This window comes from Hyperoodon ampullatus, assembly GCF_949752795.1.
Source record: "Hyperoodon ampullatus genome assembly, chromosome: 7".
Taxonomy (NCBI): Eukaryota; Metazoa; Chordata; class Mammalia; order Artiodactyla; family Ziphiidae; genus Hyperoodon; species Hyperoodon ampullatus.
Window position 1 is genome coordinate 10,800,537 of NC_136920.1, and position 55,348 is coordinate 10,855,884.

General features: G+C 54.5%; 8 protein-coding genes across 21 annotated transcripts; 2 read left to right on the forward strand and 6 right to left on the reverse strand.

The window, feature by feature from the left end:
- Positions 1-278: 278 nt before the first annotated feature.
- PPP1R14B (protein phosphatase 1 regulatory inhibitor subunit 14B) lies at positions 279-2,606 on the forward strand. Its single transcript, XM_079707348.1, has 4 exons — positions 279-721; positions 1,748-1,831; positions 2,146-2,178; positions 2,271-2,606. Exons 1-4 carry the CDS (start codon positions 464-466, stop codon positions 2,337-2,339), a joined length of 444 nt encoding a protein of 147 aa, XP_079563474.1. The 5' UTR covers positions 279-463; the 3' UTR covers positions 2,340-2,606.
- A 405-nt stretch (positions 2,607-3,011) lies between these two features.
- FKBP2 (FKBP prolyl isomerase 2) lies at positions 3,012-5,722 on the reverse strand. Of its 4 annotated transcripts, none has more exons than XM_079707340.1 (6): positions 5,643-5,722; positions 4,228-4,396; positions 3,791-3,903; positions 3,625-3,671; positions 3,241-3,276; positions 3,012-3,151 (listed from the first exon to the last, which is right to left on the reverse strand). In XM_079707340.1, exons 1-6 carry the CDS (start codon positions 5,702-5,704, stop codon positions 3,090-3,092), a joined length of 489 nt encoding a protein of 162 aa, XP_079563466.1. In that variant the 5' UTR covers positions 5,705-5,722; the 3' UTR covers positions 3,012-3,089. The 4 variants fall into 4 exon arrangements, with proteins under 4 accessions (XP_079563466.1, XP_079563468.1, XP_079563469.1 ...); XM_079707342.1 differs by lacking the exon at positions 5,643-5,722 and adding an exon at positions 5,240-5,341; XM_079707343.1 differs by lacking the exon at positions 5,643-5,722 and adding an exon at positions 5,053-5,065.
- On the reverse strand, positions 4,567-5,494 carry LOC307055258 (uncharacterized protein; the record flags this gene model as incomplete). Its single annotated transcript, XM_079707327.1, has 1 exon — positions 4,567-5,494. The coding sequence occupies one exon, from the start codon at positions 5,492-5,494 to the stop codon at positions 4,697-4,699; it is 798 nt and encodes a 265-aa protein (XP_079563453.1). The 3' UTR covers positions 4,567-4,696.
- A 1,879-nt stretch (positions 5,723-7,601) lies between the features above and the next one.
- On the reverse strand, positions 7,602-10,785 carry VEGFB (vascular endothelial growth factor B; the record flags this gene model as incomplete). Of its 4 annotated transcripts, XM_079707329.1 has the most annotated exons (8): positions 7,602-8,031; positions 8,107-8,187; positions 8,640-8,774; positions 9,117-9,152; positions 9,346-9,419; positions 9,586-9,782; positions 10,129-10,171; positions 10,726-10,785. In XM_079707329.1, 8 exons carry the CDS (start codon positions 10,783-10,785, stop codon positions 8,010-8,012), a joined length of 648 nt encoding a protein of 215 aa, XP_079563455.1. In that variant the 3' UTR covers positions 7,602-8,009. The 4 variants fall into 4 exon arrangements, with proteins under 4 accessions (XP_079563455.1, XP_079563458.1, XP_079563456.1 ...); XM_079707332.1 differs by lacking the exon at positions 8,107-8,187; XM_079707330.1 differs by lacking the exon at positions 8,107-8,187 and having other exon boundaries at positions 8,640-8,875.
- A 540-nt stretch (positions 10,786-11,325) lies between these two features.
- On the reverse strand, positions 11,326-17,703 carry NUDT22 (nudix hydrolase 22; the record flags this gene model as incomplete). Of its 6 annotated transcripts, XM_079707317.1 has the most annotated exons (8): positions 11,326-11,534; positions 11,618-11,704; positions 12,401-12,565; positions 12,650-12,834; positions 13,312-13,405; positions 14,072-14,164; positions 15,463-15,556; positions 15,695-15,790. In XM_079707317.1, the coding sequence occupies 7 exons, from the start codon at positions 15,495-15,497 to the stop codon at positions 11,426-11,428; spliced, it is 768 nt and encodes a 255-aa protein (XP_079563443.1). In that variant the 3' UTR covers positions 11,326-11,425. The 6 variants fall into 6 exon arrangements, with proteins under 6 accessions (XP_079563443.1, XP_079563441.1, XP_079563440.1 ...); XM_079707315.1 differs by having other exon boundaries at positions 12,401-12,834; XM_079707314.1 differs by lacking the exons at positions 11,326-11,534; positions 11,618-11,704; positions 12,401-12,565; positions 12,650-12,834 and adding exons at positions 16,757-16,855; positions 17,209-17,688 and having other exon boundaries at positions 13,334-13,405; positions 15,695-15,792.
- An 864-nt stretch (positions 17,704-18,567) lies between these two features.
- On the forward strand, positions 18,568-20,980 carry TRPT1 (tRNA phosphotransferase 1; the record flags this gene model as incomplete). Of its 3 annotated transcripts, none has more annotated exons than XM_079707334.1 (7): positions 18,568-18,645; positions 18,883-18,964; positions 19,809-19,996; positions 20,085-20,259; positions 20,466-20,522; positions 20,598-20,708; positions 20,838-20,980. In XM_079707334.1, 7 exons carry the CDS (start codon positions 18,571-18,573, stop codon positions 20,927-20,929), a joined length of 780 nt encoding a protein of 259 aa, XP_079563460.1. In that variant the 3' UTR covers positions 20,930-20,980. The 3 variants fall into 3 exon arrangements, with proteins under 3 accessions (XP_079563460.1, XP_079563461.1, XP_079563459.1); XM_079707335.1 differs by having other exon boundaries at positions 19,827-19,996; XM_079707333.1 differs by lacking the exon at positions 20,598-20,708 and having other exon boundaries at positions 18,571-18,645; positions 19,827-19,996.
- A 325-nt stretch (positions 20,981-21,305) lies between these two features.
- Positions 21,306-39,258, reverse strand: FERMT3 (FERM domain containing kindlin 3; the record flags this gene model as incomplete). Its single annotated transcript, XM_079707300.1, has 14 exons — positions 21,306-21,485; positions 21,597-21,738; positions 22,299-22,423; positions 22,779-23,012; positions 23,148-23,254; positions 23,447-23,571; positions 23,677-23,726; positions 23,807-23,941; positions 24,103-24,210; positions 35,203-35,305; positions 35,491-35,659; positions 35,757-35,876; positions 36,092-36,325; positions 39,099-39,258. 14 exons carry the CDS (start codon positions 39,256-39,258, stop codon positions 21,306-21,308), a joined length of 1,992 nt encoding a protein of 663 aa, XP_079563426.1.
- A 2,544-nt stretch (positions 39,259-41,802) lies between these two features.
- Positions 41,803-55,035, reverse strand: STIP1 (stress induced phosphoprotein 1; the record flags this gene model as incomplete). Its single annotated transcript, XM_079707301.1, is given in 16 exon segments — positions 41,803-42,272; positions 42,728-42,900; positions 43,079-43,182; positions 43,475-43,511; positions 46,114-46,238; positions 46,376-46,472; positions 47,441-47,561; positions 47,824-47,926; positions 48,019-48,145; positions 49,360-49,528; positions 50,218-50,359; positions 50,759-50,900; positions 51,406-51,615; positions 54,886-54,897; positions 54,901-54,939; positions 54,943-55,035. Coding segments are annotated over 16 exon segments (1,767 nt in total). The 3' UTR covers positions 41,803-42,199.
- Positions 55,036-55,348: the final 313 nt, after the last annotated feature.

The following is a 55,348-nucleotide window of genomic DNA, read 5'->3' on the forward strand; positions in this document are numbered from 1 at the left end:
ACGCTTAGAACGCCTGGGCTTGGGGCAGGAAGCTTAAAAAGGATAGCGGACAGCTAGGTCCAAACCTCTAAGGACTAGACCCTCTCCTAGCCCCTGCCCGAGGGCGGGGTAGGGGTGAGGGGCCTGCTGCAGGACTGTCCCTTTAAGGGGGTGTGGTCGGGGGGCGGGGGAAGCGATCAAGACAGAGAAAGCGGCTTCGGCTGCGGCGGCTCGGGCGGCGGCCGCGGGGGACAAAGGGCGGGCGGATCGGCGGGGAGGGGGCGGGGCGCGGCCAGGCCAGGCCCGGGGGCTCCGCATGCTGCAGCTGCCCCCGGGCGCCCCCGCCGCCGCCCTCGCAGCGGAGCCGTGCGGAGCCGAGCTCACGAGCTAGCCCGAGCCAACGGCCCGGAGCCAGCCGGCGGGCGTCCCGGAGGCGGCGGCGCAGGGAGGGGCCCGACGCGCGCACGTGGCCCCGGCGGCCGCCATGGCGGACAGCGGCCCCGCAGGGGGCGCGGCGTTGGCGGCTCCGGCCCCTGGACCGGGGAGTGGCGGCCCAGGGCCCCGCGTCTACTTTCAGAGCCCCCCTGGGGCTGCAGGCGAGGGCCCGGGCGGCGCGGACGACGAGGGCCCAGTGAGGCGCCAAGGGAAGGTCACGGTCAAGTACGACCGCAAGGAACTACGGAAGCGCCTCAACCTGGAGGAGTGGATCCTGGAGCAGCTCACTCGCCTCTACGACTGCCAGGTGTGTCCCCCACCCTGCGCCGACACCCTAAAATCGGTCCCGATTCGGGCCGCCTGGGAACCCCACCTTGAGCCCGCCTGTCACCCGGAGTCAATGGGCGCTCCGCTTCCGCGCGCTCCCCAGCTCTCCGTACTCCCCGCCCCCAATGTATGCTCTTTCTTGTCTGACCTAAGTCACTCCTTTCTTATCTGCTGCCTTGGACAGGAGACTCGGGGCTTGTCTGGGCTGGCGGGGAAAGGAGATCTACCTATTGCCTGCTAGCCTAGACTAGTTAAAAGGAGCTAGCTAGCCTGGGTGGTGGTGGTACGGGTCTTGCCTATTCTAATGGGCTAACCTGGAGCTCCATCTTGTCATGGGGGGCAAGCTAGCCCACACTCTGGGTTCTAGTTCTCCACCCTATGACTCCTTCCTTGATCAAATGGTGACTCAGTCCCCGGGGGGCAGGGTGGAGGAGTGGGCCTGCCCTGTGCTGCCTACCCTAGCGCAGCCCTGGGATGCAGCTGACTCCAGACCGGAGAGATGCTTCCTGGGGGGGAGGGGTGGCAGGCACCCCCTCCCTCAGCAAAGCATGGGCTCTTTGTTTCCCCTTTACCAGGCCTGGGTCCTTCCCACTGACCCCTCACCCTTCACTTCCTCCTCACTCCTGGGAAGCTGTGACAGGTGTTTGGGGGAGGGGAAGGGGCTATGATGAGTTGGGACAGCTGGCCCCACCTGTGCTCTGGTTGAGATGGGGGGCCCGGAAGTTGGGGAGACACATCTGCAGGGTTCCTAGCCCAGGATCCCCAGCCCTAGCTGTCTGGCACCCAGGGTGCCCAACTGGCAGGGACAGGAAGCTCCCCCCCCATTGGGCAGTTTGCCTTGGCACAGGCCTGATCTGTTTTCTCCTCGGAGCAGCTGCCGCTGTCTGCTGGGCAAGAGGGCTGGCTCATCTGCAGTAGGGCAGGGGCCTCAGCCAGAGAGCCCCTCTCACACCTTCTCTCCCAACTCAGGCCCTTGTCTCTCCCTCCTCCCCCACCCCTACCCCAGGAAGAGGAGATCCCGGAGCTGGAGATTGACGTGGATGAACTCCTGGACATGGAGAGCGATGATACCCGAGCTGCCAGGGTCAAGGTGAGAGGGGTTGGGGGGCAGCAGGGCCAGGTCAGGGGAGCAGGGAATAGAGGGGTGCCTGGAGGCACTGCCCCGTGGGTAGGCAAGCCTCTGGAGCCAGGCCTTCTTTGGTCTGAGTCAGCCAGCTCTGTGACCTTCCTGGGCTCAGCTTCTGGCTCCGTCAAATAGGGCCAGTGGTACTTGCCTAGCTGTTCAGTAGCTGTGGCATCTCCTGTGCCTCAGGGTGGCCCCAGTGCCTTGGAAGAGGGTGTAGGTGAACTTTAGGCTCGTGTTCTCGAGACTCATACTTATACTTTCCCCCCATGCCCCACTAGGAGCTGCTGGTTGACTGTTACAAACCCACTGAGGTAAGGAGGTGGTTTCCCCAGAGGGTGGGGTGAGGAGCCTGGGGTCCTGTCATCTTGGGTTCTGGCCTCCTTAATGTCCTCCCTCCCTCCAGGCCTTCATCTCTGGCCTGCTGGACAAGATCCGGGGCATGCAGAAGCTGAGCACACCCCAGAAGAAGTAAGGGTTCTCGACCCAGGTGAACGGTGGCTCCCACAGGACAATCGCTGCCCCGCAACCTCGTAGCAACAGCAATACCGGGGTGCCCTGCGGCCAGGCCTGGTGCCATGCGCAGTGCTCCCCGTACCCCTGGCCCAGGGGCCTCTTCCCTGCCCCCTCAGTTTTCCATTTTGGGGGTTTTTTATTATTATTAAACTGACGGGACTTTTTGTGTTTTTATATTGACTGCGGCGCGGGCCCTTTAATAAAGCTAGGATATGCCTTTGGTGCAGTTAACAGGCTCGCCTGGTTTCTTTTAGGGGGGGTACACTGCTCTACAACTGCTGCCAGCTGAGCTTCTCCCCAGGTGACCGCAGGCCTTCCTGAGGGCCACGCAGCCATGGCGATACCCCAGTGCTGGCTCCCAGACCAGGATCTGGAAGCGGCTGGGGAGTTGGGGAGGAGCCGTGTTGCTGCTGGCAGGCAGGAATACTCCTTTTTCCCTCTGGACAAGGGCCACCAAGTCACCCACGGCTTGGCCATCGTGACCTCCGTGCCACTGAGCCTACTAGACCCCAAGGCTCTGCAGCCAGGAAAGGAGAGGGAGGGATGGGGGGAGGATGAGGGAGAGGGAAGGCTGAAGCTGTGGTTTCTAAGTCTCCAGGGCCCACAAACAAACAAACACAGGCTCACTTCATGGGCTTTAAAGTTTTTTTCTTTCTTTAAACAGTCTGGTCCCTGATGGGGGCCTCTCCACCAGCCCTCCCCAGTTTGGCTACAGTTCTGAACGTCGCTCGATTTTGAGCAGCTCCACCTCGAACACCAAGGTTGCACCGCCTGCAGGGGAGAAGTGGGATCAGAATGAGAACCAGGGCCACAGGGAGATGGAATGGGTGCAGGAGATGGGAGGCAGGATGGTTTATTACCTGGAATCTTTGGGGGAGCTCCCCGCTCTCCGTACCCTGCAAAGATGCACAAAGAAAGTGAGCCGTGGCCAGACAGAGTGAGGTGTTCTGCAGACAACCAGGCTGAGACCAAGCCTCTGCCCATCCCAGCACAAGGCCAGAAATGGAGAAGGTGTAATGGATTTGGGAGGGGGCTGCTAAAGGTCTTGTAGAGGGCAAAGAGTGGGCACCAGAGCCAAGCGTCCCAAGGGTCTTGCCCTGTCCTCACTGCTGGACACAACTAGACTTGGAAGTGGCACGTATTGAATGGATTGAGTGGAGATCAGTGCAGAGGCTGAACCAGCTTTCACCCTCACGTAGATATAACCCTGAACTCCCTACCCCCATTCAGGAAGGGCCTCTTACCTAGCTCTGATGGGATCACCAGCTTCCGCTTTTCCCCCTCACACATCCTGTAGGACAACACATGTTCAGCATGTGGCAGCGCCCAGGCTCCCTGCCCCCACCCCGTACCTGGAGCTTGCCTCCCACAGTTCACCTCCTGGACCACAGTCATGGCCCCTCGACTCACCCTAGCAGCCCCTGGTCCCAGCCCTTGATGACCTGGCCCGTGCCCAGGGAGAAGACAAAGGGCTGGTTCTGGGGCAGGCTGCTGTCAAACTCTGTTCCATCTTCCAGCTTACCCTGTGAGACCATGGGAAGGCCAGTGAGGAGGAGGGTCTGCTCTGACACCCCCACCCCCAGGTGCTCTTCCCTTCAAGGTGGCAGCCCACAGCACTGGCGGCCATAGTCCTAGAAAGGGACAGAACCTTGGGCAGCTCACAGTACATTGCACTGCTTGCTGGTGCCAACTGGGAGTAGACAGTGAAGAGCAAGATAGGATCATGCAAAGTAGATGAGGAGACTTGCCGAAGGTCACCCACCGTCTGGCAGACAAACCTGGCTCCCAAGTCCTTTCTGGTCCCCGGAAGGCCCACCCACCCCCAAAAGCTCCACTCCCTCACCCACCGTGTAGTGCATGTGCAGGACGTCCCCTTTGCGTGATTTGATGGGACAGTGGTCTACCCGTTTCTTGACTCCGATCTGCAGCTTCCGTTTGCCCTCGGCCCCGGCGGCCGTGACCAGGGCGCTCAGGCAGATGGACAATACTGTCAGGACCCAGCTCAGCCTCATGTTTCTGCGGGAACAGACCCCGACCAACCAACCGGGGGAGAGGAACGGGAGGGCATGGAATACGGGCAAGTACCAGGAGGATTCCACCCCACCGTACCTTGCCTGCCCCTGGGGATCCCCTTGTCCCGTGTCACCGCCCCCTCCCCCAGGCTCCGCGGCCACACTTACCAGTCCAGTGAGAAGGGGGCTTGCCCGAGGACCCCAGCAGCGGGGGGAGGGGGTCAGGGGAGGCCACAGCAGCCAGGGTCCAGCCCCTTTGCTCACCCCCTGCCCTTCCGTCCCTCCCAGTCCCCAGCTCTGCTCTTCAATTCCCCCCCGTCCCTTTCCGCAAAGTCCAAACCCTATCTGGCTGCGCAGCAGTTGCCCCAACCGGGCGACCCCATTCACGCCACACCCAATTGCCTCCCGCCCAGCACACCCACACCTCTGCGGCTGCCGCAGGGGGTCGGCCCCGAGGCACCCACACATCTCCACTGGGTGGCTCCGGGGAGCCCCTGTCCTCCGGGGGTACCCCCCAGGCTGGTCCTGTGCCTCCGCCCGAGGCGCCGCCCCAACTCTGAGCCCTCGGGGGCCTGCGGGGCACCCAGACTGGCCCCGTATCGGGTGGCCGCCGAGCCCGCTCCACCCACACCACCTCTCCCGGGGGAGTTCTCGGCCTACCGCGTCCCCAGGCACGGCCACCACGGAGACCGCCCCCGCGTGGACGCCCCGGGCCATTACCTGGGCCTACCCCTTCGCTGGGCTCCTTAGCCCCACCCTTTAGAGGGCGTGGTTCCTCCCCCGGCCCTGTAGTCCCGCCCCCGACAGGACTAGTCCCCTTTTCCTGAACTGTAGCCGCGCCACTCACCGGCTGAGGCCGCGCCCCCAGTGCCTGGGTTCCTTCCCCCTCGGTCTCCAAACCCGAGGCTCCTCCTTCCGCCTGTTCCAGCTCCTCCTCCAAGGGCCAGCCTCCGTCCCTCACCAGTCCTAGCCCCGCCCCCAGCCCTGGAGCTCCGCCTTCCACTGGCACAAGATCAGAGGTCCCACCCGTCTCCGTTCCACGTCCCGCCCCGACTCCCGGAGCCCCGCCCCGTGAGGCGTGAGAACCCTCCCCCTGCGGCATCCCCAGACAGCTCTGACCCCAACCCTCAATTTCCTCGTAACCTATCCCTTGTTGACACTCAGAGCCCCGGCCCGCTCCTGCCCCGCCTGATCCAGCCTGCCCCCTTGCACCCCGGCTCCCCACAGCCCGGGCTGTGGCCCCCGCTCACCTCCTCGCCGCGCCCCCGGAGTCAACCCCAGTCGTGCTGCCGTCTCTGCGCAGGCGCGTCATCGTCGCCACCAGACCCGGCCACGCCGCCCGCCCTCATTGGACCGTGCGAAACCCGCGGCCACAAGCCCGCCTGGGCGGCCTTCTCTAGCTCCGCCCCCCGCGCCGCCATGTGACTTATGCGTCAGGTCCGGTGGCTCTGTAGTCCGTAAGGTTAGGTGAAAGTGACTTCTGAAAGAGCCGAAGGCACTTCCGGTCGAGGTGAAATTAAGGTCAGGTGGGCGCGGGTTAGCGGCGGGGGTCTTGAGACGCCATTTTATGTCGCCCCCAGCCTCTCCCACGGCTCTCCTGTTTGCCCCTGAGCCTCTTCAGGATCCACAATCCTCAGTTGCTGTGGAAAGAGCCTGGCTTCAGAGTGAGCCCTGGGTTTGAATCCAGGGTCTGCCATCATTGACTGGCTGTGTGACCTTGAGCAAGTTCCTTGGCCTGGTAACTCGGGCTTGATAACACCCACCCCGCAGGGCCCCTGGAGGATTGCTGCAAGTGATGTGCACTGCCAGGCCCTGGTCCACGGCGAATGCTCTCTCCCTTTTTTCTCTCCCAGCGCATAGGCCTGCCTCTACCTGCTGCACAATGACCCCTGAATCATGACTGTAATGGTCTGGCTGGGCCCGTTCCCCAACCGGACTTATTTCCAGGCACCACAGCACCCAGGCGTGAACAACTGTCCATTGAAGTAATGAACCTGCAATTGGGAGGCAGCTAAACCTAAGTTGAGTGTTAGGGAGAGAGCCGACCTGAGGTCAGATGCCCAGGTCAGTCAGACTTTTCGAGCTTATTTCCTCAACTGAAAAAGGAAGATAATTACACCACTTAGAATTGAGGACTAGGCGAGAAGGCACATACGAAGCAGTGTGCACGCTGGGCAGGCTTAAATGGCTTTGGGAGGTGGTAGCTACTGTCCCTAACCCTCATCTGTCTCACTCTAATTGAGCTCTGGCATTTTGGGTGACGGAATAGCTGAGAAAATGATTTGAAAGTAGCCATCACTGTCAGGAATTGTCTCTTCTGGTTTAACCCCACTCTTGGTTTGGGCCCAACAAGATCACTACCTCACCCTCTAATCTAACACTTCAGAGAAGGCCTCCATTAGGGTAGCGGCTTTGGCTTAACCTCTGCCATGAATGTTCTGTCTCGATGGGGCAAAGCACTGGTGCCCAAGGTTGCCCTTCAGTTCACCCCCTCGTCACTCAGACCCAGGGGTACTGAAGGCTACAGGCCGAAAGCTGGCCACTGAGCTTGGGCTGGGTCAGATAAAGGTCAGGAGAGTCCCAAGCAGCGCCTGGGGAAGGGAGCCCAAGGTGCAAGGGAGGCGAGAGTGGAGAAGACTGTGTAGCTGGGGTGAGCGGGGCCCACCGACCACAGACCTTTGGTGCTGCCTCCCTTTCAGGGATGTGGGAGTGAGGTGGGGGCAGAGCAGGTGCGTGACCTTCGAGTTAAGCTACCGGGAGCAAAAAGCTACAAACAAAGAGTATAACCCGGCAGGGAAGATGGGTGTTCTTTCCTATTACGTGACTCTCTTTCTTGGAGCCCAAGGGCCCAGACCACAGTAATCATCTGTTCCCTCCGTGTGCACATGTGGGAACTGAGGCTCAGAAAGAGAGAGGCAGCGACAACCAAGGTCATTCAGCAGATCTGGGTCCCACCTCAAGCTCACTAGCCCTCTGCTTCCAGAAAGGAACCCTTGTAATGAGCAGAGGGGCAGGGACTCCCCAGGGCCTGTTAGCACAACATGAACGTCAAGGATGCACGATTCTGGCTCTGTGACCTGTTGTGGGGCCTTGGGCCTCATCTCCTCCAAGCTCCATGTCTAGGAGGCAGTGTGACGCAGACATTCATGTCCAAACCAGCCAGCCTGGACAGTGACAAACAGTGACACAGGCAGGGACAGTTCCTTCTATCTCTTTTATCGGGACTGGGGTTCACAGTTCTTGTACTGAAGCCCAACTCTCATTTTTTTGTAGAGGACCAGGGTCTTCTTAGTGAGGGGACGGAGGAGCCAGTTGTAAGATGCTCACTTGCACAAGGTGGTTAAAAACTCAGCCGGGACCCCATTCTCTCCCAAGATGGTACATGACCCTTTGTGCTGCCTCCAGGTCTCTTCATCCAACTCTGTCCACGTTGTTGGACGGCAGCCTCAGAGAGACAAGGGGCAGTTGGAAAGCCCTCTGAGAGGCCCAAGTCCTGGAGGAGCTTCCGCCCAGGTTGAGGTCTTGGGGACTGGACTGTTCTCACCAGGATGCCCTCTTGTTCCCCTCTGGGCAGGCCTGTGAGGCAAGTGGCCCCACCGAGTCTGAAAAGCAATGTATCACCTTCGCAGCTTCCGGCACCTGAGAAGGGAAGAAGGGGTCCATTCATGCTGGCACAGCTCAGCCCCTGCTCCTCTAGACTCACCCCCTTCTTACCTTCTGTGAACCTCATTCTCCCCTAACACTCCTGGGAAGCCCCAGCTGGCCTGGTCCACAGGACGCCACCCCATGGCCCCGCTGTGGAAAGGAGGGGTGGTGAGAAGCAACTTGGACAAGGGTGGACCAGCGTTCCACTACATCCCCTGGCCTCTTGGAGCACATAAGGTGGAACAAACTCTACCACAGGGGTTTCTGGGAAGGCTCAGAGCTTTGCAAACTGGAAGGCTGTCTTTCTCTTTTCTACACCTGGCGATGTCACCTCTTCCGGGACATCTCTAACCTCTCAAAGACGATGTCAGGTGCTCCTCACCACAGTTCTTGACTTGACTTCCTCTGTTGGCATCATGTGCCCTCGTGTCTGACTCCCACATCAGAATGTGAGCCTTGTTTATGCTGACCCCAGTGCCAGCAGGCGCTTGGTCAATAGTTCAGCACACTCAAAGCTTCCCCTTCCCTGGCTCTTCTCCCACCAGCAGGCTCACCGGGACCTGCTCCAGGATGGCGCCTTGACGCCACACCCAACTCCTCACCTGCAGGTGTCTGGGTTGAGCTCTAAGCCCCGCCCTTGACAACGGAGGAAGCTGCGGCGTCGGCAGCGGCAGTGGCAGGTCCGGGGGTCAGGGCGCTGGCGGCGCTGGGGGCAGCGTGGGCAGAGGGGCCTGGGGCTGGAGTGGGATGGGTGATGTCAGCTGGGGAGGGTGCTCCGGGGGCAGGGTCCCAGCCCGGAACAGAGCGGGGCTGGGGACGGTGGTGGGGAGTGGAAGCCCTAGGAGGAGAAGCAACATGTCTCGGGTGAGAAGTAAGAGTCTTCCCGGGAGCTGGGGTTGGGGAAGAGCATATAGTCTTGGGGAGCAGAGGAAAAGGGGAGAGGGGGACACGAGTGGGAGGAGAAGGCGGGGGACCACAACTTCCTGACACACTCTTATACCCCCTGCCCCACACACACATTACATTCTGGGTGCTGGGCCTGGGCTCCAACCCCACCTCGGCAAGAGCCCAAGACTCACCTGTCCAGCTTCACAGCACTCTCTCGTTTTTTTGGTCTGAAAAGTAAGAGAGACAGACAGAGACAAGGAAAAAGAGGATCAGGAAGCCAAGCATCCTACTCTCTTGCCCTAGATCCCAGGCCTACCTGGCTATACTCTTGGAAACCTGGTCCCCGCTGTGGTGTACCACCACACCCAACACCCCCCAAGCCTTGTCTCTGCGAACTCAGGAGTGGGGCCTGGCTGGCACCTGCATTCACACTGGCTGTGTTCTTCCAGAGACATCTCCCCCAGCTGACTGCTTGGGTACCGGATCATGAGGATCTGTGCTCAGGAGAACAGGGAGAGAGACAGTCAGAGAGAGAGGAAGCGGACGCTCCATGGGCTGGAGAAATGAGAATACCTTGCCCACCAGCCAGGGCTCTGGTTGCCACCCTCTCGGTCCCCAGAACGCTAGCATCCAGCCAGGCACACTCCACCTGCCCCATACCTGCATTCGGACTTGGTGCTGCCCAGTGGGCACACACTCCAGGCCGTCGTCAGGGCAGCAGCCGCCACAGCGCTGCACCGTCACGCAGCTGGGCACCAGTTGCTTGGCTACAGTGCCCATGAGCTCCATGGTCAGGGGCACCACCACCTCCCGCGGCTGGCAGGTGGCACGAGCATACACGTCTATCCATGACACCACTGGGGGCAGATGCGTAAGGGTTAAGTCCCCACTGGGTTTCCTGCAGCTGCTCCCTGGTTCCCCTACCCCTGCGCCCAGAAGCTGTTCTCCTTAGTTCCCATGTCACAGCCACCCTCCACTAGCCCCCACTTCTGCCCTCCCAATCTGTCTTCCCTGCCCTGTTCATCCAGAACCCCGGAACCCCCCTGCCTCAATCTCCTCTTCTGTGAAATGGGCAGAATAAGAGTTTGCATCTTACAGAGGGGTGTGATTACACAAGATGAGGAATACACAGAGTCTGGAATCAGGACTGGAAGAGAAGATTCTTAGTGCTGGCTAGTAGAAAGTTCCTGTTGTTACTATTACCTTTCTTCTGATGGCCAGGGGCATCAGGCTGGGAGACCGGGCCCTGCAGGAGAGAAGAAACCTGGACCCAAGGTGCACTCCAGGAAGGGCTAGCCCTGTCGCTGGCCCCAGGGCTCTGCCCTTGCAGTCAGGAGGCATATTTCCAGACTACTCCGTTCCTGGGGCCACTCTAGCTTTACCTGTCCTCTCCAGGCCACCTGGGACCTGGGACCTGGGACCTGCCCTGGCTACAACCCCCCAGGCACACTCTGCCGGCAGCGTCGAACCTCCAAGCCTGGGGACCGGGCTTGTTCTCGAGGCCGCAGATCAAGAGGGGGCACAGTGAGCGCCGAACCGCGTCCTGCAGGCACCGAGGCGGCCCCGCCCCCGGCTGCGCCCTGGGGACGGGGTGGGGCGGGGGAGTGGCCCCGGAGTTGGGCCGGCGGGCGGGCGGGGAGGGACACCTCCCGAGGGATGCCCAGGCCGGGCTCCCGAGACGCCCCCGTCCGAGGCCCGACCCCGCGGATCCCCGAGAACCCGGTCGCTCCGCGCCTCCCCACTTCCGCCAACCTTGAGAGAGGGCACGGCGGGCGGGCGGGTTGTCGCGGACGCACGTACCTGGGCGGGGGCCAGCTGCAGGAGCGCGGCGAGCAGCAGGCGGCGGAGCAGGGGGCTCATGGTGCCCGCGGGGGCCGCGTGCCGGGGGCGCCCGCATCGCCCTAGCCCGGCGGCGCGGGGGGCGGCGGCAGCCAGAGCCCCATGGCGCGGGCCCGGGAGCGGCGGGCGGGGGCCGGGCGCGGTGGGCGGCTCCTCCGCGGCCCCCTCCCGAGCCCTGGGCGCAGGCAGCGCAGCGCAGCGCAGCGGCGGCGGCGGCGGCGGCGGCCGGAGGAGCCGGGCGGGCGGGCGGGCGGTGGTGGCGGCGGCGGGCGGCGGGGACGGCGGGGACGGCGGGGGGCCGGGCCCGGGCTGGCGGGCGGGCGGCTCATGTGACCCAGACACGCGCTCCCCACCGGGCCGCGGGGCGGGGGCGGGGTGGGGGAGGGGGGCGAGGCCGCCGGCGGGGCCCGCCCCCTCTACACACACCCCACCTCCTGCCGCAGCAGGGGAAAGGGGACGCACCGCCCAGGGGGCCGGGCTCCCGGGTTGCCGCCGCCAGAACCCGGAGGGCGGGGCCCGGGCCGGGGGCTCTGGGCCTGTAGGAGTGAGCCAGACAAGAGCTCTGAGAATCACTTTATTGCACGCGTTTTGGGGAGTGGGGTGTCCCAGAAGGTAGCACACCGCAGGCCCCATCCAAAGTGAGCTCTCCAAGGTGAGCCGCTCAGGGGCTGGGGCCGGGGGGCACGATCCCGGGGCCTTGAGGAGGCCCGGGTGGTGGCTGCAGCTGCTGCCCCTGCCGTTGCTCCTCCTGGGGCCTGGCTCTGTTGGCCCTGCAGAGGAGAGCACCTGGTGGTCGGGACTGGAGGGTGGTGCCAGGACAGTGAGGAGAGGGCAGGAAAGAGCTGGGACAGACCTGGCCCGGGCCCGAGTGTCATTGTAGATGGCTGTGATGATCCGATCCTTTTCATCCATGAATCTACGATGCATCTGCTCCAGCTTCCTGCAAGGGGGTTACAACTGACTCTGGGAATCCCCAATCCCCGCTGTCCCCCAAGTCCCACCCCCCTCCACCCCACTTGAGGGTCTCACAGCTTTACACTTGTGGGGACCTCAGCTGTGCTAGGTGAGGAAAGGGGCACAGAGTAGCTGGGACTTGTCCAGGGCCTAATGGTGACCCAGGTCCCTGACTGTCCTGAAGGTGGTGACAGCACCTCTGTCATGGAGGTCCTTAAAGGCAACTAGAAAGGTTTGTTCATCTAACTCCATCACTGAACTAGGCACACTGCTAGCAGTGTGCACCAGCCTTTAGGTGTCTTTGCTATCAAACCTCGGTGGCAATGGCACGCATGAGAGAGTGGCAGGAAAACAGCAACTGCCAAACAAGTGAAAACAGTTGCTGGTGAGGCCCAGTTCAATGCATTTCCTTCTTGTGCAGGATTTTGATTGGCTCCAGCACTCTCTGGCAACCAGCACCAAAGATTTAAATTCAAATTATAAAAAACTGAAAATGACATTAGCCCTTAGTGCAGAGCTGCCTTTGCTAAATAAGAAGAGGCTCTGGAGGAGACCTATTTCATGCAGTTCTTAGCTTGAGAGACACAAGGGTGCAGGCCACAGGGGTGGTATGGATGGATGGCTGACACTGGGCTTCATCCACCCTCCTGCCCTCTGCCCATCACCCTAGGGGGACGCGCACCTGAAGGCAACATAGTGCAGGCCCATGCCTGCCAGCATGATCAGGAGGCAGTACCCCAGCACCCGCCGGTTGTGCATGTGCTGCTGCTGCCTTGACTCTGGTCCCTGAGGCCTCACTTCATGAAACTGGGCCCAGTATTTTGCATTGGGGGGTGCCCAGGAGCTGCTGGGAGGTAGAAGAAGGGACAGTGTAAAGATGGGGCTCCCCAGGAGACTTGGGGGTGGAAAGCTGGGGGCAGGACTACTGTACCTGTGGGCCTGATGAGCAGACCTGGGATGGGCTGTGGTTCCTGGACACTTTGGGGAAGCTGCCGAGCGGAGCTGGTGGTCATAGCTGCGGCGGCTCTGCTCACGGCTCAGCACTTGGTATGCTTCACTCAGCTCCACAAAGCGGCTGTGCAGGGCTGGGTTCCTGGGGTCCCGGTCAGGGTGCAGCTGGGGTAGGGCAGGACTCCACTCATCTCCCTTCCCATGACCTATCCTGACAATATCCACCCACAAGGGCTCATATCATACCCAGAGGCCCTCCCTGGGCAGTGACCCTCACTCTCAGGCCTGCACATCCCTCTAGAAGACCAGAGAGTCAGGAAGCACAAACTCCTGCCCCCTCCCCTTGTTCAAGCCCTCCCCACCTGCTGCCTGGCTCTCATTGTATACCCTGGTCCCAGCTTTCTCAAGAGCAGGCAGGTCAAGAGAACCAAGCCCAGCCCATCAGGACTCCTGGTTCCTGCCCCACAGCCCTTCCTTCCACCCGGCCAGACCTCTCCACTTGGGGCAGCTCCCCCTCCCTATGAATGCTGAGGGAATGTGCACCAGCCAGAGTGAGCCTCTCAGCTCCATTCCTGAGAACTTGGAGCGTACCCCATCTGGCTCAGACTTCCCTTCCCCCTCTCCACTTAAGACCACTGGTACCTCTTTGGACTTGGAGAAGAAAGCTCGTTTAACTTCTTCAGCGCTGGCACCAGGATGCACCCCCAACAGTTCATAGTAGTTACTGGGGCCAGACCTGTGGAGAGAGGCCCAAACCTGCAGAGGCTAAGGAAAACACAGAGGATACCCCTTCCCTGCCCGTCCCAGCCCCGCTGGATCACACCCTTCAACTCAGCATCCAGATGCTGAGGGGGCTGAGGCAGGTACCAAGGGAGATCTCTAAATCATCCCTCCCTTTTTGAGTGTTCCAGGTAAGGGGCAGATCAGATTGTCTCAAAGTGTAGTTTTCAGACCCCTTGCATCAGAAACGCCTGAAAAGCATGTTTTAAAAAATAGATTCTTGAGGCCCACCTCATTCCTGCAAATCAGAATCTCCAGAGCAGCGCCCAGGAATCTGCAGTTTTGTAAGCTCCCCACACCCCGCCTGGGTTATGCACAGCGATGCTTGACAGCCACCTGAGTTGTGGAAAGTGCATTGGGTTTGGTTGGGCTCAAATTCCAGATGTGCCACTTAACTCTCTGTATGACCTTGGGGGGTCATCCTTTAATCTCTGATCCTGTGCCCTCAGCAGTGAAGGTGAGGGTAAGCTGACAAGCCTGTAAGGCGCCTGACGCAGAGTAAGAGATCACGACTATCCCAGCACCTAGACTATCCCGGCACCTAGCGCAGGGCCTAGAATTGGGCAGGCCAGCCACAAAAACCTACTGAACGACCGGGCCCGGCCCCGGGCGCCCGACTCACCGCTGCCGGGCGGCCGCTGCGAAGAACCGAGTGGGAGGGTTGTGGGGCCACAGCCGGCGCAGGCGCAGGGGCAGCATGAAGGCAGGCGGGCAGCTGGTGAAAGGTCACAAAGAACAGTGGGATGGGAGCAGACTTCAACCACTGCAGCGGGGATGAGGGGTGGGGGTGGGGGGCAGAGAGAAGGGACCTGGCCCCGTTGAGACGCAAAGGAAAACTGAAGCAGGCCCGGGGGACTCAGGGGCGGGTGGAACCTCCCTGCTGAAGACCAGACCCCGGTGTCCTGGCCCTGTCCCCGCCTCTGACCCGGGCGTCCGGGGCCCCTCTCCACACTTGTCTCGGTGCCTGTACAACCAGCCCCGGACGCCGAGACCCCCTTCCCACCCTGGGAGCTCGGGGGGCGGGTGCAGGAAGAGCCACACCAAGCCCCGCCCCCTTCACTCACAGACCCCTTGGCGGCCGCCGTTTCCTGCTCCTATTCAGGCACCGCCTCCACACTCTCATTGGCTTAGACATCCAGACCACGCCCACAGGCCTGAGGGAGGGGACCAGCGGCGAAGCCCCGCCCCCGCACATCCATTGGCCTTTGACGCCTCGGATCCACCCATCGAGACAGCAACCCGGGGACTTGCAGAAAGGCGCCAGCGCCCACCCGGGTAGGCTGCGGCACGGGGCCTGACCCTCAGTGAGGCTTTCGGCTCAGCCCCCGTTGTTCTGTTCCCTCGGACAAGGCTGTTACTCCGCTCTGCAGCGAGACGCGTTTCACAAAGCAGTTTCCACCCCATAATCGGCCTGGAACTTCACCGGAGCCTGGCAAGGGGGCACAGCCCTCAGCTTACAGAGGGGAAAACTGAGGCTGGGCCTTTTTTTCCCCCAAGTCACTTGTCCTGTCTCTCTCACCCACCCCGGCCCCTCTCTGTCTCACGGAAACAGCAGACGCCAACGGAATCCAAGAATAAAGTCCTTTATTGTCTTCCGAGCTGTGGTGATAGGGCTGGGGACTCTAGGGCGACTTAGGTGGAACTTTCCTGGAATTCGTTGTAGAGAAAGATGGCGCCTTTGGCTGAGGGGCAGAGTTCGGCCCACATTTCAGTCTCCTGCAACCTCCTCACACTCTGTGGGGAGACAGTGAGACCCAAACATTCCGACCCCGGGTTTCTTGCAGGAGCTGTGCCCACAGTTCCTGAGCCTCAGAGCCCTCTAGGGAGACATGTTAGGGGGCTGAACAGGTCCCTGGCCCTCTCCCTTGGGCTGAGGGCATCCCCAATGAGGCCTTGTGCCTCTGGAGGGAAGCCCTGAGAGATTTGGGAGGCCCCTCTGACCCAGGCCCAGGAGACAGACATGCATCACCAGGCCTCTGCAAGCCCCAACCCAGCTCCTTGTCCACCTCAAACCTGTGTCTCCACAAAGATGATTCCTGTGGATTCATGGGCCTCAGGTCCCCCACTCGTGTAGTGCTTCCTCACCTGCTCAGAAGTCAGGCTGCACCTGGACAAGGATGTGAGAGTGGCCTGGTGAGTGCTTAGACCCTGGAAGGTCCCTGTGGAGCCCCAGCTGCCTCAGCCATGCCGCTCAACCACCCATCTACTCCAGGACCCAGGACCCTGTCTCCCAGAGCTCACTCACTGGACGTAGAACTCAGCACTGGCACGGCCGGCACTGGTCTCATTGCAGGCAATGCCCAACAGCAGCGGCTGGCTTAGGGTGAGCAGCGGCAGGTTCACCTGGGGCCAGGGGTACCACCTGTCAGTGCTCACTGCCCACATCCCTGCCCCTCTCAATGAAGAACAGCATGTTACCCTTGTACCCTTGTACAGCATTTTACGGTGTGTAGTTCAAGTGCCCAGAATCACAGAATGTCAGATCTTGGGCATGTTCATTTCACATGGGAAAACCACAACAGGAGAGATGGAACAGTTAGCTCAGGGTCACCCTAGGGAAGTCAATTTAGTAACTGGGGGCTTCCCTGGTGACACAGTGGTTAAGAATCAGCCTGCCAATGCAGGGGACATGGGTTCGATCCCTGGTCTGGGAAGATCCCACATGCTGCAGAGCAACTAAGCCCGTGCACCACAACTACTGAACCTGCGCTCTAGAGCCCATGAGCCACAACTACTGAGCCCACATGCCACAACTACTGAAGCCCATGCACCTAGAGCCTGTGCTCCGCAACAAGAGAAGCCATCGCAATGAGAAGCCCCCACTTGCCGCAACTAGAGAAAGCCTGTGCACAGCAACAAAGACCCAACGCGGCCAAAAATAAATAAATAAAATTTTAAAAAGTCATTGGGACTCCCATTTACTCCTCTTTTCAACAAACCTCGGGGGAGTAGGCAAGACATTTATTATTGTCCCCATTGTAAAGAGGAACACAGAGACGAGGTGCACAGAGATGAGGGTTAGAATTCCACTCCAAGTGTGCCTAGCTGCAAAGCCAAGCTCTTTGCTCAATGCCAGATGCCTGGGAATTCCCTGGCAGTCCAGTGATTAGGACTCCACACTCTCACTGCCAAGGGCCTGGGTTCAGTCCCTGGTCAAGGAACAAGATCCCACAAGCCACGTGAGGCAGCCAAAAAAAAAAAAAAAGATGCCTGCAGACACCCCTGCCATCCCAGACCTGTGAAATTCTGGATTGTTCTACACCCTCCCTCCTTGCCCACCACTCTGTCCCACCTGCCTCTCGCTCACCTCATCACAGATCTCCTGAAGGACACTGGAGAAGAGCTCATGCACCACCAGCTCCCCAGGGAGGTTGATGTGCAGGGGTCTGCCATCTGGGCACAGGGCCTGTAAGAGGTCAGGCTCAGCCCCTTCTCCCCTCTTCCCGCCTTGCTTTTCCCCACACTCACTGGCCCTGAGGGCCTGTCTGGGCACAGAGTAAGAGCCTTGGTGATCCCCTGACCCAGGCCCTGTTTTTCCAGATGGAAAACCACAGGTCCAGCTAGGTCTTCCATCCCAACCCCACCCCCAATTCCCTAACTTCCCATGGGTCTGGGGCAGGATTCAGCAGGGAGGCTGAGAGACTGCCCTGAGCAGAGACTTTCGGATAAGCACCAGGCCAACTCCCTCTTTAAGGGATGAGGAAAACAAAGCCGAGCTCTCTGGGTCTTTGTGCCTTTGCGCCCAGCCTGGCATCTCACCTGAGGCTCAGGGTGCCCACCGGGCACGTCCACTAGCCCAGGTGCCTCAGCCACCTGCCCAGAGCGGCGCAGGAAGACAAGGAAGTCATCAGCAGTGGCCAGTGCAGCGCCCACCCCTAAGGGGTCCGCCAGGTAGGCTTGCTTGTCACCCCAGTCGGTGGCCCCCTGCTGTCGCAGCCAGGCAGCTGAGCTGGCCCAGTTGGTGCCCAGGAAGTCTCGATAGGAAGTAAGGCCCAGGCACAGGTGCAGCTGTGGCCCCGGCGAGCCAGTGGGCACCAGGGTGGCAGAGTGCAGGCGGAACTTGGGGGCGTCAAAGAGCCAGGGCTGGGCCTGAAGCCGGCTCTCCCAGACTGCGGTGATGGCCTTGTCCCCTCCTGGCAGTGGGCGACGGTCGTAGGCAGGGCTCAGCTCAGCCCGTACCTGCTCCTCAGGCAGCCCCCCCGGGGGGCATTGCAGCAGCAGGGACACCTCAGGGTCCATGATCTGGATAGGGCAGTTCTGGGGGAGGGCACAGCCAGGCCTGTCACCCCGGGGGACCCACAGCCACCCTTGGACCCGACAGCTGGCCCCCTCTGCCACAAACCTCCTGAGGGTACTCCCAGCCCTTCTGCACCCCCCTGACCCGTCCCTGGGCTGTAAAATGTCTTATCATCCCAGCAAGAGCTCCGAGGCTCCTGCTACCAGACATCCCTGATACTCCCGGGCAACCCTACGACCCAGAGGTCCTGAGTCCTGTCACCCGCTAATGCCTCTGTCTCCCCAAACCAAAAGTCTTGCCTCCAACCCCTGACGCGCCGGGACCCTTTCCAGGGTCCGGAAGGTCCAGGCTGCAGCCGGCAATCACCTGCCTACTCTCCTCGCCGGCTCCGCCTCTTTCCCCCGGAGCGGAAGTACCCGCCCCCTTCTTCCTCGGCTTCTCATTGGCCGATCCTGGCGCTCAGGGCCCGTCGGGGTCAGCTGACGGGCCCGTCCGGGTCAGCTGTCCGGCCCCCGACGTTGGTGAGCCTTCCCGTCTGGCCCGGCTCTGTCTCTCTGGCCGGCCCAGACATTTCTGCCCCGTTAGCCTGGTTGCCGGCCCCGCCTCCCCAGGCCCGCTTTGCGGGGCAGACCAGGAGACTGGGTCGCAGGGGCTCGACTTCCCTGGGCCCTGTGGCTGACAGAGTGTCACCTTGGGCAAGTCTCTCTGGGCCTCAGTTTCCCTATCTGCACCAGGGAGTTAGGGGTGGGAAGTGAATTTAGAAATCTGAATATCCCAGCTCCCAGCTCTCACATCCTGAGGCTTTGTGACTTTCTGGGCATCGTGGGGACATGGGAAGGTCCTTAACAGTCTCCACATTTCACTGTTCCCCACAGGTCTTGGCCATGAACGCCTCTAGAGGAAGGAGGCAGGAAGCAGCAGGACCCAAGGGTAGGAGGGCTCACAGACCCCGGGAACAGGTGCGCCCCCTCCACCCTCACCCCTGCTCCCAATGTGGGAGGGCAGGGGAGGGGGACTCTGAGTCCTGCTCCCTGGGAAATGCTGGTGAGGTGGGAGAAGGGCAGATGGATTGTGCTGTTCCCAGGGAGCACAGGGACTCCTCTCCCTCCGGTCTCCTACAGCAGATCACTGAGTTCAGGCTGAGCAGCAGGGCAGGGTCACCACGGGGACTAACGGCCACCTCTGGGCTCTTTCAGGACCGAGATGTACAACTGTCCAAGGCTCTGTCCTATGCCCTGCGCCACGGGGCCCTGAAGCTGGGGCTTCCCATGGGGACTGGTAAGTGAGCATCTTAGAGGCTGGGCCCAGGAGTGGTTGGAGCCCAGGGAGCAGTGTGAGCCTGGCTCTGACTGCCTTCCCTCATGGTTCCCACTGCAGTCCTATGAGAACAGCACAGAAGGTACATCCCTTCCATGTATAGGGAAGACCGAGGCCCAGAGCCCAGTATCATGTCCAGGGCAGACTGGGAGAGGAGCCTCTATCTGGGCCAGGCCTGGTGATACCTCCAGCCCAGTGGCCCAATAAACACTTATCTCAAGACTGGGCACTGCGGGGGTGTTGGGGCAACTGATGTTTATTGAGTGTCCACTCTGGGCTGGGTACTGTGCTCAAAAGGGTCACTTGATCTTTGTGACCCTCCATGAGGCAGATCCTATTCCCATATAAGTTGAAAAACTGAGGCTCAGAAAGGGGAGACTTTCTTTTTTTTTTAAATTAATTTAAAATGTTTTGGCTGCCTTGGGTCTTCGTTGATGCGCGCGGGCTTCAGTTGCGGCGAGTGGGGGCTACTCTTTGTTGCGGTGCATGGGCTTCTCATTGTGGTGGCTTCTCTTGTTGCGGAGCACGGGCTCTAGGCGTGCGGGCTCAGTAGTTGTGGCTCACGGGCTCTAGAGCGCAGGCTCAGTAGTTGTGGCGCACGGGCTTAGTTGCTCCACGGCATGTGGGATCTTCCCGGACCAGGGCACGAACCCGAGTCCCCTGCATTGGCAGGCGGGTTCTTAACCACTGTGCCACCAGGGAAGTCCCAGGGGAGACTTTCTAAAGGTCACAGAGGCTCTGTTCATGTTGCCTGTGGCTTCCCCTGTTAACTCTGGCCCAGGCCAGAGCAAGTTCAGCTCCTGACCACTCTACCTGCCCACAGATGGTTTTGTGCCCCTGGACACCCTCCTGCAGCTGCCCCAGTTCTGCAGCTTCTCAGTTGAGGATGTGCAGCGCGTGGTGGACACCAATGGGAAGCAGCGGTTCACCCTGCGGCCAGGGGACCCCGGCGCCGGCCCTCTCATCCGGGCCAATCAGGGTCACTCCCTGAAGGTGGGAGCTAAGCGGACAAGTGGGAGAGCCATGTGAGACCCCTGTCTGTGAGGGGGTCTCACTGCTGCCCATTCCCCATCCATCCCAGGTACCTGAGTTGGAGCTGATTCCCCTGGAGACCCCACAGGCCCTGCCCCTGGTGCTCGTCCATGGCACATTCTGGCAGCACTGGCCATCCATCCTGCTCAAGGGCCTATCCTGCCGGGGGAGGACGCACATCCATCTGGCCGCTGGACTGCCTGGGGACCCTGGTGTCATCAGTGGTCAGTGCCCTCCCCAGCTACTCCCACCCATTCTGTCCTCCCAAGTCCTCCTCCAAGAGTCATAGCCTCTTGTCCAGGGGCAGCCCATGCCCTGCATGCAGGAGCAACCCCCAACCCGCACCGCAATAAACTCAGGACCCCAGCCCACCCAGGTTTGATAACTACAATCCAGACGCCCCAGACCCCAGCTCCAATTGTCTACTCAGGCATGCGGCCAAATTGCGAAGTGGCCGTGTTCATCAATGGGCCCCTGGCCCTGGCAGGTGAGTCTGGACACAGCAGGTATTGCCCCAGGCCTTCAGAGAGGGCATGAGTCACATCTCTGGCTCTGTCTGCAGATGGAATCTCCTTCTTCCGCTCTGCTAATGGGGTGATCCTGACTCCAGGGAACGCTGATGGCATCCTGCCTCCCAAGTATTTCAAGGAGGCCCTGCAGCTACGCCCTACCCGTAAGAACCACCACCCCACCCCTATTCTTTGTGCCTGAAGCCTGTGCCCTCTGCGCTCACCTCTTTCCCAGCTCCCAACCCCAGGCTGACTTAGTTCTCCCTTCTCTAACCAACTCTTTTCTCTCTCAGGAAAGCCCCTCTCCTTGGCTGGTAATGAAGAGACAGAGTGTCAGAGTGACCCCAAGCACAGCTCCAGAGGAAGAAGGATGACCCAACGATAAAATATTTATTTTTTTAATGTAAAAAGATAACAAAAGAGAAACTCCAGTTTGAACCTATGAGTCTTCGTCCTGTAGCTGTAGCCAGTCTTCCTCATGTGCTCAGGGACTACAGCTAGGTCAGGGGTGTTGGTCTTGGTCACTCAAACAAGGGAAGGGCGGGTGCTATACAAACTAGAGCCCACTCTCCCTAGCCTGGGGGATGGCAGAGTCTGGCCCAGCCAGATCCCTGGTCTACACAAGGCCAGTGACAGTGGGTGAATGTGCCCAGCTCGGTCAGTGCACGTCTGGAGAGGGTGTGGGCAGTGAATCCCAATGGGTGTGGGCTTTGGAGCGGTCATGGAAGGTGGTGAGTGGGGCGGGGGCAGTAAGACAGGCTTCAGAAGGCCTCGTGGCCTCCTGTGAGCTGCAGGAAGAGGTCCTCGTCCAGCTCCTCCCCGCGGGCCCGCTCCCGCGTTGACAGGAAAATGTAGCCCCCAATGTACTCATGCACGATGCGGCAGCTGGCAGATACGCAGCTGAAAGCCACGTTGATGTGCTCGTCAAACTCAATGGCTACCTGTGAGGTGGGCAGTCTGAGGGCTGGTAGGGGGTGGGATGAGGGAGCAGACCCGCCCTGGTTGCGTCTGGCCATCCCCGTGTCCCTCCCCCACCCTCACTCCGGGCCCACCTGCCGGATGTCCCAGTTGACGTTCCACTGGCGCATGTTGCTGAAGCGCCAGGTCTTGACCACGTCGCCCACGGCCAAGTCGATGCGGATCAGTCGGTTGTTGGCGATGCCCAGAATCTCGTCCTTTCTGCTGCCCTTGAACCTGGTGCCCAAGGGGAGAGTGTGAGCTGGGGCCCCACCCTGCATGGCCCCGGAGCCCTCCCAGACAGCCAGGTGAGGAGCTCAGCAGCAAGCTGGCAAGTAAATCACTTAGGTTCTCTGGATCTCAAGTTCCTCATCTGGAAAATGGGGGTTAATTAATATAATCACAGTGAGAGCATTTAGCAGCATCGAGCAAATAGTCCATGCTTTTCGATAGCAACTTTCTCTTTGTAGCGTCATCATCCATTTGCTCCTATCTTTGCAGGCTTGGAAAATGGGCAGTCAAAGGGGGCACTTCCTGTCACAGCAGCCACCCAACCCTGTCCTACAGATCAGCTGCCCAAGGCCCAGAGAGGAAATGGTCTATGGAAGAGCTGGGACGGGTGCGGGATCTCCTGCTCTCCCCGCCTGATCCCTCTCTTGTGTTTGCAGGACGGAGGGGGGTGCACGCAGGCTGCCCTCTGTAAGGTCTCCCCGCAGAGGACGGGAAGGAAGGCTTCAGATGGCTTCACCATCTTCAGAGATGGTGCTTAGCAGAATGGACTGGGGTGGTACTCATACCTGACCACGACGTAGGAGATGCCAAAGTCAGGCAGGGACTGCCAGGCTTGAATGAAGCGCAGCTGGGCCTCAGACAGGGAGAGCTGGGCCACATTCTGGTGGGCTTCCAGGATCCGTGGAGTGAGCTGTGGGACAACGCTGGTGAGGGGCTGCCAAGGTCCCTGAGACCCCCTGCCTGTCCCCATCAGGAAGACAGGATGCTGAGCCTGGGGCAGGGCCAGTGCCCAGTGTGGGTCCACCCGAGTGCACCTTCTCACCATTCAGCAAATGTGAGCTGAGCCGGGCCCTGAGGTGGACGTGGGCAGCTGAACCGTGACCCCCCCTAGAGGGTGGGGACCAGCACACTCAGTCTCAGGGACCCAGGTGGGAGAAGGAGCGAGTGAGCGTGTGCATTTCCAGAGGAAGGCTCTGTGGACATCCAGGGGCAAGGGTGGCCAGGTAAACCCTCTGGCCGTTCCCGCCACCTACTCCCTCTGGCACCTGCTTGGCCTTGAACTTGCGCTGGAAGCGGGGAGCGACAAGCCCGTAGGGGTTGAGGCCCTCCGTGGAGGCATCAGGGCCCTGGGGGTGGTTGCCCGAGCCCCCGCTGCCTGTCCGCTGCAGGCTGAGGAAAGCCAGGATGGCCTGCACCTCGCTGGAGTAGCTGCTGTCCGCCATGGTGCGGCCCTTGGAGGCCAGTCGGCAGCCGGCCATCCAGCGGGCATACTGCTGCTCCTGGGGTGGGAGGGGGGGAGAGGGAGGTGAGGGGCTGGCAAGGCTCTAGCTCAGGCCCCTGCCCTTGGCCTGGCTCAGCCCTGGCCCCATCCCCACTCCAGCCTCAGCCCTGGCCCCTGCCCAGCCCTCACTCACATCCTGGCACCGCAGGTAGATCTCACTCATGCCCTCAGGGGAGGGCACCAGGAGTTTAATACAAAACTTCTGGCCTGAGACGTTGACATCAGGGACCACTTCACAGCCTGGAGGAAGAAGGGGTGGGCTAGGCTGGGGGAGGGAGCGCTGTTGAGAGGGCCCCCGGGTGAAGGCCAGTCCTGCACAGTGGCCACAGGTCAGAGGGCACCTTCCCCGCCCCCAGGAGGAGACAAGTGAGAGCATTCACCTGGCCAGCACACAGCCCTTGTCCCTCTCCCGGCCAATCCGCCCTCACTCACCCTTGAGGTTGAGCTGCTGAATGGGGTCCCCGGGGGCCTCGTCCTGGCTCTTGTAGTAGGACAGCGTGGTCTCCTTGAACACTACCCAGTGCTGGCGGTACCCCTTCAGGGTCAGCTTCCGGGGCCTGAGGGTGAGGTGGGAGGTTCGTGACAGGCCCCCTCCCTCCCTCCTGTCCTCTCTCCACACTGGGCCCCTCCAGCAGGGCTGCCAATTCTGGGCCCAGACTCACCGGAAGATCCGGAGATGGTCCTTGAGTTCTGGGATGGTGGTGAGGCTGTCCTGGGGAGGAGAGGAGTCAGGGGGGCGCTGGTCCCTGCACCTGACCCTGACCCCAACCCCTGACTGGGGCCCCTCCTCACCAGCACGTCCGTGGGCGCCGACCCCTCCAGCTTCACCTCCAGGTTGCTCAGGGCTGCATCCAGGTCATCCAGCCCCGGGTCTGTGCCAGGCGTTTCGTCCGCCTCCCCACTTTGGGACAGCTTGTTGATGTGGTACTGGGAGAAGCACGTGACCAGGGAGGGCTGAGCGGGCAGCCCATTAGTCCAACTGTGCCCTCAGCTGGGCTTCCCCGGAAGTGGGCCCCCACCGGCACACCCTCCCTGCCCTGGGCCTGGCGCGCACCTAGCCACCCGGGGTCCCCAGGCCTGCCCGGCACCTGTAGGGCTGCAAACACCATCATCTCCTCCTCAGTGCAGTCAATCTCCTCCAGCAGCAGGTCCCACCGAGCCTGCTCGTACAGCTGGGTCAGCCTCACCGGGTCTGTCTGGAGTGGTGGGAGGGGAGGCTGGGTTGGTCAGGTGCTAACTGCCCTGAGCACCCCCTGCAGCCAGCTCCTGCGAGCCTCAGGCCTCAGCCTTGCCCTCTGTGCTGTGCAAGCTCATTTGGTGGCTCCGCAACCCCAATCCCAGCCTGCCAGCCGCCCAGCCTGCCAGCCCCATCTGCCCAGGAAAGCGGCAGCCCCTTCCCTCTAAACCTCTTTGTGCAGATATTGAGTATTTGTCTACTGTGTGCCCTGCATGCTGCTGACTGGACAACAGGGACTGAGTAAACCAGTCAGTAAATAAGTGAAGTGATTCAAGAGTACAGCCAAAGCGATAAAGGAAGTAGCTTCCAAAGGGCATCTCACTTGTGTGCTCAGGCAGGAAGCCCACAAGTTTGACGGTGATGAGAGAAAATGGAACTGGGGTGCGGCAGGGGGGCTACTCCACAGGAGGAAGCATTCCGGAAGGCTTCCCTGCGGAGGTGACATGCTGCGCTGAGACCTGAGGATGGACAAGCCTCTGAAGGGAAGAGTGGTAGGAAGAACATTCTAGAGAGAAGGAACTCAAAGGGGGATCCCAGTTACCCACAGAAGACCAAGCCTACGCTCCCTCTGAAACCCACCAAAATTGATAGCAAAGACATAAAAAGGATAAACCCAAAAGGACAAAGAAGAGAGAGGGGAGACAACTACAGCTGGTGAGAGATACCAACAAAATTTTGGAAGATGAACAAGCAAAAACATGGACAGGAACTGAGTTGCAGGGAAGGAGAGCTGGGATCTCACACCCTTTTCCCTCTCTTGTTCTACGGCAAATGCACTAATGAGTTTTGTGACCACCTAGAAGGGTGAGATAGGGAGGGTGGGAGGGAGACGCAAGAGGGAGGGGATATGGGGATATATGTATACACATAGCTGATTCACTTTGTTATACAGCAGAAACTAATACAATATTGTAAAGCAATTATACTCCAATAAAGATGTTAAAAAAAAAAAAAAGATCAGAAAGCAAACAGCAAAAAAACTAAGATCTGAACAAAGGCATCCAGTTCACATGGCGGACAGGCTCAGGTCTGGGATCCTCTGGGAGGCGAGGGTGGGCTGAAATGAGGACCACAGAAAGTCTATAAAAAGAGCACTTCCCTCCCCACTCCCTGCAGCCAAGTGACAGCCAGCTGGCACCAGGTAGAAACCAGAGGTTTACTCTCGAGATGCTGAGCCAGAGGTACCCCTGCATTTGGTACATCTGGGTGTGGGGTGCATTGTGCTGAAAACAGCTGAATTAAGGGAAAGTTGGCATTTTGAAAGGTGAGATATCCCCAGCCCTTCCCCACTTGTCACCAAAGACATTGGCAATGAGCCTTCTATTCCCCAGTCAGGAGATGAGAGCATTCACTGCTGAGAAGCCAAAGAGAAAACCCCCACAGAAAGTGGCATTCCTGCCCCATCTTCCCCAGGAGGCCTAAAATGCCAAGTCCTATTCATCCACTTAGGGTTTCCAACTGGCTTCTCAGAGGCTTACTTCTAAATATGAAAAGACAGGCAGGGATTACCCACATTTTAGGAAAGCTACTGGAATGAACAAGAGAGACCCATGAACTATAGTCAGATGGGAAAAAAAGAGCTTGGAGGAAATAAAGACAATGTAGGGAGCAGAAAAAACTTCAAACACCAGTCAGAATCCTTACAGAGACATAATACTGCACTCATAAAACAAGAACAGGATGCTATTTTTAAAAGGAAGGTGGGGCTGCCCCGGTGGTGCAGTGGTTAAGAACCGCCTGCCAATGCAGGGGACACAGGTTCAAGCCCTGGTCCTGGAAGATAGCAACTCAGCCCGTGTGCCACAACGACCAAGCCTACGCTCTAGAGCCCGTGAGCCACAACTACTGAAGCACACGTGCCTAGAGCCTGTGCTCTGCAACAAGAGAAGCCACCACAATGAGAAGCCCGTGCACCACACGAAGAGTAGCCCCCGCTCCCCACAACTAGAGAAAGCCCACGTGAATTGACAAAGACTCAACGCAGCCAAAAATAAATAAATATTTTAAAATTAAAAAAAATAATAAGACTCAATGCAGCCAAAAATAAATAAATAAATAAGGTGTTTTTGTTTTTGTTTTTTTGCGGTACGCGGGCCTCTCACTGTTGTGGCCTCTCCGTTGCGGAGCACACGCTCCGGACGCACAGGCTCAGCGGCCATGGCTCACGGGCCCAGCCGCTCTGCGGCATGTGGGATCTTCCCGGACTGGGGCACAAACCCATGTGCCCTGCATTGGCAGACGGACTTTCAACCACTGCACCACCAGGGAAGCCCAATAAGTTTTTTATAAAAATAAAACATAAATAAATAAAAGGAATGTGATTATAAAGTTATAGTAATTAAGACAGCATGGCATTCACAAAGAGAGACAAATTGATCAATGTAATCAAAGAGAGACAGAGAGAGACCCACACATGTATGTTCACCTGACTTAAGACAAAGGTGATCTTGCCATCACTGGGGAAAGGATGTTCTTTTCAGTAAATGGACCTGGGTCAATTGGATACCCATATGGTAAAAATTTTTTTAATTTAAAAATTTAAAAAGTTTTTGTATCCCTACCTCACACTACATACAAATATCAATTCCATTTGGGTCAAAGATCTAAATATCAAAGTTAAAACAATAAAGTCTTTGGAGAAAAATAGGCCTACATCTGTGTGATCTTAGAATAAAAGATTTCTTAAACAGGGTGAAAAAAATATTAATCATAAAAGAAAAAATACGACTCAGATTATATTAAAATTAGGAGCTTCTGCTTAGCAAAATAAACCACTAAGAGAATGAAAAGACAAAGCACAGAGTGGGAAAATATATTCACAATATATTTATCTGTCAAAGTACTCATGTACAGAATATATAAAGAACTCCTACAAAGCACTATGAAAAAGACAAGCAACTCAATATAAAAACTGGCAAAACTTTTGGAAAGAAACTTCACAAAAGAGGATATCCAAATGGCTAATAGCCATATGAAGAAGTTGTCAATTTGATTAGTCATCGGGGAAATGTAAATTAAAGCCACATAAAAAGTACAGCAGGGCTTCCCTGGTGGCGCAGTGTTTAAGAATCCACCTGCCAATGCAGGGGACACGGGTTCGAGCCCTGGTCCGGGAAGATCTCACATGCCGCGGAGCAACTAAGCCTGTGTGCCACAACTACTGAGCCTGCACTCTAGAGCCCGTGAGCCACAACTACTGAGCCCACGTGCCACAACTACTGAAGCCTGCATGCTGTAGAGCCCGCAAGCCACAATTACTGAGCCTGTGTGCCACAACTACTGAAGCCCGGGCACCTAGCGCAAGCGCACCGCAACGAAGAGTAGCCCCCGCTCGCTGAAACTAGAGAAAGCCTTCACGCAGCAACGAAGACCCAATGCAGCCAAAATAAAAACAAACAAATAAATAATTTTTTTTTAAAAAGCACAACATTGGGCTTCCCTGGTGGCGCAGTGGTTGAGAGTCTGCCTGCCGATGCAGGGGACACGGGTTTGTGCCCCGGTCCGGGAAGATCCCACATGCCGTGGAGCAGCTGGGCCCATGAGCCATGGTCGCTGAGCCTGCGCGTCCGGAGCCTGTGCTCCGCAACGGGAGAGGCCACAACAGTGAGAGGCCCACATACCGCAAAAAAAAAAAAAGCACAATATTGGTTGCCTGGGATTGGGTGTGGGATGAGGAATGACTGCAAATGGGCACTAGAGAACTTTCTGGGGTGATGGAAATGTTCTAAAACTGGATTGTGGTTGCACAACTATATAACTTTACTAAAAATAAACTGCTTACAGTGGGCAATTTTTATGGTATGTAAGTTATATCTCAGTAAAGCTGCTTGAAGAAACAAACAAAATACCATGTGAGATGCTATTATACACCTACCAGAATGGCTAAAATGGAAAAGGTAGGAAATACCTGCTGGTGAAGTTGTGGAACAACTGAAACTCATACACTGCTGGTGGGGTGTATGAGTGTGTAGTTATCTACTACACATAAACCAATGCCTGCCCCACAACCCAGCAATTCCACCTCTGGGTATATACCTTATAGAAACGTGTACATATGTTCACGAAAAACATATGCTGGAATGTTCACAGTATCTCTATTCATAGTAGCCCAAACTGAAAATTGCATGATGTTCATCAACAGTAGAATGGAAAATTAGTTGTGGTACATTGACAGCATGGAATATTACACACCAGTGAGAAATATGCTACCACTATATGAACATGGATGACTTATACAAGCATAATGCTGAGTGAAAAAAGCCAGACACAACAGAGTATAGACTGCGTGATTTCATTTATGTAAATTTCAAATACAGGCAAAACTAATCTATGGTGTTAGCAGTAACATTAATGGTTCCCCCTGTGGGAAATACTGCTTGGCTTCTAAAGGCTGGTAAAGTTCCGTTGGTTTACATTTATGAATATTTCTAAATGTATGTTACACTAAAAAACAAAACAAAAAAACACTTCAGAAAGGAACAGTCAGAAAATAAGAGCTCTTACAATTTAAAAATACAGTTGCAGAAATTAAAAATTCAATAGCTCATTTGGAAGATAAGTCAAGGAACTTTCCAGAAAGTAGAACAAAAAGACAACAAGCATAAAAAAAAGAAGGAAAATATAAATGTCTAATTTTTTTCTTTTAAAAATTAATCTAGGAGGTCTAACATCTACTAAGTTCCAGGAAAAAAAAAAAAGCAGAAAAATAGAGGGAAGTAAATTATTAAAGAGATTGTATAGAACATTCTTCTAGAACTGGAGGACCCTGATTTGAAAGGGCTCAGCAAGTGTGCAGGACAACCAATGAAGAAAGATTCATACGAGGACATACTATTGAGAGATTTTTAAACACCAAGTGATAAGGAGAAGATTCTTTTGTGGTTTTGCTTTTGTTTTTGTTTGGTCACGTTGCATGGCTCGCAGGATCTCAGTTCCCGTACCAGGGATTGAACCCAGGCCACGGCAGTGAAAGTGCTGAATCCTAACCACTAGACCACCAGGCAACTCCCAAGAAGATTCTTAAAAGCTTCTGGGGCCTCCCCTCCCCTTTCAAGAAAAATTAAAAGGGTCACACATGGAAGGATTGAAAATAAAAAATGGCATTGGACTCCCCAACAGCAACACTGGAAACTAGAGGACAATGGGAAGGCAGCTTCAAAATTTGGCAGGAAAATGTTTCAAACCTAGAATTCTGTACCTAGCCCAACTCTCATGCAAGTGAGGGTAGAACAGCGACCTTCTCAAACACGCAGGATTTCAAACCACTTAGGGGAAACTATTACTATTTCACCATTTTAGGGGAAGCTATTGAAATATATGCTCCATCAAGATGAGGGAGTCAGTCAAGAAAAAGGAACACAAGAGATCCAGGAATCAAGAAATCCAGTATAGGACTTCCCAGGAAGTAGTGAAGGGAAGTTCAAGGACAACAGTTAAGCAGTGGGTCTAGATGCTACCATCCATGGTTCTGACTAGGAAATAACACTGACTGATATCCTAAGGTGATCGATCATTTTGAAAGGGGCATTGTCCTTAGGTTGCAATGTTGGAGGGGCTTGGTTATGGAACATCCCACCTCATCACTCTGAAGATGCCCCATGGCAAGCCACAGACTCACAGAGAGTGTACAGATAGCCTTTTGGGGTCTCTCTTCTAATTGTACACAGACAGACAATTAATAGAAAAGAAATAAACCAAGAAAGGAGGTATAGTTACTCTGTGGCTTAGCTAAGAACGTTATTTATATGTGTTACTATTTACAGCCACACTCATGTTGTTTTAACCAAAAGCTACAACACAGGTCAGCTGGAAAGATGCAAAGAGATGCGTGTGTTGTGGGGGAAGGAGGGAGGATATAAGACAGATAAATCTTCACCTTTCATACAAAGTGAATAGATTATGCGTGAAATGAAAAAGTCAAGGGAATAGACATATATAAGCTTGTCATATAGATGTAAACACTGGAATAAAAAGCTACAGAGTCAAAACCTATAGTCTCTAGGGATCAGAAATCTGGGATAAAGAGAGGTGGGGCAAGGAACTTTTTTTTTTTTTAATTCTTGTTATTACTATTAGGACTATTCAACTCTTTAAGCCACCATATGTTACTTTGATTAAAAATAAAATTTAAGCTTTTTTTTTCTTTTGGCCGCATAGCTTGTGGGATCTTAGTTCACCAACCAGGGATTGATCCTGGGCCCTCAGCAGTGAGAGCACAGAGCCCTAACCACTGGACCTCCAGGGAATTCCCTAAAATTTAATTAAAACAAAGAAAATGACAAAGACCAAACGGATTTTAGATACTGGACAACAAACCACACAGAACAGGGATCCCTGAGAGAAGGGAAACAAGTGAATGGTGAGGTTGCCCCAGCTTGCTGCCTGGAGCAAGTGTGCCTGCTGTAGCCAAGAGGAGGACCCCAAACGGAGCCCAGCATATTCCCTGAGGTGAGCAGGTGCAGTTGAGAATCTGGGGAGTCCAAGGCAGCTAGAATTCACGGGACAGAGTGTTGCAGAGGAGAGAGCTGCACAGAGAGAAAACTCTGGATGGAAATCAGCAGAGGGCTCCTCTTTAGTCATTAGCTGGGTACTGATCAGCACATGTGTATAAGGAAATAACTCAAGGCTAGAAAGAAACACTAAAAGGAGCAGGTGGAACACTTACCAGAGCTCACATGAGGTGGGAATAGTTCATATTCCCAACACAGATTAGAGAAACCTCATCATATATATAGCATCAGAATACTCAGAACACATGAATTCCCTGGTGGTCCAGTGGTGACCACTGCCAAGGGCCGAGGTTCAATCCCTGGTCAGGGAACTAAGATCCCACAAGCCGTGTGGCAAAAAAAAAAAAAAAAAAAAAAAAAACTCAGAAGGCTCTTGCCACAATAATGGGGTAAATTAGCCCTAGATTAAAAGATGCTTTTTTCTGATCTAATTAATTATTATTTAATTATTATAAATTATAATGATTAGTTCATGTTCAAAGCAAACCTTAGAAGGATCAAACTGTTTCCAAGTGTCTTAACTTCATCCCCAAACAAGGTTTAAAGATATTTAAAGCACTACCAAAAAAAAAAAAAAATCCAGGACCCAAGCACATAAGATTTGTAGTGTCTGGCATCAAATAAAAATTTTCCAAAAATTTCCAGGCATGAGAACAAGCAGAAAAATACAATTAATAATTAGGAGATAAATAGTCAATGAAAGTAAATCCCGAAATGACACAGATAATAGAATTAGTAGACAAAAACACTAAAAAAAAATATTTAAAATATATCCTGTATGTTCAAGAAGGTAGAGAAAAGCATGAGCATGTTAAGGAGAGATGGAAAATATTAAAAAGATGTCAAAATTGAACTTCTAGGCAGGGTATTAATGACATATTAGATACGAGAGAAGAAAAGATTAGTAAACTTGAGGATAGAACGTTAGAACTATCCAAAATGAAACACAGAAAAATAAGACTGGGAAAAAAAAAAAAAACTGAACAGAGCATCAGTGAGCTGTGGGATGATTTTAAGCAGTCTAATAGTCATGTGACCAGAATCCCATAAAATAGGGGGGAGCAGAAAATATATCTGAAAAAATAAAGGCCAAAATTTTTCCGAAGTTGATGAAAACTGTAAACTCAGATTGAGGAGGCTTAATGGACCCCAGCATGAGAAACCTGAAGCGAACCAAGGCACGTGATCATCAGATTGTTTAAAACCAGTGATAAAGAGAAAATCATAAAAGCAGTCAGAAAAAAACGTGCATTTCATACATTTAAACAAAGAGAGACAAGCCACAAGACTGAGGCAGAATTTTTAAGGAAAAAAATGTCAACCAAGAACTCTACGACAAATAATATCTTTCAAAACCAAAGGCAAGGGCTTCCATGGTGGCGCAGTGGTTGAGAGTCCGCCTGCCGATGCAGGGGACACGGGTTCGTGCCCCGGTCCGGGAAGATCCCACATGCCGCGGAGCGGCTGGGCCCGTGAGCCATGGCCGCTGAGCCTGCGCGTCTGGAGCCTGTGCTCCGCAACAGGAGAGGCCACAGTAGTGAGAGGCCCGCGTACCGCAAAAAAAAAAAAAAAGAATAACAGCAACAAGGATGACAATGTATCGTGGGCTTTGACGCATGTAGAAGGGGAGTGTGTGATAACAAGAGCACAGAGGCTGGGAGGGGAAGAGGGGATCCCACTGTAAGGTTCTTACACTGTAGTGAAGCGGTGTTTCACTGGATGGTAATTATAACCCCTAAAGCAACTGCCAAAAAAAGAGAAAAAAAGCAGCATAGATAATACACTCTTATAAAGGAGATAAATGGAATCATGAAAACTACTCAGTCCAAAAGAAGGCAGGGATGGGAATTCCCTGGAGGTCCAGTGGTGTAGGATTCGGTGTTTTCACTGCCAGGGACCCAGGTTTGATCCCTGGTGGGGGATCCCGCAAGCCGCGCAGTGCAGCCAAAAAAAATAATAATAATTAAAAAATTTAAAAAATAAAAAGAAGGCAGGGAATATTGTACAACACAGGGAACATAGCCAATATTCTATGATAACTATAAATGGAGTATAACCTTTAAAAATTGTGAATCATTCTACGGTATACCTGTAACTTAGATCATATTGTTCATCAACTATACTTCAATAAAAACAAACAAACAGGGCTTCCCTGATGGCGCAGTGGTTGAGAGTCCGCCTGCCGGTGTAGGGGACACGGGTTCATGCCCCGGTCTGGGAAGATCCCACATGTCACGGAGCGGCTGGGCCCGTGAGCCGTGGCCGCTGAGCCTGCGCGTCCGGAGCCTGTGCTCCGCAACGGGAGAGGCCACAGCAGTGAGAGGCCCGCGTACCGCAAAAATACCCCCCCAAAACCCCAACAAACAAAAGAAGGCAGGGAAGGCGGGAAAAGGGCACAACAGCCTGGAGGAGAGGAAGGAGCAGGGATGTGGAAGGAGAGGAAAGGGGGGCCGGGCGGGGGGGAGGGAGTGGGCAGCGCCAGGGCCAGATCAGCATATGGTCCTGGGCCACAGGCACCCACAGGAGCCTTGTAAGCAGGATTGACAGGACCTAATGCACCTGTAAACGTTCATTCCAGATGCTGTGTGGAGGTTGGGGAGGCCAAAGGCGGAGAGAGGCCCATTAGGAGGGGCTGCAGCAGCCCACACGAGAGAGCCTGACGCTGCACAGATGAAGGGACAGAGAGGAACGCGTGGTTTGGGATGTTTAGTTCAAGGAAGGATCAACAGGACACAATGAGGGATGAGATGAGAGGGAAAGGGAAAGGGAAAGACCCAGAGTAACGTAAGTGCGGGGATTTTGCCATGTTCCACGGTGGGAGGATGTGCTGGGCAGACTTGGAATCAAGAGTTCTGTTTCAGGACTTCCCTGGTGGCGCAGTGGTTAAGAATGCACCTGCCAATGCTGGGGACACAGCTTCGATCCCCGGTCCAGGAAGATCCCACATGCCGCCGAGCAACTAAGCCCGTGCGCCACAACTACTGAGCCTGTGCTCTAGAGCCCGTCGAGCCACAACTACTGAGCCCGCGTGCCACAGCTACTGAGCCCATGCACCGCAACTACTGAGCCTGTGTGCTGCAACTACTGAAGCCCGCGCGCCTAGAACCTGTGCTTTGAGAAGCCACTGCAATGAGAAGCCTGGACACTGCAACGAAGAGTAGCTCCGCTCGCCCCAACTAGAGAAAAGCCTGCGCACAAAAACGAAGACCAAATGCAGCAAATAAATAAATAAATAAACGAATAAATAAATAACTTTAAAAGGTTACTATGTCCAAAACAAGTAGGCTTATCCTAGTGGAAGGCCACTTTCAAAAAAACAAAAACAGTTCTGTTTCAGGCAGAAGCTGAGACGCCTGTTAGGTGCCAGAGCAGAGACAGCCAGTTGGACATGAGAGTCTAGAGCTCAGGGGAGAGAGGTCTGGGCTGGAGGTGGTAAATCTATAAAGAGCACAGAGATGATCCTTAAATCCAGGAGGCTGGAGCTTCCTGGGAGAAAGGGTAGAGAGAAGGAGGCTGGGAATGGAGCCCTGGAGCCCATAACTCCCAGAGGCTGTGGAGACAGGAGGAAGGGCTGAGGAAACCGGGCAGGGCAGCTGCAGACCCTTGTGTGCGTGGGGATCCCAAGTGGCCAAGTAAGAAGTGGATGGCGAACTTCCCTGGCCATCCAGTGGTTAAGACTTCACACTTCCACTGCAGCGGGTGCAGGTTTGATCTTGTATGCCGCGTGGCGCAGCCAAAAAAAAAAAAGAAGTGGACGGGAAGTGAGTAGGGGACAGATGGCATGGAAGGCATGGTCACCTCAGCAGGACAGGGACTCCAGGATAGAAGACTCTAGGATAGAGTTGGCTGAGGAGAGAGAGGGAGTCGAGGGGCACCCACAGGAAAGACTTCCGGAGAACAAAGACGCTGGACCCCAGGGTTCTAGAGACAATGGCGCTTAGCAGTTTTGCAGTGAAGGGGGTGCAGAGAAGTGGGGCCACAGGTAGAGGGAGCACCTGGAGGTTTTCCAGATGGATTCATGGAGTCTGTTGGTTGCCGGTGGGGACGGCAGGCAGGGAGGGAGAGAGGCACGCAGGTGCCTGCCCGCAAAACCTCGTCTTTCACCTGCCCCTAGTCCCTGCAGGTCCCAGTGCCACCGCCTCCAGGAAGCCTTCCCTGAGTGCAGGTGTGGGTGCCTCCCACCTGAGCAGCCTTCCCAGGGGCACCTACAACCATCTACACTGAGCTGTGGTCATTATCTCCCTGACGGTCCTTGAGAAACAGGTCTTGCCATCAACCGGGGCCCAGCACCATGTCGGTGGAGTTAATAAACGGGTGTGGATGGACAAATGGACAGATGGACAGACCCCTACAAGTGTCTAACATTCCTAGAGCTCAGACCCCCGATGCAAGGTCCCTGTGTCCCACTGATCCAGACACTCCTTCTCCCTGACCCAACCCACCTTGGGATCCAGGTCGAAGAAGCTGTAGTACTTGAAGCGCAGCCAGAGCATGTCCCCCGCCTTGACACCCTGCTGCATGAGACACCGCGACGAGTCCAGCCACCTGGGCGGCAGCGTAGGCAGAGGCCGGGTCAGGGCTGAGCCAGGGGCAGCGGGGTGGGCTGGGCAGGGGCTGAAAGGCCTGGGCACAGGCGTGGGTTTGGGACGAGCAGGACACAGGGGAGGGTGTGGGCTCTGGGAGCAGGGGCTCAGGCACAAGGGCAGGTGAAGACTGGGCAGGCGAGGCACCTGCTGTGGAGCTGGGTCTTGTCCAGCAGGGAGCTGGGCCGGGGCAGGCGCTGCAGCAGCAGGGGGTCTGGCGGTGAGATCGGCCGGCTCAGCATGTGGTAACAGGCTTCGGTCTGGGCACTGTCTGAGAAGTGGGCTGGCATCCCCCGGAACGACACAGGTGCCACGCCTGGAGTGCAGGTCACGGTCAACCAGGCCCGGCCCCGACCCCAGGCCTCCGGGGCCTGCCCTTGTGGCTGCCCCTGGGCTGCCCCGCCTGCACTCACCCCCGGCCAGGACGACCTTGGTCAAGTCATACACCTCCTCCTCTGGCTCCTTCTCCTTCTTCTTCTTCTCCTTCTTCTCAGGAGCCCGGAGCAGAGACATCTCCTCAGGGCGCCGGATGCCTGAGAGGAGCAGGGGTCTCAGCGGGGGCTGGGGTCCTGCCCTGTGACCTCCCACCCCACCCATGGGCAGTTCGGGGCAGGGCACAGCCCCACGAGCCGGATGGGGAACAGCTCAGCAAGGTCGAGGTGACAACAGCTGGGCCTGGAAAGGGAGGGAACGTGCCCCCTGGCAGGACCCTTGCAGGGGGCAGAGTGGGGACCAGCCAGGGACTCACTGAGGAGCCGGCAGATGGCAGCCACAGCCTGGAAGAGGGGCTGCGAGAAGCTGGCTCGGAGGCGCAGGGCACGGCGATTGGGCAGCCGCAGGATGACAGGCCGGTGCTGGGGCCCAAAGAAGAGGCGGGCGTCCGCCAGGATCCCGTATTTGTCCAGGGTCCAGTGGGTCTGCAGCAGCCATTGCCTTTTCTGTTCCCACCAAATGGCATGGTCTGACCAGTCCTGCTTCCGCTCTGTGAGGCCACAGGCAAGGGGGGCCACGTCAGCCTTGGAGGGCCCTGCCCCCAGTGCTGAGCACAAGCCTGGAATTCAGAGGTGGTGACCGCCCCTCCGCTGCCCAGGCCGGGGGCCGGGCCAGGCGGGGTTGGCTTGGGGGCTAGGACTGAGGTCATGGCAGAACGGCTCTTTGCTGGCTAACCCTGCTTGTCCCCTGGGCTCAGTTGCTACCGAGGGGAGTCACTTCCCAGGGGAGCCCCCAACCCAGAATCTTAGAGCTCCCATCTCACACACTCCAGTGCACTGGGCTCCCCCGTACAGCACCTCCTGTGTCCTCCTGCAGTTCCTGGCTTCATGGCTTCTCTCTGGCATTCCCGGGAGCCAGAGGCAACTGAAGGGCCTGGGGTTGTGCCGGGCACGCAGCAGCAGGCACTCCATAAATATCTAGTGGTTACTAGCTCTGTGACCTTGGCCAAGACCTGAACCTCTCTGGGCCTCAGTTTTCTAGTTCCTGAGATGTGAGCAGCAATGGACACTGAGCAGTGCCTGCCGCCACGTGGCGAGTGCATGGCGTCTGCGACACAGGCGTGCGGCCGCATCAACACAGCGCGTGGGCCTTCGGATAGAAATGCGAGCACTTCGAGGTCATGCGGCTGGTGAAGGACACGTGTTCTCCTCTCCTCTCCATCTTCCCTTCAGGAGCCTGAACTGGTGCCAGGTGAGCACAGTGGAAGAGCAGAGCCCACTAGCGTCCAAGCCCTTCCTGGGGAGCGGTCCCGTGCTCCGCCCCACCCCCTCCCTCTTCCCCCTGCCCTGAAGTCGCCCGCTGTGCCTTCACTCTGTTCTTGGTTTTGTGGCGCCCACTCCCCGCCTCCTCCTGACCCTTAGCTCTGGCTCTCTCCCGTTGGCCCCCCTCTCCTGGCCTGCCCCCGTGCTTCCCCGTTGGTTCAGTCCGAGGACCCTCTTCTCCCTCCTTAGCCACGGCCTCTTCCCGGGGTCTCATCTAGTCTACGGCTTCATCTTCCTGCTGTGAGCCCCAGGCCAGAAACCCACAAGCCACTGGCTAAGGGGCACGTCCACTGGCTTCGATCATTCCAGAAACCTTTGTTCACCAGCCCACATGCCCGGCTCTGGGACTATAAGTGCAGTGACTCCTAGTCCCAGCCCTCAAGGTGCTCCACTTCACCTCGCTCTGCCTGACACTGGACAGAGGTGCCCCCTCCCCTCATCAGCTCCCTGGGGGCTGGGTGACCACGGCTCTCCTGCCAGGCCCGAGCTTCCTCCCTTTCACTTGTAGCCACCACATTTTACCAATGCCAGCCCTCCTCCAAACTCACCTCCTGTCCATCCTCACCCGACCCAAGGGGCCTGCCTTAGCCTGAGAGCCTCCCACTGGAAACCCTTCGGCGCAGCTGCCCTCCACCTCCGGGATGGAGTCCAAAACGCCTTATGGCATTCACCCCAGGCTTGTTTCTTGTCATACTCCAGGAGTCCTCCCCAGCCTAGAGGCTCCAATTCAGCACCGCACGCCCCCACGCCCCAGCATGTCGCCTTGTTCCTCCCTGCTGTGGCCCCCTCTCAGGATTCATACTGTCCCGGGCTAGGTGCAGCCCCTGTGCTGGCCTCCCCTGTGTGGCAGCCAACACTCAGCCCTGTGCCGGCAGCTAAAGGGTGGGTCCCACCTGCCCGGCTGCGCTCCAGATCAGGGGCTGGCCCAGCCAGCACGGCCATCAGTAGACCTCTGATGTGCTGAGGAGTGAGTGGGAGCTGGGGGGTGGGCACAACAGTATGCTTGGGGCTGGGGACAGGAGCTGGAGGGGCTTGACCCCGGGAGCCCCCGCAGCGGGTGGAGGAGTGGGTCCGGCTGGCCCCTTGTTCAGGCCTCGCGCTTTGCTGTGGGCCATGCCCTGGGGCCAACCGGCTCTTCTCCTGGAGCACCTGGTCTTCACCCTCTCCGCCCTGCTTGGCCAAGCCTGCCTGAGTCTCTGTCTGACACCCGGTCTCCTGCGGGACCCTCTACTCTCCACTTCTGCTTTCACAACCTCCTTGGGCCCTGCCTTCTGGAGGCTTCCCTCACCACCTCAGCCCTGTGGCCGGGCTGCCCTGAGGCCCCGTGCTGTCCACAAGCCACTGACCTCCCTCCCAGGCCACCCACTCACCCCCGCCCCCGGGGGACCCAGGACCCAGGCTGGCTGGCACTATCACGGGCCTGCCTTCCGGCTCTGGCTATCAGAGCGGGCCCGCCGCCCTCCCAGGAAGGGGCAGCCCGCACCCCCAGCAGGGAAAGGCGATGAGAAGCCCCCGCGTCAGTGGCCCTGCTCCCCTCCAGGGCTGATACCAGAGGCGGCTGTACTGTAACTTCCTGTGGGGGCAGGGCCTTCTCACCCAGGCTGGGCCTGTCACCAGCCTGCTGAGGGCTTCCGCCTGCCCGGGGAGAGGGTGTGGGAGCCCGTCCCCAAGTCAGCAGGAGCCCCCTCTGGGCTCCTCTCGACCCCCAGAATGGGATCTCTGCCTCAGCCCAGGCAAGGCCTCTCCTGCCCCAGAGGTGGGTGAACGGAGGACCGTGGCCGGGTCTGCTCCTCGGGGTCTTAGTGGAACCCGTTGGAGCGGGAGCAAGGGAGGAAAGACAGGGGGAGGGAGGGGAAGTTAAGTTGGGGAAATGTCTTTTTTGGAACCAAATGATTAAGCTGGTGCCTGAGTCACTGTGACTCCATTATCGAGGGCCACGCAGCAGGGCTGGCCCGGAAGTGCCAGGGGACCCCGTGGGCAATGGGGGCGGTGGGCACTCACTGATCTCCTCCACGATCTTCAGGAGCACCCCACCGATGTGTGACTCCCCTGTGACCCGGAGGGTGACCGACTCGGCCTCGGGGTCCTCCTCTCCTACAAACACCCGCAGCTCCCAGGACGAGTCGATGTAGTCCCCGGTGGCTGTCTTCATCCCCGCCATGGCTGCGGCAACTCTGGGGAGAGGGTGGGAAGGAGGCAGGGTGGGCGCCTGGGGCCTGGTAGGCTGCCTGTGGTGCCCGGGACAGGCGGGGGCCCAGAGAGCAAGCCCGTAAGCCAGAATGCCATGGCAGCAGCAAGACGCTGGGAGCTGAGTTGTTGCAGGCGAACCTCAGACCCTCTCTCCATCACAGATGACTGGGCTGAAGGGACCTTCAGAGTCTATGTTGCCCAGCCCTCTCCCTTCTTGCAGACGGGAAGACGAGGCCCGGTAAGAATAAGAAGGGCCTCACTCAACATCACCCAGCTCAGCTCGATGCCAGAGCTGAGCACAACCTCCGTCAGCTTGCTCAGCCCACGGCCCAGCCCAAGCCCACACTGGCAGCTGCCCACCCTAGAAATGGTTGTGAGCCCAGGTCAGAAAATAGTTCCAGTCAGGCCCAAAGGTCAGCTCCATCATCCCAAACCAGCCGAAGCCTCTCTAGGGCAGTGGAAAGTCCAGACTGCCACATGGAGAGAGGCATGCTGGGCAGAGGGGCTGCTGGAGGGCGAGGAAGAGAAGGGTCCTTGGGTCTTCAGCCACCGGCTGGCTTACCTTCCCTGCAAGGGCTTGGGGCTGGAGGTGGGGGTCGGAGCGTCAGCCACTCCTGGCTGCAGCCCGCACACTTGCAGACCACTGCGTGCTTCCTCCTCCTCTCTCTCAGTGAAGCTTCCTTCAGAGGGCAGCCCTTGCGCCTTATCAGAGCAGGGCGGGCCTGGCCCCTCCCCAGGGCGTGCTGGCACTGGGGGCAGGAAGCAACGGCCAGCACCGTGGTGGTGGTGCGGCAGAGGTTCCAGTGGGGCCCTGCCTTTGCTCCCAGTGAGCACAGGAAGCAAGTGGGGCTTGTGGACCCAAGACCACACAAAGGGTCCCGTCATTTGAAGGGAAGCTCGATTCAAACTAGAGAAGCCACCTATTTGTGCTCCCTTGTCGGAGCCATCTCTCATCTCCAACCTGTCATGAGGTGGAGGTCCTTGGGCTGTAAGCATCACTCAGCTGCAGAGAGGGAGAGCCATGGAGTTCAAAGGGTTGGATCTGGGTTATTTAGGGACCTGGCAGGTCAAGTCAGCTCAAGCCCCGAATGTCCTTTATCACCACAAAGTAGATCCTTAAAGGCCCTGAGGGAAATGACTTTCTTATGTCTTTCCTGTCCCCAGTTAAGGGACTCTTTTCCAAACTTGTCAACCTTAGAACTGCCCAGGGGAACAGCTGAACAGAAATTGGCCCCTGATGTTTCACGACATGCCTCTCCGACGCCTTCAGGTTTCAAGACTTCAGACTTGCCACCTCTACTGTCCCTCCACCTGCATCACTCCCCTCTGGGGCCAGTACCCACGAGACTCACTCCTGTCATGTCCCTACGCAAATGTGACTCAGAGGGCCCCTGGTGGCCCAGCGTCTTCCTATCACCTGCAACAGGACGTAAGCTTTGGGAAAGCAAGGTCTTATAGTCACTGGCTCCCAGCAGAAATTCAGCCTTTCTAGACAATCAATTTGGGGATGGAGGGAACAGAGCCTGAAGAGACAGTAGCACCAAAGGTGCAGCAGAATCCCTGTGGAGGACTGTGCCACCCAGATGGGGGAGGCCTGCTGGGGATTCCCAGGGGAAGGCCAGCTTATGCAAAGTCAAGGCAGCAGGAAGTGCAGCCAGCTGCTGGCCTCAGCAGCTTCCTAGCCCAAAAGCTGCACTCCTGGAACAAATGAAGTTTTAGTCCAGCCCCAGAAGCCACCCCAGTCCAAGTAGAGGGTTTTTAGAAAGTTTGTGTCAACTGTGGAAAAGTGTAATTAAAACATACTTTGGGGCTTCCCTGGTGGCGCAGTGGTTGAGAGTCCGCCTGCCGATGCAGGGGACACGGGTTCGTGCCCCGGTCCGGGAAGATCCCACATGCCGTGGAGCAGCTGGGCCCGTGAGCCATGGCCGCTGAGCCTGCGCGTCCGGAGCCTGTGCTCCGCAACGGGAGAGGCCACAACAGTGAGGCCCGCGTACCGCAAAAAAAAAAAAAAAAAAAAAAAAAAAAAAAACATACTTTGAACTCAGTTGAGAGCAGTGAGTTAAGAACTAAAACTAACATACGGCAGCTGACAGATTTGACCTTTCCAAAAAGGAGGTCTGAAGTGTCTCTTGCAATAGAAATTGTTTTCAATTCTTGAGTGGGACCCACTGTTCTCTGGATCTAACTGGTTTCCGGCTTTGCGATTTGAGTGTGGAGAACTGACAGCACGGGAATCACCTGGAAGTTCATCTGACCCTCCGGAGCTGGAGCCACTCTGGGTCAGGAGCCTCCATGTCCCCTTTCAGTTGTTCACTGAGCGACAGCACCACCTAGCGGCCACCTTGCTAGGCCAGGGAACCCAGCCAAGCTCACACCCACCCCACCCTTCAGGAAGGGAGCGTTCGGGCCTGGTTCCCAGTGCTCAGTTCTCACTCAACTCTCCCAATCCAGGCTGTGACCCCTACAGGACATTTGCTTCCAAGTCTTTTGGCAAATAAATTACTCAGGGACATAGCAATGTATAACCACGCCTGACTGGCTTGTTTTATTGGAGAAGAGGACGTGGAGTTAACAACGTGAAGACAGTTGGGACCTGAGGTTGGGAAGAACACCCTCCCCTCCCCTTACAAGCCCACTGCCCCAAATAAAAAATAACCAACTATGGGAGAGCAGCTGAGACAGCGACTGGGGGCAGGGGAAGGAGACCATGCGTGTGCTGGGAGGGCCCAGAGGCAGCGGCTGCACGAATACGTGAGTACAAGTCTCTGAATCTTCCTCGTACGTCTGTATAAATATATAGATAAGTTGTTCGCTTGTTTCCCCTTCTCTCCCTTCTGCTCCGTGCTGCTTGCCGCGGTCCCAGCTCCTCTTTCCACGTGAGGGCGAAGGGAAGGGGCATGATGAGCAAGTCATCACCGAATTGCAATCAGACCCACATCCATCAACTTCTGGATCTTCTGCGCTATCACAGGATTCTTTAAGTGTCTGACAAACAAGAGGCAAAGTTATTTGAAATGAGACAACCTATAAAAATTCTTACTTGCTCGCAGAGCAAGCCCCAACCAACACAAATCCCCCTGGACACCACCAACCAACAAGAGGTGGTAAGGGAGTCCTGGCAGACTGCCCAGGGGGACCCACATGGGCCTCCTCTGCCATTGTTTGGAACCTGACCAGTCCTGCTGCAAATGAGTCCACGGACACGGGTTTAAGCTGAGACCACTCTCCCAGCAAAACTGGTCTTTCCAACTAACCACTTAAGCCATTGCCACTAACATATATAAATGAAATCCTTCCAGCTCACCACCAACTGCCAACCTTCCAAGTAAGAATTACACTATAAATATTCCACTCAGATCACACTGCTGCCAACGTTGTGCATTCTCAATGCTTTTGTCCACCTTTTTCCTCGAAGGCCATCTGCCCCCAACTTGACTCACTCGCTGAGCGCCTGGGGGTCCTTCTGCATCTGTTCCAGGATGAGCCGCATGGCCGGGTCACTCATTATCTGCTGCACCTCAGGGTCGGCCATGGCCCGCCGCTTCACATCTTCAGGGCTGTCATGTCGGTTGTACTGGGCCATCATGCAGCGCTGGTAACCATCTGCGGCCTCCTGCATTCCGGCAAAGCCAAAAGCGGAGGGTGTTAGCACTACCTGGCTCACTGCTGCAGCAGGTCCGAGATAACAGAGGTAACTGAGGGGAAGACAGACACACAGAGAAACAGGCGAGAGGGAAGAAACAGAGACACGGAGGCAGGGGAGAGCTCACTGAAGGCCAGAGCAGCCCCACCTTACAGTTGGAGTCCAGGTCGAGTGCCTTCTGGTAGACATCCATGGCTTTGGTGTAGTCTTTCATCGCTTCCAAGGCAGCTGCTTTCCGTGTATAACCCTTGACTACAGACAGAAAGGGAGAGGTGAGGCATCCCTAAAACACACTTCTGAAGGCTGCTCTTTCACCTCTTCATCTGAACACCATTGTTCCTCAGCCTGACACTAGCTCCTAAATGTTACAAACCCGAAAGACACACAGGCAAAGAATATGCTCTCTCCTTCTCTCAACCCTCTGGCCAGTCAGGGGACAGAGAAAATGTTACAAACCCGAAAGACACACAAAGAATATGCTCTCTCCTTCTCTCAACCCTCTGGCCAGTCAGGGGACAGAGAAACAGCACAGAAAGGCACTTACTGAAGGTCGGTTCTAGCTGGATGCATTCCTCACAGTCCTAGGGAGGAAAGGCAAAAAAGAATTAGGCTCATTCCTTTAGAGGAGCTACTCTAGGGCAGACTGATCACTTGGAATTACAAATCTAACTGTTCACCCAGGGCCATTACAGAACATTCTGCTTTTGTTCTAATGCTTCTGTTCTATTTTTTTTTTTTTTTTTTTTTTTTAGATGTTGAGGGTAGGAGTTTATTAACAAATTAATTTATTTATTTTGCTGTGTTGGGTCTTCGTTTCTGTGCGAGGGCTTTCTCCAGTTGTGGCAAGCGGGGGCCACTCTTCATCGCGGTGCACGGGCCTCTCACTATCGCGGCCTCTCTTGTTGCGGAGCACAGGCTCCAGATGCTCAGGCTCAGTAGTTGTGGCTCACGGGCCCAGTCGCTCCGCAACATGTGGGATCCTCCCAGACCAGGGCTCGAACCCGTGTCCCCTGCATTAGCAGGCAGATTCCCAACCACTGCACCACCAGGGAAGCCCCTGTTCTATTTTTTAAAGAATTTTTATTGGAGTATAGTTGATTTACAGGTGTTGTACAGGTGTACAGCAAAGTAGATCCGTTATTATATATACACATATCCACTCTTTTTTGGATTCTTTTCCCACAAAGCCATTACAGAGCACTGAGTGGAGCTCCCTGTGCTACACAGCAGGTCCTTATTACTTATCTATTTTACACATAGTAGTGTGTGTATGTCAATCCCAGTCTCCCAATTTATCCCTCCTCCCTCTAGTGCTTCTGTTGTTCCTGGCAGCTTGGTAATTTAACAGCAGGCCCAGCAAAAGGAGAGTAGAGAAGGAAGGAAAGCAGAACTAGAAGGGATAACAAATCCAGATCATGGACCATCTCGTATTAAGGGGCTGGGACTATTCAAAAGGCTGATGTTATGATAAAAAAAAAAAAAAGGGGGGGGGAACCCCCAAAAACCAAAAGGTGGGGAAACTTCTAGTTTGAGAAACTAAAGAGGACATGATCACCAGATGAAACGAATGGACCTTGATATTGACAACTTTAAAACTTTATTTTTAGACAACTAAGGAAATCTGAACATAGACACAAAGCAGATGACACTACGGCCTGAGTTTTGCTATTAGGTGCTAATAATATTGTGACAGGACAGGGAGAGTCATTTCAGGAGATGTATGCTCACGAATTCAGAGGTCAAGTGCCAAAATGTATCATTTCCTTTCACAAATGGTTCGCCAGAAGTGTCAATGCTTATGGTTGAAGAAAAGGTGGAAAACATAGGTATTCTGTGTATTTTTGTCTGAAATATCTTCAAAACGTAAAATTACGGAGAAAAGAATGCTATGCAGTGTCGTGTGTGCACTGAGGCCCAACCAAGAAGCTCTAAGACTGGGAGCAATTCTCCTCATTCTTTCCTCCCATTTGCACATTGGGAAACTCCTGTTCCACCTCTCAGGTGACTAACAATGTTATTCTTTGCTTTGCAAACCAACTTGCTTTTGACATTCCCCTTGTGCAGTCCCACCAGCAGCAGTGATGTCTCTAGGCCAGATGGACCGAGAAAATAGTGGCATCAAACAAAACCATCACGGACTCAGGTACTGGTGTGTCTAGACAGATAACATTTTGTCTAGTTCCCACAAGATAGTCCAGGTTTATCTCCCAGAGAAGAGTTTAAAACTCGCCAAGAGGCACAGAGCGGCTCATGCTCAAGAGCACCATGGAGAGCAACTCCTGCAGTGCTGAACACGATCATATCTGAGCATGCTTGACGTGACTGACAGCCGCAGGTCTATCTAACTGGAGTACGGAAGAAAAGAAGGGTAAATCTGCTGTGGAAAGTAAGGCAGTTCCTCAAAAAAATTAAACACAGAACTATAGTACTTCCACTGTTGCATAAAACACTTGAAAGAATTGAAACCAGGGACTCAAACAGATATCTGTACACCCATGTTCACAGCAGCATTGTCCAGAATAGCCAGAAAGTGGAAACAACCAAATGTCCATGGATGGATGAACAAAACGTGGTCTACCCACACAATGGAATATTATTCAGCCACGAAAAACGAAGTGCGACACATGCTACAACGTGAACCTTGAAGACGTTATGCTAAGTGATGTAAGCTAGACACAAAAGGTCCAATATTGTATGATTCCACTTACAGGAAGTCCCTAGAGCGATCAAATTCAGAGACAGAAAATACAACAGTGGTTGCCAGGGGTTGGGAGAGGGGGCTGGGGCGTTAGTGTTTAGAAAATGCAATTTCCATTTGGGAAGGTGAAGAAGTTCTGGGGATGGATGTTGGTGATGGCTGCACAACAATGTGGATGTACTTGATGCGACTCAAGCATACACTTAAAATGTTAAAAAGGTAAACAACAAAAAATGTAAGGAAGGACAAAGGGGAGGGAAAAGGATCTACTTTCCCAAATACTCCCAACCACGAATAAATCCACAGGCCAGGACAGGGTAGACACAGGCCCTGTATTTTTACAAATTTCACATGTGCATCACCACCTTGAATCTATGATCAAAATAAGAACATCAAGCTGACGCTGATGAAAACATGAAAAGAGGAAAACATATTCCTCATGCACAGGTTACATTAACGGCTGCTCCGCATTCCCAGAGCCTCACCTTGAGTGCCAGCTGGAACTCCAGAAGTTTGGTGTAGCAGGCAGCTCGATTGCTGTACAATTTGGCATCTTTTGGGTTCCGTTTGATGGCTTCTGTATAATGCTTCATGGCCTGGGGATAGTCCCCTGAACATGGAAAAGACAAACAAAAAATAAAATAAAGCACACCACCAGAGCGCATCTACCCCACAGTCAGCCGAGGCACAGAAAGCAACATCTACACTGCTCTTATCCAAAAGTTCCATCAACTGAGCTGTAGGTACCTTTCTGAAAACATTCATTGCCTTTGTTCTTTTCCTCCAAGGCCAGGTCAGGGTTTATGTAGGCCAGCCGCTCTTGCTCTTTCAGGATTTTCTCTGCCTAAAAAAAATATTAATTCTTGGAATAGTCATTTAAACTCTCATAAACATTGGGCTAATAAAAAGTCTGATTAGAATTTCAATTTTCACAGTGGCAAGATTTAACTTTTGGTTTAATAATTTTATATTCCTTACAAACTATGTATAGCTTAAGTAAGCTACAAAGATATATTGTACAGCATAAAGAATATAACCAGGGGGCTTCCCTGGTGGCGCAGTGGTTGAGAGTCCGCCTGCCAATGCAGGGGACACAGGTTCGTGCCCCGGTCCAGGAAGCTCCCACATGCCGCGGAGCGGGTAGGCCCGTGAGCCATGGCCACTGAGCCTGCGTGTCCAGAGCCTGTGCTCCGCAACGAGAGAGGCCACAACAGTGAGAGGCCCGCGTACCGCAAAAAAAAAAAAAAAAAAAGAAAAAAAAAGAATATAACCAATATTTTATAATACCTTTAAATATAATGTATAAAAATTTTGAATCACTATGTTGTACAACTGAAGTATAATGTTGTAAACCAACTTTACCTCAATTCAAAAAAAAATTTTATATTCCTCATCATCAAGGTGTAGGTACTATGAAGCAGAATGAATGGTATTGATGTACACTTGATACAAAGATATGCCCTGTGTGAAAATGATCTATGTATTGACAGTTCAATTTTCTGCCTCATCTTTCTGTGAATAAAATCACTCCCCTACGTAATTTGGTTGTATAAGGTAAGAAAAAACTTAAATTACAATAATAACCACAACACTGTCAGAGCACTGACCCTCAATATCAACAAATTTATGGTGGAAACCTTGGCCAACCAAAAATCACAGCAGAAAAACTGAGTTATTCCCTACATGTTGTCATCATTAAGTGATGGGGCAGCATCATATACAATGACCAAAGACAACAGATTTATCACTAAATAGTAATGACTACAATAAATAAAACAAAAAATAGCAAAACATCCCATATTCCCTACCCACCTGTTGGCATTTCTTGAGCACATCTGGGGTTCGGTGCTCTGCCAGAGACTTGTTGTAGAAATGGATGGCATCCTTGTACTTTTCTTCTTTGAAATAGGAGTTGCCAATTCGAGCGTAAGCTCTGACAAAGAGAAAAAAGAATTTGCTAAGGGCAGAACACAGACAAGGTCAGCCCCTGCAGAGAAAAACACACCTGCAACCAACTAGACACAAGGCCCACATCACTGCCCCAGGGACCACGCCCTTCCAACACCTTCTGTCTAGGATCCTGCAGCCTCCTTTCCAGCCCACGGCTAACAGAGTAGGTTGTGCAGCCAGCAGCCCCCTCCCCATGCAGACATGGAACCCTCCACACCGCTCAAGGCGTTCCAGGTCAAGCGTACTTGGCAATCTGTCGGTAGTCTTCTCGGTTTTCTCGCCCCACTTCAATGGCCTTCTCACAAAGCTCCCGGCATTTACCATAGTCGCCCTTTTCAAAGTACACGGCTGCCAGGCAGGAGGGTCAAAAAGGAAGAGTCAGTCCATGCCTCACCCCCAGGACCATGTAACAACTCCTGCACCTGCGTCCTAGGTCTCACCTGCTTGGTTGGTTATGTAAGTCATGTTGGTGGGGTCCAGGTCCTTGGCTCTGTCATAGTGTTTCAAGGCTGTGTCAAAGTCTTTCTTCTTATAGGCTTCATTCCCCAGCTCTTTTTCTTTCAGAGCCTAGATAAGGTGTGGGAGAAGTCAGTGCTGAGCACATCTAACCAGACGGCAAAGAGAGCAAGGGCCTGTGACGTCACAGGTACCACGCAGCATACACAACTAACAAGGCTACGGAAGCAGGTTCTCGACACCCACAGTGAAGTATCAGCTGTTAGGATGAAAAATTATAGACTTTCATGTCTGCTTCCTCTGAAACTCCCCCTATCCCACCTACTCTCCTGGATCTTTGTCAGCAAGTGAGGGCTTCTTCAGGGGAGAGGAAATCCCTTCAGCTGGAAAGAACTTCAGAGAGGACAACATAGTTCTGTGCTAGGTTTAATTCTGAGAGCCTGAGCAAGTTCGGTTTCTGTCACCTGCTGTCTCGGGGTCTTAGGAGGGTGAGGAGCAGAAGGGGCTGTCCTGGTGGCAGCAGTCTTCAGCAGAGCTCACTACCACCCACGTTATAAGGCCTTTTTCCAGTTTTGAGGCGCCATGAACAACCAACGCTTACCCATTTAAAGGTACTAAATTTGGCAACAATCTGCTGTTCCCATTTATAAGAAGGGAAATAAAATCGTTCAGGCACATGCCTCCTGCTCTGGAAGACTGAAAGTTGTTCACTTAGCAACACAGACAACTTTCAACTACACACCACGTCCAACCAGGAAACAGAAGCATAAGGAATGATAGACAGCATTCCTCTGGATCTCCGCAAGGACAAGGACCACACACAACTTTATTGGCTGGCCCTGGCTGACATCCACACTGCCAGAACCACAGCGGCCGTGGGACTATGGACTAGTAGCTTCCGCTGCCTGAAGACTTTGAGATACACGATTCCTATGAAACTGCTTGTTACGTGGACCATTTAATATACTATTTTATTTTTTAAATATTTATTATTTATTTATTTATTTTGGCTGCACTGGGTCTTAGTTGCGGCACGTGGACTCTTAGTTGTGGCATGTGAACTCTTAAGTTGCAGCATGCAAGCAGGATCTAGTTCCCGCCAGGGATCGAACCCAGGACCCCTGCACTGGGAGCACCAGGGAAGTCCCCTGACCATTTTAATTAACAACAGTAACTTTAGCACATACTGAGCATTCAGAAAACAATCACAGCCAATGAAAGTCTATAGATGGTCCCAACTGACACACATATTTCTAGTTGACTTGGCTGTTTCTTCTAAATTCATAATAGTAAACAGTGTAAAAAAAAAAAAAAGAGCGAGACACCTGCTTCTTATTCTCTGGAAGATCTTCTTCCATCGGCTCTGGTTTTGTCTCCTTTCTGGGAGGCGGCGGCGGTGGAGGTGTCGCAACTTCCTCCTCTTCATCCATCCCACCTAGATCGACCCCCAGGAGGACGCTGAGAGTAGTCATGATCCGGGGATCTTGCAACTTCCTAGTATTGGTTAAAAAAACAAAAACAAAAAACAGCACTTAGTCCTCTCCACAACTGATCTTAAACCCCATTTACTGCTAAAGCTCAGATTACTGTATATAAAAGCTTCTCACCCGTGAAAAGGTTCCTAGATCCTGTACTAAAAGTTACAAATGGGGAATACTCAACCTTTCAAATATCCATATAAAATGAGGTAACACAGACCAAATTTATTTGAGGCCAGCAGATACACAGAGAAATAAATGAGTTAGAGATACACTTTGTCTGATCTCAGGAGACAGAGGGATTCAGACAGTCACAGATAGCAGTACAAGGTTTAGAGAGACCTCTTTAGATCTGACATCCTTTCAACCTTGAGTTTCCACTCCAATATACCAACAGAGAGAGGGGGTCCTATGTGCAAAGAAAGGATAGGGTTGGTGCTAGGTCAGCAAAGCAGGAGAGCAGTGAAGAAGGGAGGGAGGGTTAGAACAAACACTCCAGATTACTCTGATATATACTCCCCCTGACCCTTTCTAAAAATACAAATAAACAGTAAACAAAGCAATAAACTCCTACTGCTCTTTGGAGAAAAAACAAAGGGAGAAACTCTGCAGTCCGGTCGAGGTAACCCCCTGCCACAGGATCCCAGGAAGAAAGCACAACGTTCACGTCCATTTCCAGAGACAAACGGTGCCGCCTTGACTTACGTGCCAAGGTCGGAGGGCTTGTTCCGCAGCTGCTCTATCAGTTCCCGGTAGGTAGGATCAGCGAGCAGAATCTTTGTCCTGGGATCACTCTCCAACTTCTGGTATAGATTAGGCATATTGAAGGGGTTCATGAATTTCCTCTCTGTTTCAAACGAAGGAAAGCACATCACTAGAAGTCAGTTACTATGCCCACATAGCCTACTAGACCAACACTGGGGGATGGGGGAGCCTCAAAGTTAATCCCAATTAAAAAATAATAGGAGGGCTTCCCTGGTGGCGCAGTGGTTAAGAGTCCGCCTGCCGATGCAGGGGACACAGGTTCGTGCCCCGGTCCGGGAAGACCCCACATGCCGCGGAGCGGCTGGGCCCGTGAGCCATGGCCGCTGAGCCTGCGCGTCCGGAGCCTGTGCTCCGCAACGGGAGAGGCCACAACAGTGAGAGGCCCACGTACCACAAAAAAAAAAAAAAAAAAAAAAAAAAAAAAGTAATAATAATAATAGTAAATAAAAGGAAAAGAGCAGTATACATGGTGCCTGCCTACCTGCCAACCGGGCCTCCATATTCTGTAAACCTTCTTTGAGCTGAGGGTTGTTTGCTTCATGTTTTAAACCCTCCTCATAGGTTTGCTTGGCTTCTTCAAATCGGTTTAAGAACTCAAGAGCTGCTGCTTTTCGAGAATAGCCCTTAAATCAGCAAAGAAAAATACAAAATAAAAGACACCTAGCGGTAAATTCCTAAGACGAACTCAAAAAAAAACTATTTTAGATTTCATGAAACAAAATGGGTATTCACGTGAAGGCCAAAGGAAAAACAGAAAGAGGAGCAGGATACAGCAATGGTGTATTATCGACCCTACAGAACACAGCCAAACATCTAAGGTGCACACCTGCCCCCTCCCAGTTCATCTTATGACCCTAAGTGTTGTCAGTTTTTGGGGTAGTGTTTTCCTTCCTAGTAGTACAAAAAATAAGACATGTCTTAACCGATGGTACCTCAGATTTGATGAAACATGCCGTCACTCTGAGGAACATTCTCAAACAGGCAGGAAGAATACTGGGGGGAGGGGAATAATCAACTCTGAGTCTCTCGAGATAGGCAACTAAGCAAGCCAGGAGGGCTGGTATTTAAGAACTGCCCCCGAAAGGAGTTTCTGGGCACCTGAGGAGCCCCAGCACGCGCACAGCTTACCTTGCCCCAGTCAGGCTTCAGGTCCACGGTTCTGCAGCCGTCCTCGTAAGCCTTCTGGTAGTCTCCTTTCTTGGCATAGGCTGCGGAACGATTGCTGTAGAGCACGTGGTTCTGGGGGTCTAACTTAATGGCTTCCGAGTAGCACTGCAACGCATCATCGATGTTGCCAGCACTCAGGGCCTTGTTGCCCTTTTCTTTGAGCTCATTTACCTGAGAAGAAAAGGAACCAATATAGTTTCTCTCCATAAAATGTCTCTTTAGTCCCAATTTCTTAGAGGATACTCATTCCTTTCCACAGCTATTGACAAACAGGTTACTTTATGGATCAGAAAAGAGAAATCATAGATTCATTAATTTACATTTCCCACACCTTTGGGAACCAGCAAGGAAAAAATAACCAGGAAGAAGTGGCCTGACACTGTTCTTTGCTGGCTCCCCTGTGGATCAGTGAGAACTCCAGCCACTCTTCCAAAAATCTCTACTTTGAGCTGATGAAGCCACTCTAGAACATACTCATGAGTTCGTTTTGTGGAAAAACAAATTTATTTGCCATGGATTTCCCGAGTTCGAATGATAAACTGAACACAGGCCTAGTTACTCCTCACAGGAAGAGGCAACCAAGAAGGAAGTGGACTGAGTGTGCACTGATACGTGCTTCAGCAACCTGCCGGCTCCAGGAGCATCAAGACGCTCACCTATGATCAAAGAACAATCTGTTTCCACTTACAGATGTGGTAACATGTCACAACACGGGTAGATTACTGGTCTGTTCCTTAACGGGTTAAGGAAAGCTAGAAAAAAACAGTTTTTGTCATGCTTAAGTATTAATATGCTACTAAAATGATGAAGAAGAATAAAGAAACACTATTTGTGGTTCAATCCACTATCCTCTCAAATATCCGGAATGAAAACAGCAGGAACGCATCAAAACGTTTAATAAAGTGACCCTGGCCCTGTCAGAACAAGATCCTAATTAATCTCCTAACCAGGGAGCCCTACAAGAGGGGAGGGTCATCCCTGAAATGCATACACACTTGGTGAGATTAAGCTGTGTCCCTCAAGACACAAAGTCATTCTTTCTTGGTACCTATCAACTGCCCATGACCCAGTGTACTGATGCAAGAAAGAATTCTGTTATGAGAAATGGCTTTGGAACCTTGAGGCACACTAATTGGGAACCTCCACCAACCAGAGAGATCTTAGAGAGACAAGCTCTATGAGGAAAAAGGAAAAGAAACTACCAAATTTAGCAAGCAAGGGATAAAAACCTTAGAGCCCAAGATGCTGGCCAGGTGGCAAAAAGTTTAAAAACTCAACTAATACCACGAGGCCGCTGAGAACAGCTTGGTGAAGTTCTTGCCTATCCTACAGAACATCTTCCAAACTGGGCACCTACCTGCAGTAAGACAGGAAAACAAGTTCGTACACAACCAGCACTTTAAAACATCAAATGGAATAGAAAATATCAGCATGTGGTACATGTAATACAGTAAGTTGTTTTGTCTGACGTGTTATACAGTTGTATGTCTGTATTGGGTCAAATTTTAAAAGTTTATCACTGTGAGATTTATTTGAAAGGTGCTTAGTTAAAAAAACACAATTTTGGACACTCAAATTTGTCCAACTTGAATATTTTCTAAAACTGAAACATGGATCTCAGAATTAAAAAAAAAAAAAGAAGAAGCTACATATTGAATGGGGGGCAAGACAGTAGGTTCTAACACACCTGGAGTAAAATGCCAGGCCATTTGTACAACGGGCATGGTAAACATGCAGTCCCTGAGTTTTTTTTTTCACTCACAGTCTACCTGTACCTACACTTCTACAAGGGGCAATTGCGATTAAGAAAAATTTTTTTCCTCTTTTGATAACGGCGGGATGAGAGCTTTTCTTGAATTTAACACAGCAATGTGTTTCTCACATCAGCCCTCTGTTTCTTGTCTATATCACAGCCTACTGAATCCCAGATACAATTTAATTATCAGAAGGGCTCAAAATGTTTATTAACCTCTCCGTTTCCACTCTAATTTCTAAAAATTTAGCGAAGAGGCCCCAAGTTTGGCTAAAAGAGCAATACCTATATACTAAGGCAAAAGGTTCGGCTTTGTAGATCACACCTTAACACCCGAGCTGTCCCCCCACTCCCCCAAGTCAATCATTACAGACTAATAACAGCTTCCAATTGAATAAAACCTCTCTGGGCTTTTCACAACCCTCAGGCCACAGAGCGTACAATTAAGTCACTGAAAGCAACTAGCAGCAGCTTCAAACTCGGCCCCCCAATAATGCTGAGAGGAGTTAAATAACTTACTTCTTACTGCTTATCTGTATATTCTAAATTTTCTAAGCAACTAATTCCTCCTTCTGCAATTTGAAACCGAAGTTTTGTAAGTATCAGTCCTGTTACTCTTGAATCGCACGCACACGGAAAGAAAAACGAGGAGGGGGAGGGGCCGCACATACGTTTGTAAAACACTGGTAGAGATGAAATTCATTCCAAGGACTTTTGCTGCACCCTCCCCTTTCCTGCATCATGAAAAGAAGTCGGCCTGCTGCTCGTCATACCTTCACTAAACACTCTTCCATCCCGGCCTCTTCAGATACAGAGAAGTAGGGTTTTCCCTACTTCTGGCTACTAAGTCCATCAGCTACTTCCAGTGTATTCCCGTCCCCGCTCCCCGAATTCCTCCAAGTTAACTGTGCCAAGTCCTGGGTAGTCTCTTCGTCCGCAATCTCTGATCCCGCTTTCAGATGACGAACTCCCAGAGGTTGACCCAATCCCTCCTGCCTTTCGCAAGGCCCCTCGCCCACCTCCATCCCTCCCAGCGCCTCGGGCGCCATCCCCCTGGCTCAGCCTGGACCCACTTCCCGAGAGACCTCCGGAGTCCGGCCGCGGCTCCTCTTCCCGCCGCGAATCGGACTTATGCCGAACGGATACGTCTCCCAGCCCATCTCGCCGAGTCGGGTGGCGACAGGCGCTGAGCCGAACCCGCGCTCCCCACAGCCAACCCTCGCTGCCCGCTCGCCCGCCCGCCGCGGCCCTCACGCCCTCGCCGCCTCAGCTGCTCCGACGGCCCCGGTCCCCACCCCGGCCGCCCCGGCCGCCCCAATTGGGCTCCCGCCCCGCTCCTCCACCCGCGGCCTAGCCTCGGCGGGTCACCGAACGGCCCCGGGCCTCAGCCCGCCCCTCCCCCTTCACCTGCTCCATAGCCCGGCCCGGAACCCAGTTGAATAGACTCCGTCCGCTCCGCGTTCACAACCGCACGCGCCGCCTTCTGGAACCTACTAGAAGCTGCCGGGACCCCCAGATCCCGCCCCTTCCTCTCGGGCTCACTGGTCGCGCTCCTCTAGGGGGCTTTATGAGCTTTTTTACTATTGGCTTGAAGTCTAGCCCATCATCTTTGCTTCTCTCTCATTGGACAATATGGAGAACCCTGCCTCCCCCGCATCTCAGGATTGGACTTCCCCTAAAAGCTCCGCCCACCATAGGCTCTATGATTGGAGGGAAGGGCAGACCTCTGCGACAGTGACTGGTCACTTGGTCCGCCAATCGTGGCCGCGCTGGCCGCGCCCATTGGTCCTGTTCTTTCTGGAAATTTCCACCTCTCCCATTGGGCTGACGGACTCCATGACGGAACCGCCTTCAGATTTTAGGAAATTTCAATTGGGCGGTGAGTTGCAGACACTTTGCTCTGATAGGATTAAATTGCTGCCCTTCAAAGAGCAGGGTGGGGTTTTGCTGTAGCCGTGGTTTATGGGAGCCCAAGGCCGCAGCCGCCGCGGTGGTACTCCAGGCTGCGGTATTGGCGGGGTCGCTGGGGACGCTGGCCGCTTCCTTTCTCGCTCTGCGGATAGTGTGGCCTTGGCAATTCGCTCCTCCCCGGCGGCAGAGAGCCCTGATCCTTCGCCCGAGCGTCGGGCTCGGGGGTCCCAGCCTGGGGGC

Excerpts from the sequence above, each read along its gene's own strand:
- FKBP2 (XM_079707340.1), bottom strand. The coding sequence starts at position 5,704 with ATGACGCGCCTGCGCAGAGACGGCAGCACGACTGGGGTTGACTCCGGG. Across the intron at positions 3,672-3,790 it reads TGGGACCAGGGGCTGCTAGG|GATGTGTGAGGGGGAAAAGC; the intron begins GTGAGTCGAGGG and ends GTTGTCCTACAG. Across the intron at positions 3,277-3,624 it reads GGTGATCCCATCAGAGCTAG|GGTACGGAGAGCGGGGAGCT; the intron begins GTAAGAGGCCCT and ends GCATCTTTGCAG.
- PPP1R14B (XM_079707348.1), top strand. The coding sequence starts at position 464 with ATGGCGGACAGCGGCCCCGCAGGGGGCGCGGCGTTGGCGGCTCCGGCC. Across the intron at positions 1,832-2,145 it reads CCCGAGCTGCCAGGGTCAAG|GAGCTGCTGGTTGACTGTTA; the intron begins GTGAGAGGGGTT and ends ATGCCCCACTAG. Across the intron at positions 2,179-2,270 it reads ACTGTTACAAACCCACTGAG|GCCTTCATCTCTGGCCTGCT; the intron begins GTAAGGAGGTGG and ends CCCTCCCTCCAG.